General features: G+C 37.3%; 5 protein-coding genes and 1 long non-coding RNA gene across 7 annotated transcripts; 3 read left to right on the forward strand and 3 right to left on the reverse strand.

Annotated features, from left to right (window-relative positions):
* Positions 1–13,092: 13,092 nt before the first annotated feature.
* Positions 13,093–26,111, reverse strand: LOC109177644. Its single transcript, XR_002053607.1, has 3 exons — positions 26,102–26,111; positions 17,892–17,899; positions 13,093–14,499 (listed from the first exon to the last, which is right to left on the reverse strand). It is a non-coding gene; the product is annotated as an uncharacterized LOC109177644 (long non-coding RNA).
* Positions 23,393–25,255, reverse strand: LOC109177638 (cytochrome P450 CYP736A12-like). Its single transcript, XM_019327054.1, has 2 exons — positions 24,256–25,255; positions 23,393–24,151 (listed from the first exon to the last, which is right to left on the reverse strand). The coding sequence occupies exons 1-2, from the start codon at positions 25,150–25,152 to the stop codon at positions 23,537–23,539; spliced, it is 1,512 nt and encodes a 503-aa protein (XP_019182599.1). The 5' UTR covers positions 25,153–25,255; the 3' UTR covers positions 23,393–23,536.
* Positions 26,112–38,896: 12,785 nt separating the features above from the next.
* LOC109177639 (cytochrome P450 CYP736A12-like) lies at positions 38,897–43,556 on the reverse strand. Of its 2 annotated transcripts, XM_019327056.1 has the most exons (3): positions 42,642–43,556; positions 42,192–42,547; positions 38,897–39,320 (listed from the first exon to the last, which is right to left on the reverse strand). In XM_019327056.1, exons 1-3 carry the CDS (start codon positions 43,527–43,529, stop codon positions 39,062–39,064), a joined length of 1,503 nt encoding a protein of 500 aa, XP_019182601.1. In that variant the 5' UTR covers positions 43,530–43,556; the 3' UTR covers positions 38,897–39,061. The 2 variants fall into 2 exon arrangements, with proteins under 2 accessions (XP_019182601.1, XP_019182600.1); XM_019327055.1 differs by lacking the exon at positions 38,897–39,320 and having other exon boundaries at positions 41,793–42,547; positions 42,642–43,555.
* A 1,539-nt stretch (positions 43,557–45,095) lies between these two features.
* On the forward strand, positions 45,096–46,855 carry LOC109177641 (cytochrome P450 CYP736A12-like). Its single transcript, XM_019327057.1, has 2 exons — positions 45,096–46,039; positions 46,132–46,855. The coding sequence occupies exons 1-2, from the start codon at positions 45,152–45,154 to the stop codon at positions 46,744–46,746; spliced, it is 1,503 nt and encodes a 500-aa protein (XP_019182602.1). The 5' UTR covers positions 45,096–45,151; the 3' UTR covers positions 46,747–46,855.
* An 18,433-nt stretch (positions 46,856–65,288) lies between these two features.
* On the forward strand, positions 65,289–67,092 carry LOC109177642 (cytochrome P450 CYP736A12-like). Its single transcript, XM_019327058.1, has 2 exons — positions 65,289–66,255; positions 66,347–67,092. The coding sequence occupies exons 1-2, from the start codon at positions 65,395–65,397 to the stop codon at positions 66,956–66,958; spliced, it is 1,473 nt and encodes a 490-aa protein (XP_019182603.1). The 5' UTR covers positions 65,289–65,394; the 3' UTR covers positions 66,959–67,092.
* A 3,212-nt stretch (positions 67,093–70,304) lies between these two features.
* On the forward strand, positions 70,305–72,044 carry LOC109177814 (cytochrome P450 CYP736A12-like). Its single transcript, XM_019327285.1, has 2 exons — positions 70,305–71,243; positions 71,345–72,044. The coding sequence occupies exons 1-2, from the start codon at positions 70,353–70,355 to the stop codon at positions 71,957–71,959; spliced, it is 1,506 nt and encodes a 501-aa protein (XP_019182830.1). The 5' UTR covers positions 70,305–70,352; the 3' UTR covers positions 71,960–72,044.
* Positions 72,045–72,089: the final 45 nt, after the last annotated feature.

Below are 72,089 nucleotides of genomic sequence, written 5' to 3' on the forward strand. Positions count from 1 at the left end.
CCCGGTTCAATTCAATGATTGTAATGTAACTTAGTAGCTCCCACAGATAGAAGAACCCCATCATTGGGATGCCAAACGATGGGTTAAGCTCCTAAGATCGATGAAAGCTTTTAGGGAGATCCTTCGATAAGGATTTCAATTCCCCAGCTCTATAAGAGGATCCCTTGCGTGCTATGTATACGGGTCTCTCAAATCCAAGAAAATTAGATAAAGCAGGAACCCAGCATGGGAGTCTTATACTTTTCGACTTGGGGGATTGCATAAGGGTGCTTTATGCCCGACCGGAAGAGATGCGAGAAAAGTAAGTCCAGATGAATCTTATTCCCGCTCTGAACCTTGCTTTCTTGCGAGGATCATTGGCATCAGAGAAGTAATTAGGCAACCTTCACTAGTTTCATTAGCATTAGCAAGGCTGAATTCATTTCATGCTTTCAAGGATAGGTCATTTGACTCCCTTTCAATAATTATCATCTTTCCTGCTCTTCCTTTGAGTTCGATCCGTGTAGTTGTAGTCAAGTCTAAGGCAGCTTCATACTCTTCATTAGTCTATTATTATTGAATATAAAAAGGAATTCAAGTAATTAAGTCCAAGTGAATCCATTTCTTTCCCAAATCTAGCTAACCTAACCCCGGATTCGTCTCTAGGAGAACTTCAAGAATCCCAGTCTTGAAAGTCCGGCGAAAATGAGGATAAATAGAATGTCCCCAGAAATCATTAATTAGGCGTTCCGTAGCAGTAATTCCATTCATTCGAGGTTCTTCATGATTCATTATATTCCCATAATTTGTGCTTGCCCCATCACTCCGAACTCCATCATCCCTATTCTGGCTAGTATACAGGCGGTAAAAAAGCTTTATGAGGTAAGCAACTCCGGTCCGTGTGGTGGGCCCATGATATACTCCTAGTCTCAAAAGGTTTGTTGATTTCATATTAGCGTATATATTATTTACTTCCTCGATCATCTCCCGGGTAAGTCTATTCACCGTTCCGCGGCAGTGAATTTAGGTTCTGCAGCAGCCTTAACCGGATCTGTCTATTCACCGTTCCGCGCCATTGAACTTCCTTTCTGCAGACTTCATTTTCTCCGCTGCAGAAGGAGAAGACAAAACGGGAACGGGAAGATGATTCTCGGTTCTGCTGCAGTAGACAAAACCAGAAGATGATCGATTACTAAAAGCGCGGAACAAAAAGTTGGGGCGAGGTTTTCTGCCCAAAAAAGTGGGATTGTAGGAAAGCTAATATTATAGACGGAAAGGCGAACCCAAAACTCTTAGTCGGCCCTGTACTCTATTCCTTACTTCCTTACTCTGGAATAAAGGGCCTGGGGCTCAGTTCTCTTATGACACTTAGCACTCAATGGATTCATATTTCCCTCTAAGGGGTTCTATGAATGTATAGTGGATTTTCTGTTCTGTAGCAGCCTACATATTATTGATTTATGCCCGTGATCACAGTATCACTCCCCGTTGCCTTACCCATGGGATGTTATCCCCTCTGCAAGAATCCTCTGCGGGAGTCACAACTCTACCGCTAATATTGGAACACAGAGACCGGCTTTTGGGATCTTCTTTCCGGGGGAGTGTCTTTATTCCCTCTAAAGGGTGGCAGATATGTGTGGGGGATTTTTTATATTTGATGAAATCTCAAAGAGTCCAACGATTCTTCGTATTCCTCAGTAAATACATATATATCTTCACTTCATTTCATTTGAATATTCTATCTTCATTCAAATTCAAACAAATATAAAAAGGAATATTCAAAATCCAAATTTAGAAATCCTTTATTCGTGATTCGCGAGGAGCTGGATGAGAAGAAACTCTCACGTCCGGTTCTGTAGTAGAGATGGAATTCAGAAAAAACCATCAACTAGAACCCCAAAAGAACCAGATTCCGTAAACAACATAGAGGAAGAATGAAGGGAATATCTTATCGAGGTAATCATATTTGTTTCGGTAAATATGCTCTTCAAGCACTTGAACCTGCTTGGATCACATCTAGACAAATAGAAGCAGGTCGACGAGCAATGACACGAAATGCACGTCGTGGGGGAAAAATATGGGTACGTATATTTCCAGACAAACCAGTTACTGTACGACCCGCGGAAACACGTATGGGTTCGGGAAAAGGATCCCCTTAATATTGGGTAGCTGTTGTGAAACCCGGTCGAATACTTTATGAAATGGGTGGAGTAACAGAAAATATAGCCAGAAGAGCTATTTCAATAGCAGCATCCAAAATGCCTATACGAACTCAATTCATTATTTCGGATATAGAAGAAAAATGTAGAACCAACCGAAAGGAATCTTAGGAATGAAACAAAAACGCAGGTTTCTTTTTGTGTTTGTGGACAAAAAAGATTTCTTTTTTTCTTCGCCCTTTGCATTGTAAAGAAAAGAGTAAAAAAATGATATGATTCAACCTCAGACCCATTTCAATGTAGCGGATAACAGCGGGGCTCGAGAATTGATGTGTATTCGAATCATAGGAGCTAGCAATCGCCGATATGCTCATATTGGTGACATTATTGTTGCTGTTATCAAAGAAGCAGTACCTAATATGCCCCTAGAAAGATCCGAAGTAGTAATTGTGCGTACCTGTAAAGAACTCAAACGTGACAACGGGATGATAATACGATATGATGAAAATGCCGCAGTTGTTATTGATCAAGAAGGAAATCCAAAAGGAACTAGAATTTTGGGTGCAATCGCCGGGAGTTGAGACAATGAAATTGACTAAAATAGTTTCATTAGCTCCCGAGGTATTCTAAAATGAAATCGTGATATGTTTCTAGTGGAGTATTTGAAAGAAATAGATTAAGAATTTAGTATAATGTGTCTCACGCATATACCTTTCTTTAATAATATAATGAATATTCATAGACAAATAAGTAAAAAAAACACGTTGATAGTATAAAATTTTTTGCCCCAATAATTCTAGTTCATCATGGGTAGGGACACTATTGCTGAGATAAGAACTTCTATACGAAATGCTGATATGGATCGAAAAAGAGTGGTTCGAATAGCATCCACTAATATTACCGAAAATATTGTAAGAATACTTTTACGAGAAGGTTTTATTGAAAACGTGAGAAAACATCGAGAAAACAACAAAAATTTTTTGGTTTGAACCCTGCGACATAGAAGGAATAGGAAAAGACCCTATAGAAATATTTCAAATTGAAAACGGATCAGTCGACCCGGTCTACGAATCTATTCTAACTATCAACGAATCCCTAGAATTTTAGGTGGGATGGGGGTTGTAATTCTTTCTACTTCGCGAGGTATAATGACAGACCGAGAGGCTCGACTAGAAGGAATCGGTGGAGAAATTTGGTGTTATATATGGTAAGATTTTGAATATCCAAATTGGATCCAAAACTTCCTATTTGTGCAAATTTGGGGGTTGTCTAATATCGTTCTACCTCCATTAGTTGATACTTCAAGGTAACTTACTGTACCTGGGATGAAAGAACCAAAATGAATTCATGAGGGTTTCATTAATGAATCGCTTCCGAATAGTATGTTCCGGGTTTATTTAGATAATGAAGATCTGATTCTAAGTTATGTTTCGGGAAAGATCCGACGTAGGTTTATACGGATACCGCCATAAAATACAGTAAAAATTGAAGTAAGTCGTTATGATTCAACCAGAGGGCGTATAATTTATCGACTTCGCAACAAAGATTCGAAGGATTCATTTTGAAACTTTCACATGCCTTTCGCGGGAATACAATTCGAGATGCAAAATATCAAGAAACTTTTTTTCTTCCAAGAAGTAGAAGTCAAGTCTATTTCAATTAAGGTAAGGAATGGGAAATATGAAAATAAGAGCTTCTGTTCGTCAAATTTGTGAAAAATGTCGACTAATCCGTAGAAGAGGACGAATTATAGTAATTTGTTCCAACCCCGAGACATAAACAACGACAAGGATAATCAGACTTGCCAAATGAACCAATGTACAAATAAAGAATCGTGAAATGGATATATCCATATATCGCTGACTCATATTTACGAGATGCCTAAAATATGGCAAAAGCTATACCGAGAATTAGTTCGCGTAGGAATGGACGTATTGGTTCACGTAAGAGTGCACGTAGAATACCAAAGGGAGTCATTCATGTTCAAGCTAGTTTCAATAATACCATTGTCACTGTTACAGATGTACGGGTCGGGTAGTTTCTTGGTCCTCCGCCGTTGCGCTTTTGTTGCAGAGAGTTTTCTTGCTCTGATCTGACAAAGAAAAAAGGCTTTAGGGGGTACTTTCATCTTCAATCGGTACGTCTTTCTCACCTCAAGAAGTATGGATGTATTTAAGGAAGTGGAGAGTACTGAGCCAGCTTGAGACACTTCAGTAGCATAACGAACATCAGCAATTGACTTGCAGCCCTTTGCAACTCGAGGAGATGCCCGCTTGTTCAAGAGTTTGAGTAGCCCACTTACTTTAGTTTGACTGAAACAACTTCCTTCCCTGAATCTTAGCTCTTCTCTTTCTTATTTATTTCTACTACTAGAACTTTAGAAACCGGTCCGGAAGAAAGAAACCTTAACGTATCCGGGTCGTACGCCTGGAACAGTCGTACAATTTCGGCGATTCTAAAAAGGAGTATATCCCTCTCCCTTAGTGTCTTTCCACTTCCCTCGTTCAGGAACAAACACTTCGCCTAATTCTTTTGAATTTCCCCACTAACTAATTAGCTACACACACTGAACAAACTTGGTTAACGAACATAGTTTATGCGCCGCTAATCTAGCGGCTTGTCGAGCATTTGACAAACTCACACCATCCATTTCAAATAGGATTTGTCCCGTGGACACACGAGCAATCCAACCCGTAGATTTCCTTTTCCTCTTCCCATTCTTACTTCTGTAGGTTTCCCGGTAATAGGGATATCTGCGAAAACTCTTACCATATCTTACCATTTCTTCGGAATTGTCCGCTCATAGCACGATGAAGTGTCCGATTATAGCACGACGCGCTGCTTCAATGGCTCGATATGAAAGACGACCAGCTTTACAACTTTTAGTGCCATATCTTCCAAAACCAAGTTGTGTACCGTCCGGTTTGCAACCCCTACTACATCTGCCTTTACGATATTTACTATATTTCGTACGTTTCGGATATAGCACGTCCCCCTTTTTTTTAACTATATGAAATCCACACTTTGACACCTGAGATTCCGTAACGAGTAGATACTTCCGCAGGAGCATAATCTATTTTCTGGTTAAATACATTACGAGATGTTTTTCCATACTTTCCGCATTCAGTTCTAGCTATTTCTGCACCTTTTAATCGACCTGAACAACATATACGGATCCCCTCCACCCCCTTTTTCATTACTAATGGAATACCCTTCACTATTTTACTAAAATGGAACGAAATGATCTTCTTTTGTTCCTCGGTTGAAAAGGGATGTCTTGAGCAATCGGAGAAGCACTTTGATAAACAGATTTGATCTTGACTGATTCAATTAAGGTATTAGTGTTTGTTCTATTAGACAACAAAGATCTTATTTTTTTAACTTCGTTCAAATAAGAGTTGTAACCGTACGGAATTCTTCTGTTTCTCAGTATGATCTCTATCATCATCTCTATTCCCTTTATCAATTCTCCTATCCTACCTAGGTCTATGAAATTCTCTATCAATTCCATTACCTTATCCTTACTCATGAGACTCATGGGGTTCCAATATTTTCTCCTTAATTGACCTAGGAGTTGTAGTTGTTCCCGGGCATCCTCGGAAAAAAGGTTATTATGCACCCCAACCCCATCCCTTGGAAAAAAAAAGGTAGCACCGAAGAAAGGAAAGAGCGAGATGGTGGTTTTTGTTGTTCCCGCGAAGCGAAGATCATTCGCTTGGCGAATAAAGTGGATCAACCTCTTTTTGGCTTCGGCCAAACACTTTTCTCGCTGGTCGAGCTTTCTACAAAAAGCGATGCGAGAACGTATTCTCTATCTAAGCTTCTTTCCTGTGTATTAGCTCCCCCATCGTAGATGGTTCAGCCACGCCGGTGCCACGAAATGATTGAGAACTACGACGGGGTCGAAATTCATTTTTTTCTTTGTATTCATAAGTATTGCATGACCGAATAATTCAAGGAAGGGCGACTGCAGGGAGGGTCCTTTTAAGTAGATGACTCGTCGGGCGGTCGGAGGGGACTTCTTTGGGAAAAAGAACTTGAATAACTTAGTTTTTCTGACGGAGTCGTCATTTTTTATCAGGAACGCTATGTCATTTACAATCCCGGCGTATTTCGGATGCTTGAAGGCCCCGCTGACCCGAAGTGATTTAGAAAGAGTCTTCTTTATCGATGGTGATTGGTCATGGTATCCATAGCCTTGCTTCTTTTTCGCCAAATCCTGATTTCGTTTTGCTTCTCCCGATCGTCGAGCCTGATCGACTCGACTCTTTCCCTGCCCCCCGCCTCTCACTTCGTTTCGTTCTTCTTCTGTACCGTCGCTTGAATGAAGACACCCGATCGGCCCGACTTTCCCAAATGCCCCCCAAAAAACCGGCCCTTCTCCTTTCCGGGTCTGGCTTTTTCACGTCGTTTTCGTCGTCGTGGTAGACGGGGAAGAAAGAAATGAATGAAAGTTCTTTTGGGAAAATGTAGAATAATACACCTACCGAGACGAAAGCCAAAGGTTCGTCTCGTAGGTGGACGTATCGAACCGAAATAAGATCTCAGATTGACATCTTGATACACTGATTTACCATAATAATAATAGAAGTCAATGGTGACTCCGCGTGGGAAGAGCCGCTTCCTTCTTGCTTGATAGGGGAGGCTTCCATTCACCAGCGCAGACTCAAAGTGCCTCCGAACCGTGCTGGATAGTCACCCATCACACGGCTCTCAAACCCAACCTGTGATGGATCCCGGAGACAAAGTCAAAGCGCTTGATCCTTTGCCCCATACTTTGAGATGCTCCTCCCCGCCGATCAAGGAGCGACGCTGCTCGTGATAGGCTTAGCTTTAAGCTGCTATCGTTCGGTTCGGATAAGTCAAGTCCCTTCGGTCGCTTCGCTCAGGCGGTCTTCCCTTATCTTCCCTAACGTTCAAAGTCGTTCTGGTTTGAGATGAGAAAGGAGCGGAAGCCACTCGACTGAGTTGGAGAGGAGCGAAGGCCGAGCGCAATGAATGAATAAGAAATTGACAGCAGAGGAAATCAATGATTCTTATTCGACCGAGTTCTAGCTAGAAACATGTCGATTACACACCGGAGGTTGGTAAGAACTGAGGGGCAATGCCCCTAACCTAAGTGGGCCTACCTGCGAAGCAACTGGTACTTGATCGGGCGGGGGGCGGTTTGGTTTCGTGCAACGCCCTCGCAGCAGGAATAAGTAGTTGTCATTTGAAAGTAAAGGCTCTGTTCCGCTTATCAATTACGAATCCTACAACTCTCTTTACTGAGCGAGACTCCATCCATATCCCTACTAGTGTTTTTTCTTTCATTCAATCATCACTTGTTTGACAGCTTAAACTAGGCTCCACTTTAGAGATAGGTTTGTTTTTGGTCAACATCAAAATAGGTCAAGGGCGCGTCGGAACGATCGGTAGCTGCTTAGTCTCATCCGAAAGTACAATCTCCTTACTGCTTTTGAAAAAAAAAGAGGAGGGGTCGATTTAGGCTCCTTCCCTTCCACTGCGTAGCCGGCCTAGCAGGTACTACGAGCCCTCTGTCCCACGCATCTAACCAGCTCGCGTGGTTCACCGGTTCCACCGAAAACTCTCATTGTTGAAGCGGAGCATAGTGCGCTTTAGGCGCCGAGCGAGAAACGTCTCTTCTTTCGTTTCGGTTTATTCACTGATCTGAAACTTAGCACTTGTTTTCTTATTGATTCCAGGGGCGTGGCATTCTTTAATGAAGTATATCCGAACCGAATTAGCACTTCTCAGATCAGGCTAGGCCTCTCCAGCTGAGCTGGGCGCCGGGGCCCTGGATGCGCTAGCGATTGGCACATAGGGGAGTGGTTGCCCGGGTTTATCGCGCTGGTATCCTGCACCTCGCGTTCATGATATTGACATTCAACTGTGCCCGGAGACACGGTCGAAGCACGCCCGCCCAGTGTGCTTCTTTCACGACATGCTATAGTCCTGGGTGTCTTCCAGTGGTCTTCTAGCCTTAGAAGAAGTCGTGTCCGCCGCCATCTGCAACGTCCTCCTTTGATATTCTAATCTGGGACAACTAAAAGACTGAGCCATTCGGTTACTTTCGCGTCGCCCTCACTAAACCAACTTGAATCTGAACTACGATTCAGATCACGTCTTGCCGAAATCGATTTCCTTTGCGTGCCATATGCGCTTAGACTTCACTTTTTCCCCCTTTTTCTTCCCCGTCCAATATTTGTTCTCGAAGGTCTTCGTTTTCGTGTAAAAGCAAACTCTCAAATTTATGACCAACCTTTCCTTCAGTAATCTTACAACGAACAGGAGTTTTTCCATTGTAAATTCGTACGGAGCAATCAACGAATTCCGGCGAAATAGAAGATCTACGTGACCAAATTTTCCTGTTCAAAAGAAGATCTCTCTTCTTTTTCATTCTCAAGAGGAATGCATCAACAAAACTTCCCTTCCATATAGATCGTCGTGGCATGAACTAATTTTTTCGCTTCGATTCTGTCTGTCTTCGCTCCTCTCCTGTCGAGTGGCTTACGCTCCTACTCCTCCTCCTTCTGCTCATGAATCCTCCTTGGTCCTTCGTTCACTTTTTCTCACATTGGCTTCTTCTGTGTTAAGCATGACATGTAATGTCATGTTTGAAGTCGAAGCAATCTTCTTTTTTTCGAAAAATCTATTCTTTTTTTCATGATAATAGTTTTGACTCTTTATTTTGAAGCAAGGTGGATCTATACGGGAACCTAGTTATAATCGTCTTCTTCTTTCTTTCTTAATAAGAAGTTCTTTTTTTTCTATTTTCTTTGAAATGCATGCTTTCCTATGGATGAGACTTTCTATGGAAAGAGGATATGAAGAAGCGAGACCATCAAAGAGAGTACTCTGCTGCGCCTTTATTAGTCTGATGATGTTCTTCTGTTTATGTTCTTCTTTCTTCTTGATTGTTTGCACGTTTGTATGAGAATCAAGCTCATCTCCTTCGGTAAGCACATATAGGGTATCGAGCCCTCGGCGCTTGAGAGGACCCGGGGAGCTCTTCTGTGATAGGCTCCGAGTTCCTGACTCTACTAGGCAACTAAGACATTAGATGAGGGAGTGCTTGTCTGTTTAGCGCTCTGTGGTTCATAGATTGGATATTGAATTATCCGAAGATGAGTATCCCTCGAGCCTGACTTCCAAGCACTGCTTCTGTAGTCACAAAGAAGTAGGGTTTCAGACTTCGTCATGAGTTTGACCTTCTGTTCTAAGAAAGAATGCCTGAGTTCTGTAGCGCGAAGACAAGAACTAGTCAATTTCTCTAAAATCTGGAATACCCTTCTTCCTCCATCCATACACTGACATCAGTTACTGAAAACCGAGATATGGGCATAAAGAAAATCAAACTCTTTGCTCGTGAATATGCGATGTTAAGGATGCCAGAACTATAGTTGAATCGACCGTTCACTCATAGGTAGCTGCGAACAAGGAAGAAAAAGAAGGACATGGAAGCCAAGCCAATGCGGTCTTAGCTCTTGTTGCTGCCAACGACTCCGATGCCGTTGAATCCGTTGGAGAAGAGCTGCCTATTGAATTTCTTGGAGTAAGGGCTTTCTGAAAAGGCGTAGCTGCAATTGGGCTTCGGCTTGTACTTGAATCGATCTTGCCTTGGTGTTGCTGACTGACGGACCGAAGACAGAATAATAGAATAGGATATTGCACCTCACTTCGAAGAATGGGAGGAAGACTATACCACTTCGACTGCTTAGAATGAGAGAAGGAATGGCATGCTAGACGGCCGGGAACATTAGCTACGAAAGAAGCAAGAGACTTGACAGCCCTCTCGACAGCAACTGAAAACACAAGAAAGAAAAACAAATGACTTGCTTGGTCAGCTCAACCACTAAAGGTGCGAAGGATTTCTTACTTGAAGGCAGGAGGGAAAGAGTCTAAACTAAAGGCAAAGGCGTAGGAAGCACAGGTCAAAGAAGCAGCATCGCCGCAGGAGATCGAACAGATCCGGTTGGTTGATTCAAGTCTAAGTAGCATCAAACAAAGCGATATAAAGGTGAGGTGGTTTCTCCCCATTGACCGAGTGAAGTAACAGCAGGCATGCCATCATAGGCAAAAATCAAAAAGGCTTTCACATCTAGGCAAGGAGAAGACTCACTCTCTCACCAGACTCGTCCCTTGTTTTCTTGTATGGGAACCCCATTCTTTAATGAGAGAAAGAAAAGAGTTTATGAAAAGCCTTTTTCAAGCTCATCTCAGATTCATTAAGGAATCAGACATAGCCTGGTTCTATTCATAACAGGCAACGGGGGTTGGTGTGGCCGCTTCGGCCATCGAACTTAGTTTCAATTGCAAAGCTAAAGGAAGACTAGAAAATAAAATAGGGGAAGATAGCTAGGCCAGCAGCAAAAAAGCAAGAAGTTGGGCCTGATCTTGATCTATGAGGTGAAAGATCAAGGAAGGGCATTGGTCCGTCTGAACCAAGTCTGTCTTATAATAGTAGTAGTTGCCCCCTGATCCTCGAGTGATTCTCGTCGGGATTTCTTTGAAACTACAACTGCCCTTGCCGAAAGAAAGTAATCAAGAGAAGCTTTGAGGGCAGCTAAGGAAGGATAGGGAGGGGCCAAGTCAGGATGGGGGATAGTCAGATGACTTGAGGCTACTATTCAATTCAGCCGAGAGAAATTCGAACTCAGCTAAAGCGACAAAGGAAATCAAGTACATTCGAGCATTCGATTCAGGCGCTGCAAGCCACGAAGCGAGAGCAGCTGCCAAAGCAATGGAAAAGTTGAGGTTATGAAATAGCTCGACTGATAAGGAGAGGGGGGCATAGAATGAAACCTTCTAGAATTGATTCTGTCTCCCCTGATCTAAAGGTCAGATACAAAAGGGGACCCTATCCCACTATGAACGAAAAGATGCACAAGCTCTATCCATTATCCAATCACTTGACTTGAACCTAAAGTCTTGCCCGATAATGTCTTAAACAAAACAATCTGTATAGTTAGAATTCATGTCCGAATCCGGTAAAAGGACAAGAAAAGGACGGAACTGATAGTCTAAAGGCCGAGTCTCAGTCTATTAGTTAGATACGCACGCTCTTTCTTGTTTTTGTTCCAAAAAGTGAATCAAAAAGTAGATTCAATAGTAGCGCGAGATGAGTGACTAATTGGGAAGCACGGAACTTGAAGTCCGAAAGAGCTGGGCTTTCACCGACTCGGGGATGGGGCTTTCCTCAGTCTCAGGCAGAGCCGCTAGAAAAGGACTTTCTATGTCTAGGTGGAGGCTCACTTCGTGAAGTGGTATGGTAGCTATTGAATCTGGTCCGGGGCTGCTAAACAAAAAAGCAAGAACCCCAAGCAAGCACGAAAGAGTCCCCGAGCGAGGAATGAAAGACCGAACCTGAAGATAGCACCTACTTCCTCATTGGCATAAGCAGAATCAGGCGATCCGACGATTTTGCTGTTCATAGATTCGTCTTCATCTAAGATCTTTGAATTGATTGGTTTTCTACTGCTTCACCTGCATACCTGATGAAGCAGGGGAGAAGAGATGAATTGAAAGACTATGTCCCAGCGCTAGAAGGACAATAGGGAAGGATGTGCCTTCAATCGTCAATCGACAGTAGTCTCCTTCATCAACGTCAACGGCATTTTAGGTAAACATAAGCAGCATCTTTGAGGCTTCATAGACGACATGTTCAGGTCTTCCTGCTCCGGCCGGTGGGTAGGGACTCACAAACAAGCCATTCAAGGTAGGTAGGTTTAGACCAAGCCAGAGCAAGCTTCAAGCTAAGCAAGGGTGGTGGGTCAGATACGGAGGCGGAGGGACAGAGAGAGTGCTTCCCGATCAAGCTCTCAGAGAGAGAGCTCTTGTACAAGGAAGCTACGTACACATTTTCAAACTGAAAGCGACCAAGAAAACTCCTGCGCTAACGCAGCCGTACTTTGGTGGGTCTCCGAGATCCTTGAGATGAAGAAGGGATATCTATCTAATCCGATCGATTGCGTAAAGCCCGCGTAGCAACGGAACCGGGGAAAGTATACAGAAAAGACAGTTCTTTTCTATTCTATTCTATTAGATATTAGATTAGTATTAGTTAGTGATCCCGACTTAGTGAGTCCTTTCTTCCGTGATGAACTGTTGGCACCAGTCCTACATTTTGTCTCTGTGGACCGAGGAGAAAGGGGCTCGGCGGGAAGAGAAGTGTACCATGAGAGAAGCAAGGAGGTCAACCTCTTTCAAATATACAACATGGATTCTGGCAATGCAATGTAGTTGGCCTCTCATGTCGATCCGAATGAATCATCCTTTCCACGGAGGTCAATCTTTGCCTGCTAGGCAAGAGGATAGCAAGTTACAAATTCTGTCTCGGCAGGACATGTATTTCTATTACTATTCAATTCATAAATGAAGTAGTGAATGGTGGGGTTACCATTATCCTTTTTGTAGTGCCGAATCTTGTAATACGCAAGCAAGAAAACGGATGCGCGTTAGCTAAACGAACAAGGAAGACGCGTAGCGTCACTTTACTCACGCACAACGGCTTCTTATTAACATATAGCGTCTGTAGCGTTAGAAGCCGTTGCTTGTTTTGTTGTTGTTAAGTAAATAAAGACAGAAAACAAATAGATTCTTATTAGTTTTTTCTTTGCTGTTATTATAGATAAGGGTATGCCTTTTTCTTCTTATGGCCATCAATTGGCTTAAGCCGCTCCCACAAAAAAATGTTTCCTTTATCTGGCCAATTTTGATAGGAAAAGATAAGTACATATGTGGAACCCTTTTCATGACATGACAGGTTTTTCGGAGGTTCAATAAACTTGTTCTATCCAAAAGCTGCTATAGAAGAGAAGAACAAGACATATGGAAAGCTATTTTAGTGGCTCGCGATCTACCAGTGTACTTGAGCAAAGACATTTATCTCGAGCAAGATTCTCAAACTCAGTGCGCCAGGCAATTTGGCCACATGCAATCCATTCCTTTTTCCTTTTCTATCAAACCCTCAACCAGCCATGGCACTCTAGATCACTTAAGGGGCTGGACCCACTTATTCGAGCACGCGATGTGTATTACAATGACCTTCAGTCGACTAAGAAGGTGCATCATATTCGCTGGAAGCCAGCCTCTCTTGCCTACCCCTAAGTCCTGTCTGCAGTAGCTGCTTCGCTTCTATTATAGATGACCGAAGAGCGGACTTCTTTCCAACAAACAGAGGAAGTTTCGATTCGAACAGAGAGATATGTCGGAATTAGCTCCTGGGAAAGATAGAAGGGCAGGGCTTCAGACCCATAATGAAACCAATGTGGGAGCTACTTATAATAAGTTCCAAAACCTTGAGATGAAGAAGGGAAAGCGTAAGTGAACTCGATCCAGTGGAGGAGGAAGCTCGGTTCAGTCCTTGCAGATCTTGACTCACTCACTTCCAGAGTAGAATACGAAACTCTAGTTGAAGGGGTATTGGCCATTATGAGTAGTAAAGGCTACTATGAGCAGAAAGGGACTACTTGGCTCGATCGAGCAGCACCTACACCTTCTCGCGTAACGACTTCTTTTAAGCTAGGCTAGGATCGGATCCAATTCTAGGAGCGATGTCAGACCAGTAGACCCAAGTTATGCCTTTGATCTAGGAGCTTCGGTTTGAACACATTGTTCTCTTGAAAGCTTATTAGGAAGCTAAGTATTTACCTTTTCTTTTCTCAATAGGAGGTCTTGTGCCGTTGGACCTGCCCTTTATGCAGCAGTAGTTTCGGTTGAACTGGACATTGCTCCCGCTATTGGTAGGCTTACTCGACTAAGAATTCAAGGAAGTGAACTGACGGGACTCTGCTACTTACGAGGGTTGATGTGGAAGAAGGGGCGAAGAATCCTCTGCTGATGAAAGATATGCTGAGACAAAAGCAAAATAGGAAGAAATACCTGCTAGACCAGAGACTGCGGATGGGGGTCTTTTTCGCGTAAAAACCTGCCAGCCGGTAATATAGTATTTCCAAGCTAGGGGTATTGTTGTTTATGCACAAGGTTTTTCTCCTCAACCAAAGCATGGGTCAAAAAGGAAGAACATGACCATCAGCAAGAAAGGGCGTCCCGACGTCGACTCCGAAAGGAAGCTCGCGAGAGGGAAAGAGAGGAAAAGAACCAATGATTCACCTATATGAAGCTGAAGGAATGAAAGCATTAGAGTGAAGATCCCCTGCTTAACCTGAAATGAAACCTCTCAAGCCAGGGAAAGATTGACCATCGGGTTTATTCCCGAGTCAGGACAGAAAGAGTGACTACTCGATAGAAATGCCCCTATGAATAAGGGAAGTTACTAGCCTTCTTTCTTAGGCCAAGGAAGGAAAGCACAGTAGAACTAGCGTAGCGGGACATGACAGCGGTTGGGGAGAGGGAAAAGCTATCAATCCAATGAACAGAAAAAGCGGCTTGGCCGAAGGGTCAGGAAGAGAGAACGACTATACTTTCTGAGTTAGAACATTAGGAACCTTACACCCATAGGAAAGAAAGCAGCCAAAAAAGTAGAGAAGATCAGAGACGGGTTTAGCGAGAAAAGTCTTTAGCTCACACCTATCTTTGATGAAAGAAGCCAAAAAGCAAGAAATTGAAAGTGTGATTAAAGCCAGAGAGATGACTTCTGTTGAACTCTTCCTGTACATGAAGGGAATGAATCGCATATGTTGGTTGAGAATTGCTCGGAATTCATTGATAATGACTTTGCCAGGTTCTAGGGAGGCTACTCTTATTTTTTGTCGATCGAGCCGCTCTCCCTCATTCCACTCGTCCAGCCCTCTTCACGAACTTGTACAATCGATGCCACAAAGATAGCAAACTCTATTATCAAAGAAATAAGGAAACGGGCGACAATTTGGCACCAGATATCCGGAGGTGTGGAAAGAGCAGCTGTGAGAAGCGGAAAAACCATCAAAAAACGACGATTGTTCGTGGAGGTTTCTACAGAAAGACCCCTTGGTTCTGACAAACGGATCACAATTACAGGTACCTGGGAGCATACCGATGGAATGAACGAAATACGAACAGTTAACATAATATGGTCATAGATCTTAGGTTGTAGCTTGATCATGAGCGAATTTGTTGATGTTGCACCCATGAAGTATGGAAAGTGCCAAACATTGGGAACTACCCGGGGAGGAGTTAGGAACAGGAACAAGAAGAAGCGAGAACCACTTAAATGGAGGAATCGATTGTATTTCGTCCTTTGTTCCCCATAGAAACTGGGGATCAAAAAGCACCAAATTTGATGACTTATTAAGGGAAAGACGAAGTAAGAGCATGCTATTGGAGACGTTGCAACATATGTCGGGAAGGCCTCCGTTGATTGTGTACGAACAAAATACGAATCCAAAGGCAGGGTAAGAAGGGGTTTAGCTAATGGAGATATTAACTCTTCCGGGAACCAGTAACACGTAAACCATGTAAAACCAAGACCAATCAATATCCGAACGGAACGGATTCGAACTTCTCCTAGAATAGTTTCCGATGCGAAATTAAATTCATAGGATATATATGAGTAATTCAAAGGATAAATCTAAATATTTGATAGGATTCGATTCATTTTAGTAATGAACAAAAAAGAATTTTATGGGGCTTCCCTGTCGAGAATAAAAAGTTTTTCTCTTAGAGAGGCGGTTTCCTCGCTTAGAAAAGCGTTCCTTCTCTCAAGAGATTCCCATTGAGTGGATAACTCTCGGCGATGTTGCATATCCAATCGGGCTTGGTGCTTTTGTTTTAAAAAGCCCTGGAAATGCTCTGCCTGGGTCGTTTTTACTTCCCAATAGAATGGGGATTCTTGCCCTCGTTACATAAGCTTTGCAAGACCTGGCATAGAGCGGGGTGATTGAATTCTAAGGGTTCGAGGTGTACCCTCAGTATGGAATCCAGGTCTTGTGGATCAATGAAGAATTGGGGATCCTCCCGACCATAAAAAATGAGTTGATAGAGAGAGGAAATCTGGTCACGAGTTGTAAAACAAAACTCAGTTTCCAGGAAATTTCGCACCATGACCTCGTACTCCCTGGGTGAGAGTCCCTGGGTTTGTAGGCGCTGTCGTACGAATTCCACCCATTCTGGATCCTGATCCGGCTGATTCATATAGTGGTCTAGCAGCGCTAGTTCAGACGGGAGAATACCCAATATGGAATTAGGTAAACCCCCATAAAAGAAGTTATAATAGATTCTACACACAAAACGGATCAAGAAATAAAGACACACTAACCTTCTCATAAGAGAAAGAGCCCGCTGTAACTTGGGCCTTGTTAGATAGTAGCAAAAGACTCTCACTTCGAAATCCGAAGGGAGATAGAACCTAACAAGGATATAGAAAGTAAAGAGGAAAAGGCATGACCAGAAGAATTGTGTAAAATAAGTGAATTTATCCAGTTGAGGCATGATATGCTTGACAACAAATGATTCCCTCCAGACAGAAAGAGAGTCCTTACTGTACGAGTAGTTCAGAATTCTAGTGAGTTTTTGTTGGTTGTTGACCAACGGAAATCATGGGAGAAAGAAGACTAGATCCGGGGGTCATTCACCACCCCACCTACGCACAAACGGACTACTTACTGCACCCAGAACCTCATAACAGCATAGAAAGCATCACCGTGAATTCCATATTGGATAAAATTGCTATGTATATCAATCAGAAATGGAAGTTGTCTTAGTCATCCTTTTTTAAATCATGAGTATCCTATATCGAGAAAATATTCATTTTGAAAACATCTCTATAATGAACATAGTGATAGAAAGAGTACCATGCAGTGTCTTGACTTCAAACGGTTTGCTTTAACCATGTTAATAGTCCCACATTATTGGTTGAGAGAGAATCGAAGTAGATTTACCAATAAATCACGAAATGCTATGGTTCTTACAGAGAATTGATTAATTGATTCATAAGTAATTCGCGAGATCATGCACCCCTCTCTCCTAGTTCTAAGGAAAACTGAAAACTAAAGGATACAGCTGGTTGGTCCAGCCTATTCTTGAAAGAAACAACTCGCACATACTCCCTTTCCAAAAAAGATCAATACACCAAGCACTACACTTAGATTTATTGGATTTGTTGCAAAAATATCGGTATTAAACCCGAAACTCCCAGCAGACGGCCAGTGGCCCAAAGAAAGGAAAGAATCGGTTACGTTTTTCATATGCTCTCCTCTTATAGATCAACTAAAAAACCGAACAGAGTGACTTTTGTATCACTTCACCTCGCTTTTTATTTACTCTCTTTTTTTTTTAAGAGTTTCTTCTTTGTTGTTGTTAGGTGTTGGAATTATCTTTTGCATATTATTTTCCAGCGGTTCTATTTTCACACCGCGAATCCAACTATATGAGAATTTGATCGGAACTCCAAGTTTTTTATTGTACTCCAAGACGTCGTTTACCGTCTTTTTGTACTCTTGGAACAATTTTAGAATATAGATAAATAGGCCTAGTGCGACTACATAAAAAAGGAGGATCGGCTCATTATTCAATTGTTGGAATAGCTTTTCTACCAGTTGAGACATGATATGATTGACAATGAAACTAACCGCTGCCACATTGGGGCTATGGGATTCGAACCCAATTTTGCCACGACCCCCATTTCTCTCTCGCCCAGTCGTCTATCGCGAATTAGCCTTTCGATTAGACAACAAAGAAAGGTCGACCTTTCTTGACTAAGCTTAGATTTTCCCCGCAAAATCACGTTCGACTTGCATTAAGCATACGGCTTGTGACACACATTTCTCGATCGGCTGGGTTCCCGCCTTGCTGTACCGAGGGAAGCCCTTCAACCACCTCATCTCTATTATTTATTATATGATGATTGGTTGATTGTGATTGAAGATTTCTTTCTACAAAAAGTCTTCGAGATAAATTGGACCTCCGCCCGAAGAGCGCTTCCCTGGCTTAAAGGACGGAACTCCAGCGCACTGATTGAGCTAGCGAACTCCAATTTAAGTAAGACCAGGCCAGCTGTAAACAAAGGAAACAAAAGATTCGTGGTTGATACCAGTTGACAGCAATTGGCCAGTTTCCTACAGTTGACCGATAGAGCTCGACCGATTGATCCATAAGAATAAGAGCGGTAAGTTTTTATATTGACAAGGGGGGAAGCGGTATCGAACAAGAAGAGCTGGAAGGGAAGTCGGACGGTAGGACTGTATTGCTCAAGAGCAGGATCTTTCTTTACAGGAAAGAAGACGGGGATAAGCGCCCTATCCACCAACCAGTAACTGCAAAGAAATAGAAATAGCGAGATGATCCATCATAACGAGAATTTCCATTTGCATTACCAGAAGAAAGAAAGATGCGCTAAATAGATTTTGGGGATATAGACTAGGAAACTACTATTGGCTAATGGAATCTATTAGTCTAGCTCTTATATATATTATGATTATGAAAGAAAGCAGCATAGCCAATTCTTTTTTAGCTAATGAGAAAAAGATATGAACACTAATAAAACCAGGAAAGACCAATCACAAATACCAGTGAAAGCGGAAAAGAGATGGCCTGGGGAATGGAATACGGGAGGCGAGAAGTCATTTTTCGAAAGGTTTTCTTGTTCGAGCGGCTCAATTGACTATTCAGATTGACAGTGAATCGTCGACGATGGCATAGATTCGATTCGGACAAGACGATAACTATCCTATATAAGAGAAGGCAATCTAGGCAAGCAAAGGAAAGATTGATTATAGGCCAGTGAAAGAGAAAGAGAAGGATCTTCGGCAAGGGGTTCCCGGCTTCGCGAGACCTTTTCGATCTGCTCTAGGCTAAGCTCAATGGGGCCTTGCTTTGTTGATGCCAATCTCTTAGTCTGATTCAGATAAACTGTGAACCAAGACATGAAAAAGAACGAACTCAAAGCGAATTCTTTCATATGAGATCTTCTACCGGTACACGGAACACAAACAAAATCTCAATGAAATGAAGTACACGCAACTACGCCTGTGAACTCAGATAGCCTTTCAGCATTCCTTTCATCTACTCTAGGAAAAAGAACTTTCTTCTCTTAATATATTCAATTTCTAGTTAGAGGTCAAACAGCCCAAGACGCGCATCCACCAGATAAGCATATAGTTCGTTGTGATTCTCAAGTTCAAGTCCTTGTTTTTTATCCTACCCCCCTTTCTCTCCCTTTGGCTTCGGGCTTCTGTTCATGCTCATCCTCAGCCTCCGGTAGGCTGATGGGCATTGAACCTGACTCTGTAGACCTTTCAGCACAGTCTTCTACGACCTCTCCTATAGAAAGCTTTTTAACATGACTTTCCGGCTTTCCTGCTTCTGTGCTTGCTATTAAGAATATGGCATACCAACGATTCACTTACTTACGGGCTTACTGGAATGATGAAAGGGAAAGGTATTCGGAGTTCTTCACCCCGGCAAAGCAAAGTCCTTACTTTGACTTAGACTGACCCGAATCAAGTCAAGGCGATGCAGCAGGCTCAAGGCCCATCTTCTTAGTTTAGTTCTCTCTTTTCAAGTCAAGAATGTGCCAACCGAGGCCATTGAATTCGCTGCAGTGCAGATATCATCATAGTTGAAGAATAAGTTCTTCTTTTTACTGAATCAGCTACTAATCACATGTTTGGAATCGATCTAGCTGATTATCCGGTCGTTTAGTAAGCCCGAAAGCAAGAGAAAGAAGGTTTCCTTTACCACGGGAACTGCAGTAGCGGAACTAGCACGACGAACAATGCTCGACACTCTGTCAAGCGAGCCCCTCTAATTATCTGGAAGCCCCTTTCCCCTGTATAAGCATTCTAGCTCAATACCCTTTCACCGTCTTCTCACGCGCCCTTACAAAACAACTACTGCGAGAGCCTTTCAGCCAGAGAGAAAGAGCCTTTAGAATGGAAGCCCTTATCATCCACTTTCTTATTCAATATTGAATCTCTTGCTTAAGCTGTGTAAGCTCATTCAGTGGTTCACTTGTGACGGATTCTTAGTTGATAAGGGGATGTCTTCTTTTCACTCAGGTTTTACCAAACAAAATGAGGTCATCGGCAAAGAAGCAATGAGACAGTCGTTGGCCTCCTCGCCCGACTTGACCTCTATGGCTGTTCTGTGTAATGGCTTGATTCTTGATTCATTCCAGAACAAGAATTTCACTCATTTGAATGAAAGAGTTTGATACCAATTCTAGCTTCCGGGCAGGAGGGAAGAAGGTGACTTCAAGGCTGTTAGTGCTAAAAAGTTTCTTTCTTATTCTCAGGAGCTCACCTCTCCCCATGTCTCAGAGGAATCTACTCTTTCATGGCAGCCACCTTCCCCTGGAGTATACAAACTGAATTTTGAAAAAGTTTGGAAAGAAAAGTAGACGGAACGACACCTGTGAACTCGGATAGCATTGTGGCATACCTTTTCATCTGAACTAGGCTACTTTCTTTCTTCTCTTATGAAATTTTTAGTTTCAGATCATTCTTAAAAGAAGCTCTCTCTTATATACGATACCACCAGATGTGCCCCCTCCACCCTCGTCCAATCTTCCTAAGTGCCAGCCTAGCTTCATAGGAAGCTTAACAATACGTCCAGCTCCTTAAGGAATGAATACTTGGGCTTGGCCTGGAGTTAGGCTGAGATGCCTGGGCTAGACCCTGAAATCGCCGTCCACAGGCTTAATATCAAACCAGATGCTAAGCCCATCAAGCAAGCACAACGACGCTTTCATCCACTCCTCATGAAGAAGATTGAGAAAAAAGTAAAATGAAGTATGAAGGTAAACGGAAGACCATAGATGATGGAATGATGAATGAATGGAAAAACGAAATAAAAAGACTAAAAGAAGAATTCGCTCAACATGAAGAATTAGCTCAACAAACCAAAGAAGAATCCATATCACAGAATCACCCTTGGAAGGGTGAGAAACCACCACCTAATAAAGACTGAATAAAAAGAGAAAAGGGATCCCGATAACCAACCATAGGAAGAGTTCATTCATATTGGAAGTCCGGTGCGGGCGTTAAGACTTACTTTACTAACGTTCGGTACCCATATAAAGAGGGGTACCTACACTCTCAGTCAGTACTAGAAGGAGGTACCTTCTTCCGAGGAAACAAGGTCTTATTCATATCCTAAGTACCCGAGCGAGGGTCGGATAGCACGAGGTAAGTAGTTATGTTGCTAATCCTAAATAAAAATCGAAGACCAAGAGGTTCACTTACAACCAATTGGTCACTTCACTGCTTTCAGTAGCTTAAGGAGTTGTAAAAGGGTAGTCCTTGTTGTTATCATTCGTAACGGGAGATACTTAGTCCCGAATAGGCTAAACAATAAAGTAGATGTCCAATTTTTGATGGTCACCTGCTAATGGGCTACCATCAATTTTAGCAGGTATCGCAAGAATCTAGCGGGAGGTACGGGAGAGAATCTAAGAATAGGCTAATTAGAATACTAGAACAAGACCAACGGGAGCAGCTCCTACAACAACTTATTACAATAGAAAGTCAAACAACGGCTATAACTCTAACTCTAGCTGTAGCATCGATGAACTATGAGGTTTGAGCTGTTGTGTTTGTTGATTTATCTGAGCTCTTGGATCCTACGGTATGGATTGTTTTCCAACAATCTAAGTGGCTTTCGTAGAATTCAAAAAAATTGATTAGGTTAGTTTCTCATTTGATTTTGCCAAGTTCTTGTAGCGCATTCACTAAGTTACTTACGGAATATCCAATCTGGAGGCTGACTACGGCCTCAGATGATTAGGCGGGGACAGGATTCGAACCTGCAGTCTTCAGGTCATGAGCCTGATGAGTTACCAACGGCGGGGTCAGGATGCTCTTGGATCCTACGGTATGGATTGTTTTCCAACAATCTAAGTGACTAAGTGTTCACACGTGGCATTTTTGATGGACTCATCAGCAGGGTAGTCCTTGTTGTACGGGTACGTTATTCGCTAACTCACCTGCTAAAATTGATGGTAACCTGCTATCCGGTAAAATTGCATATGTTTGGAGAGTTCAGTGGCCTAATTGCACATTTTTTGAGTGTTCAATGGCCTAATTGCACTTTTTTTTTTCGTTCAGTGGCCTAATTGCATTTTCAGGTTACGTTCAGTTGCCAATTTGAACCTTATTCCAACATTTTATTCTTTATTAATATTACATTTTATAATATAAGTATTATATTTGATCTTAACCTGACCCGTCTCATGGACAAGGATTCATGAGACGGTCTTACACAAGTTTTTGCTTATTGTCTAATGGTATGTTAAAATATAATAATGAAACATAATAATTTTTTAAAATAAATTTTATTGTTTTAAAATTGGCCCATGAAACCTACCAACTCACACGAGGTGGGTTGCAACAGTTTTACCATGAACTCAAGTTTAAAATACATAATTTATATACCGAATATTCATAATTTGAATATTCAATAAGCAAATTATGTATTTTTAAATTTAAGTTTATCTTGTAAGGTAGATTCGGGACTATCGAATAATTTGCCGGTGGGTTGGGGCTATAAAATTTCAACACGGAACGTTTATTTATTTCTAAAGAAAAGATGAGGTCGAAATGAGAGCGTAAGTCAAAAAGTTGCGGCGGGAATGGAAAATATAGATGGTCGTCCGAACATCTTGTTTCTAGTGAACGGTGAACCTTATCTTTTTTTTTTTTTTTTGAAAGGAGTGTACCTTATCTTTAGTGTTCTATGGAGTCAAAATGGGACTAGAAGTCAATTTGTTACTCAGTATTACTTTTCCTCTTCCACTTGAGTAATATAATACTTAGCAGCAACTAATATTTGTTTTAGGGACCGTTTAGGTGGCGGAAAATGTTTTATGAAAAATGGAATTGAAATTTAATAGAAAAATAATTATTAGATGAATTTTATTATTTGGTTGGTGGGAAAAAAATTATTGAAAATTCTAATTTTATTGTTTGGTTAGATTTAAAATTGTAAAGAATAATATATATAAAAACCTATATATCTTACAAATTATTAAGAGTAATATAATTTAGAAAAAAAATAAAGATAAAATAATCAAATCATTATCATTTTTCTTCCCTGCTTCCATGCATGAAAAACAAAGTCTCATATCGTACCAAAGATTTTGTTTTCCTCGAATTTGAAGAATTCATTTACTAATACCAAACACCAAAAAATAACATTTTTCTCAACTTTAAGAAAAATATTTTCATGAAAAAACTTTTTTATCCAACCAAACATCCCCTTCATGTTTACCGTCCCATGGTTAATATATATATATATATATATATATATATATATATATATATATATATATATATATATAAACAAGTCAAAATGAAGAGATTGATACACAACATAATATAGGAATCAAGAATTTTTTGAAAAAGAAAGCATAAACCATTACATTGATCGATGAAGTGTAGTACATAATTACTATAAGCATTTATTTAAGGAAAAAAAAAGATTTTATTTATAATTGGCAAAACCTTAATAAATAACTAAATAAACTAAATATGCAAACGGTAGGTTGGAATAGCCATCAAGTGCTCGGCTCGGTTCAAACTAAGGCCAAATTCTTCAGTCATGTTCAAGTCTTTGGGTAACATCCCATTTGGAAGATTCCAATCAAAGCAATGGAGTAGTTGTGCTACCACTAGTCGAACCACAGTTATTCCAAGTTGCATTCCGGGACAACTTCTCCTGCCTGATCCGAACGGTAGAAATTCAAAATCCTGACCTCTGTATTCAACACTACTTTTATTAAACCTTTCTGGAAAGAATTTCTCAGGGTCACTCCACACCTTTGGATCACGTCCAATTGCCCAAACATTAACAGTAACAGTTGAGCCTTTAGGAATGTGAAAGCCATCAACTTCACAATCTTCTCTCGCTGCATGAGGAATGAGTAATGGCACGACCGGATGCATCCTTAAAGATTCCTTAATGACTATTTCCAAGTATTTGAAGTGCTCCAAATCACTCTCCTCAACCATCCTATCAAGCCCTACATGACTCTCTATTTCTTCTTTTACCTTTTTCATTATCTCCGGCTGTCGGAAGAGTTCAGATATTGTCCATTCTATTACAGATGATGACGTGTCTATAGAAGCAATAAGAATGTCCTACACAAACCAAGATTTGATGAGAAAATTAAAGAACAACTTAACATTGTGTGTGGAAATTAATTAATATGCAACATATATAATTTATAGAATTGTATAGTTACCAGCATAACAGATTTAACATGTTGGCGAGTAAACTGAACTGGAGATTCTCCGGACTTCATAATCTCCAACATGGTATCCACAAAATCCATTGTAGTCTGAGCCTTTCCTTTGCTGGTAGCTTCTTCATGGTCGTTAATGATCTTCTCCAAGAATTCATCGAAGAGTTTACCGACAGCCTTCATCCGTCGAGTCAATCCTTGAACATCAAGTTTACCAAGAAGAGGAAAATAGTCGCCGAGATTAGGGAGAGCTGTGATCTTAACTGCTTCATGAATGGCAGCCTTGAATCCCTTCTCACCAAGCTCTTTATCATCGTACTTCTTCCCAAACACCATCCTACAGCTCATGTTTGCACTCAGGGAAGAAACTTTGGCGCTCAAATCAACAGCTTCGCCGTTCTGGGCTGCTTGCTTGAATGATTCTACGAGAAGACACAGCTCTTCTCTTCTCATGGATTGGTATGAATTGATCTTGAGGTTGCTTAGGAACTCCAAGGTGCATAGCTTCCGAACGTTTCGCCAATACGGACCATATTGCCCGAAAGACAAACCTTTTTGGCCATTTGAGATGTACTTAGCAGCCTGGGTAAGTGGTCTGGTGGCGAAATTGAGATCGTGCGTCTTGAGAAATTGCTTGGCGGCTTCCGGCGTTGATGCCACGATATTGTTGACCATCCCAAACCGCAAGTGCATGATAGGGCCGTAGGTTTTGGCCAGTTTCTGCAAATCTTGATTGGGATTCTTCCCAACCAAATGGAAGTGTCCCAAAATTGGCAGCCCTCTGGGACCTGGGGGCAGCCTCTTGCCTTTCTTCTTCAGAAATAATGCTCTGAAAACAGAAACTGCAGCCATCACTGCAAACGCCGTCCATATCCATGCGGTGACGGTGTTCATCATGGACTGAGGCGGTGATGATGATCACTGATGAAGTTTTTTTTTTTTTTCTTTTTTTTTAAATTTATGGAAGTAAACTCGCTCTGCTAGATAAGAGTTTATTGATGAGTTCAGAGTGTCATCTCCGATATTTATACTGCATTTCTTCTTCGTTTTCTCCCCGACTTCACTATTGGCGGCTAATAATATAATATATTCACATTCAATAAATCCGGTCTTGTGACCTATCTCTTGGTGGAGTCAAATTTATAAATTTGTGGTTTTCTATAATTAATTGTTTGACTAATTTGACTAGAGTTGTTCATTGTTTAATATACTCTCTGATTTGTCTCATTTTACTTGTCTTGTTTATTATTTATTAGTTAAATTTATATACAAATATTAAATTTAATATTATGAAAAAATTAATATTATGAAAAATTGTATTAAATAACTTTGCAAACTAATTTGTTAATTAAATCGGACACATAAAATGAGACAGAAAATAAAACTCAAATTCTAAACTTCTCACATAGAAAAGCAATCGGATACCATTGAACCAAAAAATCATTGGTCGGTCGTTGTATGTTATTGACGTTATTAAGACAATGACAATACTGTAGCTGTATGTTATTGAATATTTCAACTATAAGACATATGCATGTGCGCTGATACTTCCACTCAAGCAACTAGGGGTGGGAATGGCAAATTATATCGTGCACCGCGGTGCATAATTGATTATGCACCGCGCATTAAAATGATGTTGTTTTATTTAATAAAATTAAACGGTATCTGTTTCCCGTTGTTTTGCACCCTTCCGCAAAAAAGTAACTCTATTATTCATTTTCATTTTGTATACACTGTAGTTTCGGTTCAACACAACTACAGTTTCATTTCGATATAACTACAGTTTCATTCGATATTTATAGACTCAAATATGTAAAAATGTTATTTAATTTTATTTTATATACACTATAATTTTATTAAAACACAACTACATGATCATTTTAATATAATTACAGTTTCATTGTACAATATACACTCAAATATGTGAAATGTTATTCACTTTCATTTTATATACATTGCAGTTTCATTTCACCACAAGTACAGTATCATTTTGATATAACTGTTGTTTCATTTGATAATATAAAAATAATACGTTAGATATTGTCGGTTTAGATATACTGTAGTGTCAGTTGGTAATTAACATATACAAAATGCACACTCCGTTAAAACTAACGGCGCGCCGTTTCTTTACTTAAATAAACGGCACCGTTTTAACCCCGGTGCACATGCACCGCGGTCCACGATAAAACGACTGGGTGGGAATAGGCCAGGCCCCTAAGGCCCGGCCTATTTAAGTCCTACATAGGCCAGGCTTGTTTAGTAAAAAGGCCAGGCTTGAGCCTATTTTGAAGCCTATTAAATTAAACAGGCCAGACCTATTTATTATACCAAGCTCGGCTTTCAGGCCTACAGGCCTAGCCTATTTACACACATATATATAATTTGTTTGTAATATTAAGTTAGTATATATTCTATTTTATACCTAATATATTTTTATATTTACAATATAATTCCAAGTATATATAATTATCAAACCCTAACCCTCCACCTCCGAAATCGCATTCTAAATTCTGATTCAACTATAAACATTGTTGCTAATCCTATTATAGGTGTTCTTATTATTTAATTGTTCTTACTGTTAAACATTTAATTGCATCCCTATGGATATTGAAAATGTTGAGCCAAAAAACTTGTCATTGGCGGGAACTGGTGCAGCCCAGTCCCGCCCAACCCAATGAGTTCGATTAGCTGGAACTGTCGTGGACTTGGCGACCCATGCACGGTTCAAGAGATTGTGGCCTTAGAAGCTAAGGTCAAGCCAATGTTTATTTTTTTAATGGAAACAAAGGTACGACGCGATCATGCTGAACGTCTAAGGATTAAATTAAATTTTGATGGACTATTTTACGTTGATGGTGGTGGTCTAAGCGGAGGGTTGGCTTTATTGTGGCGGGATAGAGGCGTAGCAAGTCTCATAAGCTATTCGAAAAATCACATTGATATTCAGGTGCGGTTGCCTGGCAGCAACCCCTGGAGATTAACGTGTTTTTATGGGTACTCTGATAGGTCTCGAAGGCAAGATTCTTGGGATCTTTTGCGCTCTCTTCTCCCTAAGTCTAATCTACCTTGGTTAGTTGCAGGGGACTTTAATGACATTGCTTCATCAACTGAAAAACGTGGTCTGAATCCACATCCACAGTCCTTAATTGATGGATTTAATCATGCACTCGACGACTGTGGACTTATTGACTTAGGCATGCAGGGACGAAAATTCACGTGGGAAAAAAGTAAAGGCACGGACCATTGGATTGAGGAGCGACTAGATCGTGCGGTGGCTAATCTTGATTGGTGCAATATGTTTATGCATGCCACTGTTTATAATAAGGAGGTAATAACCTCGGATCACTGGGCCCTCTATATTCAGTTGGATGCTCCGAGAATTGTTAGGCAGCGCCGGAAATTTATGTTCGAGAACGCTTGGCTTAAGGAGGAGGGGTGCAAAAATTTAGTTTTGGGATCATGGAATGCCTTAGCTGGGGAGGTTGTCCCTACACGACTGGAAAGATGTAGCGCTGCTCTTAAATCTTGGGGTGGTAGCTACGCTAAAAAGACTGAAAAACAGATTGCCACTCTTCAAGCCCGTCTAAGCATGTTGAGGGATAGACGAGATGATGGCTCTCTATTGGAATTTCTAGAAATCGACTGCCGTATTCGTCAACTCCATAACCAGCTGAACATCTTTTGGAAGCAGCGTGCCAAGCAATTTTGGTTGGACAAAGGTGATAGAAACACAAAGTTCTATCACCTTTATGCGTCGAACAGAAAGCAGAAGAATATAATAAACAAACTACAGGATCCTGATGGTCATTGGGTGGAGGGGCCTAATTTACTGTTACTTGCCAAAAATTACTTCACCAACGTCTTTACAGAGAAAGGAGTGCAATTATCTGATGCATTGCATGGTTATGTGCCGAAAATCACTGCTGCTGACAACGCCAACTTGTTACGTCCCTTCTGTTACGAAGATGTGAAGGATGCGCTGTTTAGTATGTCACCTGATAAATCTCCGGGTCCTGACGGTTATAGTCCGGCTTTCTTCCAACACTTTTGGCCGGAAATTGGTGTAGATGTGGCACGTTTTATCATTGACTGTGTTCAAGGCCGGGAATTTCCCGAGGGGATGAACGACGCAATTATCACCCTAATACCTAAAAAATCAGCACCGGTTTCAATGGGGGATCTACGCCCGATAGCGTTATGCAATGTCATATATAAGATACTCTCGAAGATTCTAGCCAATAGATTGAAGGAGGTCCTTGACAAAGTAATATCCCATTCGCAGAGTGCATTTCTATCCGGGCGTCTTATCACGGATAATGTACTTATTGCGTCGGAGATCATTCATTACCTGAACCGGAAGCGAGAAGGGAGGGATGGATGGTGCGCACTCAAGTTAGATATTGCGAAAGCATATGACAAGATGGAGTGGCCGTTCTTAAAAGAAATTATGTTACGTATGGGCTTTGGGATTCAATGGATTGAACTTCTGTTAAGATGTGTTACAACGGTCAGGTATAAAGTTGCTGTAAATGGGGAGTTGTCTGACTCCATCATCCCCTCTTGTGGACTGAGACAAGGAGATCCATTGTCTCCGTACTTATTCATTTTGTGCGCAGAAGAACTGTCCTACTTGTTAGCGGATTTGGTGAGGCAAAGGCTAATAACCCCTTGTGTGGTGGCTAGAGGAGCGCCTGGCGTCTCGCATTTGTTTTTTGCGGACGACAGCTTGCTTTTCTTTAAAGCCACAATTAGTGAAGCAAATGCAGTAAAGGCTTGTTTGAGTACTTATGAGGAGATTTCTGGACAAAGAGTAAATTATAACAAATCATGTTCTATTTTTAGTAGAAATACCACTGCAACAGTGAAAAGTGGAGTTGCAGCCATTTTTCAAGTCCAGCAAACTGATAACATTGGAAGATATCTTGGTCTTCCTATGGGGATTGGTCGAAACAAAAAAGAAGTTTTTTCTTTTATTCAGGCTAAGATGGCAACCCGTTTAGGTGGATGGAACAAGAAGATTCTTTCCCCGGCAGGGAAAGAGATTCTCTTAAAGAGTGTGGTTCAAGCACTACCTACATATACGATGAGCATCTATCTTCTACCCGTCTCTTTTTGTGATATGCTGGAGCGCTCTATGAACAAATTTTGGTGGGAAAACGGAGGAAGAAGGGGTGGTGGCATAAGGTGGATTTCTTGGGGTCGCATGTGCGACCCTAAAATAAATGGAGGAATGGGATTCAAGAAGCTTCATAAATTTAATATAGCATTATTGGCTAAACAAGGATGACGTCTCCTAACAAATACCCAGTCCTTGGTTTCACGAATATATAAAGCTAGATACTACCCACATTCTGATTTTATGGAGGCTAACATTGGAGCCAATCCTAGCTATTGTTGGCGTTCTATTTTAGCAGGCCAAGAGGTATTGAAAAGAGTATGTTATCGAAGAATTGGTAATGGGATATCAACCACTGTTTGGAATCAACCTTGGCTGCCTTGCACTACTGACCCATTTATACACACACCTGCTACTATTGACCATCCAGCTATGAAGGTGAGTGATCTGATTGATCCAAACTTAAATGACTGGAATTCGGACCTTCTGTCTACAATATTTGAGCCAAGGGATGTTGATCTTATCATGAAAATACCAGTTGCAATTACCTTTGAAGATCAATGGTGCTGGCGTGGGGACATACGAGGTATGTACTCAGTGAAACAAGGCTATCGTTTACTGATGGAGGAGAACGTTACGGGGACAACGTCGACAGCATGGAAGGTAATATGGGAACTGAAAATCCCGCCTAATGTGAAGAATTTTTTATGGAGGTGTTTGCATGGAGTTCTACCCACTTTGACTGTGTTGGCGAGTCGTCATGTTGAGGTGGATACCATTTGCCCCCTTTGTCACCTTTATGATGAATCTTTGAGGCATCTAATGTGTGATTGTACCCAGGTTGCTGCTCTTTGGCAATCACTTCCAAATTGTTTGATGCCTATAGGTGATGAGAATTTTGGAGATTGGCTAGCAGGAAGATTAATGGGAGATGAAACTGTTATGATCCAATGTGCTGCTAGGCTTTGGTGTATTTGGTGTGAACGAAACTGTGTGGTTTGGTCTCAAAAGAATTGGAATGCAGCAGCTGCTAGTATGGAAGCTCTTAGAATACTCGAAAGTTGGCAGCCCCTTGCTGGGAACCACCTATCTGCTTCAGCTCTAAATTCGGCCGCACGAACTCATGCAGTAGTCCCAGATGATGCTTTCACTTTGTTGGTTGACGCGGCTGTATTCCCGAACGACGGCCTAGCAAGCTATGGAGTTGTCCTAAAGGACAGTGATGGCAATTATGTAGCGGCGAAGAATGGTCCAATACGGTGTGTACAGGATGCCCACCTGGCAGAGGCTATCGCGATTAAGGAGGCTCTTTCGTGGGCTTATGAACGACGGCTTTCGAATGTGGTGGTTCTATCTGATTGCCAAACCGTCTGCAAGTTCTTTAATGGTTCTCTTTTGGATTTTTCCAGTGCGGGTTGCGTTATCCAGCAATGCCGCGACCTTAAACGACACTTTACATTTGTGTCTATTCAGTTTGTTCATAGATCAGAGAATCAGTTAGCTCATGCTATGGCTAGAGCTGCTCATTCTGCTACTGGTCCTTCTATATGGTCTCATTCTGTTCCTGCTTGTATTGAACCTTTGCTTTAATTAAAATTTTACTTATTCCTTTCAAAAAAACATTTAATGAAAGGTCACAACTTAATTATGTTGATAGAAACGGTATTGACTCTTTGTGTTTCAATAATTAAGTTGAGAAAGTAGTTTATGAACAGATATTACAGTGTAACATAGTCAGTAGTACTCAAAAAGAAAAGTAAAAAGTAAAATCTATGAGTGTACATCAATAAATCCGGTCTTGTGACCTATCATGTTAGGGGAGTCGAATTTATAAACTTGTGGTTTCCTATAATCAACCGTCTGACTAATTTGACCAGAGTTGTCCATATTGACATCTGTTGTGTAGAATGAGCACCGCGGTTTAATACTACTCTCTGATTTGTCTCATTTTACTTGTCTTGTTTACTATTTATTAGTCAAATTTATATACTAATATTAAATTTAATATTATGAAAATTGAATTAATAACTTTAATCAAACTGATTTGTTAATTGAACTGGATACATAAAATGAGACAGAATGAGTATAAAATACCAGTCGTTGTATTTTATTGACGTTAAGACAATGACAGTACTGTCGCTGTATGTTATTGACGTTAAGAAAGAAATATATTTCAACTATAAGACTATATGCATGCATGTGCGCTGATACTTCCAATCAAGCAACCCAATTTCTATCAGCTACCAACTTTCAAACATAAATATAAAATATACTAACATTTATATATCATATAATATAATGGACTAGGTCGTGTTCGTGTAGTGTCCAAGCAATTTCGCGTACGTACGTATTATTGTTTTTAGTTTTGTTTATGACATTTATTACGTATAAAATCATAATAAATGACACAACATCTAAACAAATCTCGTTCCAAAAATGTTGATGACAACTGACATTCATGGCATCTGGACTGAGAGATATGTCAAGAAACATAGAGAAAAGAGAGTGACTTTAACTTCACCTTATATCGTTTACATTGATATTTACGAGTTGAAAAATAAAATTTAAGAGGCTTTAATTACACATTTTATATAGATGTGATTTTAGAGAACGGTCAAAGAATATAATGAACTTAAAAATGGGTAAGTGGGCCCAATGTGGGTAATGGGTTGAAATATGGGGGGGGGGGGGGGGGTTCAGGGTAAACCCAATGGCCCTATATACGCAAATTATGCAGTGGACTCGTGTCCGTGAACGACGTCGTTTTCAGGAAAAATGCGTCATTTTAGTTATAAAAAAAAAAAAATTGATTTTGTCTCGCCGTTAACGCCGTTAACGGCGTTATTCATTTGTGCCATTATGAATGTACAGTTATGGGATTATGAATGTACAGTTATGAAATTATGAATGTAAGTTATAAAATTATGAACACAGAGCTCTGACATTATGAACTTACAATTATGAACATAGAGCTCTAAAATTGTGAACATCGAGCTTTGAAAATTATGATTTTACAGTTATTGTATTATGAATGTACAGTTACGGAATTATGAATGTAGAGTTATGCAATTATGAATGTACAGTTATGCAATTATGAATGTACAGTTATGAAATTATGAACACAGAGCTCTGATATTATGAACTTACAATATGAACATATACTGATAAAATTATGAACATAGAGCTCTAAAATTGTGAACATAGAGCTTCGAAAATTATGAAGTTACAGTTATTGAATTATGAATGTACAGTTATGGAAGTATGAATGTACAGTTATGAAATTATGAACATAGAGCTCTGACATTATGAACTTACAATTATGAACATATAGTAATAAAATTATGAACATATACTCCTAGTCTCCTATAACGAAACGGTCTGAAATAAAAAAAAATAAAAAATAAAAAAATAAAAAAGAAGATAAGGCACTGTTACCCGTGTCCAGCATGCATGCTGGACACGGGTCCATAGCATAACGATTGCCCTATATAAGCCTAAAGACTATGATGACCCAAAACACATATTAGCAATTCAACCCATAAAATTAACATGATTAAAGTATTCTTGCGAGATAATTACAACAATAATTACAAATTAAATGATGAGTATCCCCATCGTCATCCCACCAATCATGCCATCTTACCGAAATGGCCAGCAATCCTACATTGCACAATAACTATAACAAGGTATGGATAGTTGGACACCATAAATACAAGTACTATACTTCTTCTACTATAAAAAGATCGACTTATGAACACCGTAAAAGATACATCATTATCAACATCTTCATCCTCGAACTCTACCCAAATATGTTTTCACAGACTCCCAAAATTCAAGAACAAACTATCTATAAATATACATGTACAGAACTTCTCAAAATATAATGGATATAACTTAATTATATTATGCGAAGAAAACTAAAACACTTAAATTTTACCTTGTGATTTCTACATAAAAATTCCTTTGTCCCTTAATTTTTCTACCAATTTATTTATATTGTATATTTTGGATTAATTTCGGGCCTCCCATGTAAAACCAACCCATAGAGACAATTAAAAAAAAAAAAAAAAAAAAAAAAAAAAAAAAAAAAAAAAAAACTACAATGGAAGAGATACATATATGATACATGACATAATAGGAATCAAGAATGAAAAAATGAAAGTACGACAGAGACAAAAACTAATATAGTATTGATGAATTATAGTGTACAGGATTTGAATTCAAGACAACTTAGACAAACTTTTAGAATACGAAGTATCAATAAACATTAATTTAGTGCAAAATACTTAGCTAGCTTTATTAATTTTGCAAAATAGAAACAATTTTAAATAATTAAATACGTAAATGATATGTGTCAATAGCCATCAAATGCTTGGATCGGCTCAACACAAGACTACATATTCTTTTGTCATATTCAAATCGATCTTTGGGTAACACCCCATCAGGAAGATTCCAATCAAAGCAATGCATGCATTAGTTGTTGTGCTACCACTAGCTAGTCAAACCACGGTTACTCTAAGTTGCATTCCAATGCATGCAACTTCTCCTCTTTAATTCAAATGAGAGAAGTTCAAAATCTTGTTCTCTATACTCAATACTACTTTGATTAAACTTTTCTAGAACAAATTTTTCTGAATCACTTCACACATTTGCCTAAACATTTACGTAATTGTTGCGTTTTTAGGAATGTGAAAGCCATCAGCATCACAATATTCTCTAGCAGCATGAGGAATGAGTAATCTCACCACCATATGCATCCTTAATGATTCTTTAATTACTACTTCTAAGTATTTGAAGTGCTCCAAATCCTTCTCCTGGCCTCCACCATTCTATCGAGCCCTACATATGGGAACAATAGTTATGTTAATCTTATTATTAATCAATCCATGATGATTTTAAAGTACATGATAAAGAGATGTATTTATAAGGATATAAAGAATCTCAGTTAGGATAGGAATAATAAATGATAATATTCTTAATAATATAAGAAGGGAGAATGAATTCAAGTGTGACTAGAATATAAAGTCCTAATACATGGCTCTCTATTTCTTCCTTTACCTTTTTCATTATCTCCGGATGTCAGAAGAGTTTTGACATTGTCCGTTCTATGACAGAAGATGATGATATATCCATTGAAGCAATAATCATATCCTACAATGATATGATTAACATTTAATGGAAAAACTTATGATTAACATTTAATGGAAAAACTAAGTAAAAAGCTAATAAATGAATCTATGGAAGTTAATAAATATGAAAGTGTTACTGCGTGCCTAATGTCTATGGAAGCTTTGTAAGTGATTAATGTCTACTTATTTATCAAATAATTAAATTCTTAAAATTATGTGTTATGTGTACAATAATTTATGTTGCAATTAATTAAAATTAGCCAAAAAATTAGTCCCTAAATACTTACAATTAGTACCTACCTGGCGTTGAATAAAGAATATGCTTAGAAGTCTCCAAAAAGCTAGTCGAATAGGAGGAGTATAATTTAATTTTATATTTAAAGATCACAAGTTCAATTCTTTTCAATATAATATTAATTGAGTCCATCACACAAAATCTTTCTAGTGCAATTTAACTCTTTTATATAATTTAGGAATTATTAAACAAGATTAAAATTTACTAAACACACCCTTTAATGATGGCTACACTTGACCTCGTCAACCAAGAATATGCTTAGAAATTTCAGTGGAGTCATTCTCAATGGAATACATTCACAATCCTGTCTAAAGACATGCGATTAGAGTCCAACAAAGCGTTGGAATTTAGTGAACTAATAATTAATTATTTAGTTGTTGGTCTACGCGAGTGTGAGGTATCTTCCAAACAAGTATTAAAAAAAAAAAAAAAAAGAAAGAAAGAAAGAAATGTAACTCCAAACGAGTTTATTAGACAATTGATTTAATAATTACAATGTTTTAAATTTAATTTTTTATGAAAATTGTATATTAGTTTTCTCGACTTGAATTGGTTAACAACATAAATTGGTTTACTACTTTGTAATATTTTACCAAAGATTACAAGACAGATTTCACCAAAAATGCATCATCGGACAACGGATGCAAATTTCCCATAAATGGAAGTAGTATACCCAAAAAATGAATTTAACGTTTTATTTATCATATAAGTAATAAATATTTTATTCTTTATTCGTATTACATTTTTCAATATAAGTATTATATTTTATATTGACCCGACTCGTCCCATGGACAAAGATTAATGTGACAATCTCACACAAGTTTTTGTTTAATTTCTAATGGTATATTAAAATATACGGAGTAGTAAGTAATGAAACATAATAATTTTTTAAAATAAATTTTATTGTTTTAAAACTGGCCCATGAAACCTACCAACCCACACTAGGTGGGTTGGCAAATTTCAAAACGGCGTTTTGGGAGAAAACGACACCATGTTAAATACAATTTTTTTTTTTTGCTTTCTTTCATTCGCTCTTAATAGCGTTTGCCTTCAGGAAGTCTATGTTCATAATTCATGAACTTTATATTCATAATTTTTGAACTTTATATTTACAATTATTGAACTCTATATTCACACTTACATGATTCTATGTTCATAATTTTTGAACTCTATAAGTCTATGTTCATAATTATAGAACTCTATGTTCATAATTTTTGAACTCCATATTCACAATTATTGAACTCTATATTCACAATTACAGAACTTTATGTTCATAATTATCGAACTCTATGTTCATAATTTTTGAACTCATATTCATAATTTTTTAACTCTATATTCACAACTGCAAAATTCTATATTCACAGTTACGTAACAATATATTTACAATTTTTAATGTTGCTGAATTCTTTTGATAAATCTTTTTTAAAAAAAATTAATTGGTGATAAGAAAATGATACCACTAACGATATCGTTATTTCCGAATTGTAGAACGGTGTCGTACTCAACTCGTGTTCACAAGGTGAACACGAGTACATGGCATAAAAGTCCAGGTGGGTTGGGGCTATAAAATTTCAACGCGTAGACTAGCTAGACCTAGAAGCGTATGCAATTATTTCCACCCACGATGAGATAGACCGCAAATTTATACTGCATTTCTTATTCGTTTTCTCCACTTAACCATTGGCGACTAATATAATATTCACTTTTTTTTTTTTTTTTTTTTTTACTACCAAGTGAAATATGCGGTCATTCATAAAAAAGAAAAATTGCTCATAACTGATCAACTTAAATAAAAAAAATTAATAAATTTATCATATTAGAAGTCGAACTTGTAATCTTACGATTTTCTATAATTAATAATCTGATTAACTTGGCTAGAGTTGTCCATATTGAGTATTGACATATGTTGTGCACAATGAGAGCCACCTTTTAATACTATTCTTTATGATTGTTTCATTTTACCTATTTTGTTTATTATTTATTGGTCAAATTTATATACTAATACTTAAATTTAATATTATATTAATATATAATTGCATCACAGCCGCCTGTGTATACCGCCTTAATATAGTCCTAAACTCCTAAGGTCCTCCCACCCCACTAGAATATTTAAAAGAATTTCTCTTACCAATTTTTCTAATATAAATAAAATCAATCATTCAAATATACTAAACTATAACTAGAGGAGTGTCCAGGAAATATCCAGAATTATTGTTTAAAGTTTTGTTTATGACATTTGTTTATAATTATAACTGGTTGCTTGTGTTCTCTGAGATGTGTATGCGACCATAGCCAATTGATTCAAACCAAAGATATTAATACACCTATCATGTTAGAGTCTGACTAATTTGGCTAGAGTTGTTCATATTGACATTTGTTGTGCACAATGAGAACCGCCGTTTAATACTACTCTCTTCGATCTGTGTCATTTTATCTGTTTTGTTTATTATTTATTGGTCAAATTTATATACTAATACTAAATATAATATTATAAATTATTGAATTAAATAACTTCAATCAAGCTGACTCGTTAACTGTAATAGGTGGCAAATTATGCTGTGCATCCGTATGCACCATTACGGATGCAAAAACGACGTCGTTTTAATAAAACGCGCATCTCCCCTTAAAAAAAATCAGGTTCGATTCCCGGCAACAACATATGAACTAAAATTCCATAATCGATGAACTATAATTCCATAATTGATGAACTATAATTCCATAATCTAATCTATGAACTAAAAATTCCAGAATGAATGAACTAAAATTCCATAATCTATAAACTAAAATTTCAGAATCGATGAACTACAATTCCATAATCGATGAACTATAATTCCATAATCAATGAACTATAATTCCATAATCTATGAACTAAAATTCCAGAATGAATGAACAATATAATGTTGTTGCTGGGAATCGAACCTGAATTTTTTTTAAAGGGGAGACACGCTTTTTTTAATAAAACGACGTCGTTTTGGCATCCGTATGCACCATGCATGGTGCATACGGATGTCCAGCATAACTATCCGTAATAGGTCGTGTACTGTCCAATCAATTTCGCGTTTTATTGTTTTTTGTTTTGTTTTATGATATTTATTACGTATAAAATCATAATAAATGACACAACATCTAAACCAATCTCGTTCTAAAAATGTGGATGACAACTGAGGTTCATGGCATCTGGGCTGAGAGATTTGTCAAGAAACCTAGAGTAAAGAGTGGCTTTAACTTCACCTTATATCATTTACATTGATATTTATGGATTGAAATATAGAACTTGAGAGGTTTTAATACACATTTTTGGGATGTTTGGCAATCGGTTGATAGTTGATAGTTGATGGAGTTAGCTGGTAGTTAATAGCTTATTATGCTAGTTGTTTTGACCAGCTAATTGTATTAGCTAGTTATAGAAAAGTGTTCGGTAAATTAGCTATTTATTTTAATTGATTATATGTAAAATGACCTATACGGGCATTGTATTAATTTCTTAATTTTATAATTACATTTACAAATTATTATTATTATTATTATTATTATTATTATTATTATTATTAACCATTTGACCCAAACCCACGACCCATTTGTAAACCAAATCTCTACCCATTTTCTCTATACCAACACAGACGCGAAGAGGAGCAGTGGAGAAGGAGGCCATGCAAGCTAGAATCAGAGGGGCGAGAGGAGTGGGCAAGAAAAAATAGCGAGAATCAGATGACTCGGTTAGGTTTTTTCATTGTTTTTTTTTTTTTTTTTTTTTTTTTTTTTTTTGAATTAAAAAATATAGGTTGTTGTGTATTCTGACTTTTGTGATGGGTTAATAAATGAAGTTACTGCTCCCTTCATCCATAACTGACAAATAACAGATGTATATTATATACATACAATTATGAGAATAACTGTAAAAGGAAATATGATAATGACCACAAGAATTATTATATTTACAACATTCTTATTCTAATTTTAATATATTAAAGTGATTGAGATAGACTTAGGGAGTCTCTCTGTGTGGTTTTTTAAATAAAAAACTACAAATGGATAAGACACATAACATAATAATACTATAATAGGGATCCTGAATAAAAAATAATAACAATAATATAATAATACAGAGACAAAACGAATACATTATTGGTGAATTATAGTGTACATGATTTGAATTCAAGACAATTTTGACTAACTTTTAGAAGACAAAGTAGCTGTATGTAAGCATTTATTTAGTACAAAATACTTTATTTAATTAATTTTTAAAAGGGAATAACATTTTAAAAATTAAATACATAAACGGTATGCAGGAATAGCCATCAAATGCTTGGCTCGACTTATCACAAGACTGGATTCTCCAATTATATTCAAGTCTTTGGGTAACATTCCATCAGGAAAACTCCAATCAAAGTAGTGGATTAGTTGTGCTACCACTAATCGAATCACAGTTATTCCAAGTTGCATTCCTGAACAACTTCTCCTCCCTGACCCAAATGGGAGAAGTTCAAAATCTTGACCTCTGTACTCAACACTACTTTTATTAAACCTTTCTGATTTTTTTTTTTTTTTTCTGAATCACTCCACACATTTGGATCACGTCCAATTGCCCAAATATTTACTGTAACTGTTGCACTTTTAGGAATGTGAAAGCCATCAACATTACAATCTTCTCTGGTTGCATGAGGAAGGGGTAATGGCACCACCAGATGCATCCTTAATGATCCTTTAATGACTATTTCTAAGTATTAATAATTGCATCACAGCCGCCTAGGAGAAGACCACAAAACGTACTGTAACGTTTTTTTTTTTTTTTTTAAAGTCACTGGCTCTATTACATTGTAGTATCTGTTCATATACTTTCTCAACCTATTGAAACACAAAGAACCAATAACGCCTCCACTGAGGCTCGAACTTATAATCTTCCAAATGGAAGTCCAACCCGGATACCATTGGACCACATAGTCCTGTAACGTAATTATATACTTAGTCAGAAAAATATTTTTTTCCAGCATGTGTATGCCGCCTTAATATAGTCCTAAACTCCTAAGGACCACCCACCCAACTAGAATATTTAAAAGAATTTCTCTTACCAATTTTTCTAACATTAATAAAATCATTCAAATATACTAAACTATATCTAGAGGAGTGTCCAGGAAATATCCAGAATTATTGTTTATAGTTTTGTTTATGACATACATTTGTTTATAATTATAACTGGTTGTTTGCATTCTCTGAGATGAATATGCGACCATAGCTAATCGACACAAACCAACGAGACTAATAGATTTATCTTGTTGAGGTTGAATCGAACTTATAATTTTGTGGTTTTTATAATTAATAGTCTGACTAACTTGCCTAGAGTTGTTCATATTGACATTTGTTGTGTACAATGAGAGCCGCCGCGCCGTTTAATACTACTCTCTCTGATTTGTGTCATTTTATTTATTTTGTTTATTATACTCTGGTCAAATTTATATATTAATACAAAATTTAATATTAAGAAAAATTGAATTAAATAACTTCAATTGAATTGACTCATTAATTGAACTGAACACATAAATTGAGACGGAGGAATGTGGCCACAGGAATTTTAAATTAAAGTTCAATTTGCCGCTCCCCGAGGCTGTATGTTATTGACGTTAAGACAAATATATTTCTACGAACTTTCAAACATAAATAAACTAAAACATTTATATATCATTATAATATGTTGGAGTAGGTCGTGTAGACGGTGTAGTGTCCAATTCCAAGTAATTTCGCGTATTATTGTTTTTAGTTATGTTTTATGATATTTATTACGTATTATAAAATCATAATAAATGACACATCTAAACCAATCTTGTTTCAAAAATGTTGATGACAACTGAGGTTTATGGCATTTGGGCTGAGAGATTTGTCAAGAAACATAGAGTAAAGAGTGGCTTTAACATCACCTTATATCATTTACATTGATATTTATGGATTGAAAAATAGAATTTGAGAGGTTTTAATACACATTTTGGGGTGTTTGACAATCAGATCAGCTGATAGCTGATAATTAATAGCTGATTGTGCTAATTGGTTTGATAAGCTAATTGTATTAGCTGGTCGGTTATAAAAAAGTTTTTGATAAATTGAATGTTTACTTTTAACTGATTGTATGTAAAATGATCTGTAAGGACATTGTGTTAATTTCTTAATTTTATAATTACATTTACAAATTATTATTATTATTATTATTATTATTATTATTATTATTATTAACCATTTGACCCAAACCCACAGCCCATTTGTAAACCAAATCTCTACCCATTTTTTCTATACGAAATCAGACGCCAAGAATCAAAGGGGCTAGAGGCAGTGGGCAAGAAAAAATAGCGAGAATCAGATGGCTATGAAGATGAAGATGACTTGGTTAGGTTTTTCCATTGTTGCTGTCGTTTTTTTTTTTTTTTTTTTTTTTTTTTTTTTTTTTTTTTTTTGTGAATTAAAAAATATAGTTTATTTGTTTGTTGTGTATTCTGAGTTTTGAAGATGCAGATGACTTCTGTGATGAGTTAATAGTCATTTTCATTATTTTATATTAAGATAATTCTCCGTCATTGTATTTAAAGATGATATTAAGACGAGTTAATAGTCATTAATGCAAGTTACACGTTCAGCACTCCATCAACAACAAAGGACACTGTAGAGAGAAGAGAAAGGAAAGTGAAAATAAAGAGGAAGACTAGAAATGAAGTTACTGCTCCCTTCATCCATAACTGACAAATAACAGATGTATATATACATACAATCATGAGAATAACTGTACAATTAAGGAAATATGATAATGACCACAAGAATTGTTATATTTACACATTCTTATTATAGTTTTAATATATTAAAGTGATTGAGATAGATTCAAGGAGTCTCTGTGTGTGTGTGTGTTTTTTTAAATAAAAAACTACAAATGGATAAGATACATAACATAATACTATAATAGGGTCGAGAATGAAAAATAATAACAATAATATAATAATACAGAGACAAAACGAATACATTATTGGTGAATTATAGTGTACATGATTTGATTGAATTCAAGACAATTTTGACTAACTTTTAGAATACAAAGTAGCTATAAGCATTTATTTAGTACAAAATACTTTATTTAATTTCTAAAAGAGAAATAAATTTTAAAAATTAAATACATAAACGGTATGTAGGAATAGCCATCAAATGCTTTGCTCGACTTACCACAAGACCGGATTCTTCAGCCATATCCAAGTCTTTGGGTAACATTCCATCAGGAAGACTCCAATCAAAGCAATGGATTAGTTGCGCTACCACAAGTCGAACAACAGTTATTCCAAGTTGCATTCCTGGGCAACTTCTCCTTCCCGACCCAAATGGGAGAAGTTCAAAATCTTGACCTCTGTACTCAACACTGCTTTTATTAAACCTCTCTGGAATAAATTTTTCTGGATCACTCCACACATTTGGATCACGTCCAATTGCCCAAACATTTACCGTAACTGTTGCATTTTTAGGAATGTGAAAGCCATCAACATTACAATCTTCTCTGGCTGCATGAGGAAGGAGTAATGGCACCACCGGATGCATCCTTAATGATTCTTTAATGACAATTTCTAAGTATTTAAAGTGCTCCAAATCCTTCTCCTCCACCATTCTATCAAGTCCTACATGGCTCTCTATTTCTTCCTTTACCTTTTCCATTATCTCCGGGTGTCGGAAGAGTTCAGACATTGTCCATTCTATTACAGATGATGATGTGTCCATTGAAGCAATGAGCATATCCTACAAAGACCAAGATTTAATTTGTTAGAAAAAGTAACAAGCTATTAATGTATGTGTAAGACCATGTGATTATTTTAAGGAATTTTATAATTACCAGCATAACAGACTTGACATGCTCTCGAGTGAATTGGACAGGAGATTCTCCAGACCTCATAATTTCCAAAATGGTATCCACAAAATCCTTAGTTGTTTCAGTGTTTCCTTTGCTGGTAGCTTGTTCATGCTCATTAATGATCTTCTCTAAAAACTCGTCGAAGAGCTGACCAACGGTCTTCATTCGTCGAGTCAATCCTTGAACATCAAGCTTACCAAGAAGAGGAAAATAGTCGCCGAGATTAGGGAGAGCTGTGATCTTAACTGCTTCTTGAATCACAGCCTTGAATCCCTTCTCATCAAGGTCTTTATCCTCGTACTTCTTCCCGAACACCATTCTACAGCTCATGTTTGCACTCAGGGAAGAAACTTTGACGCTCAAATCAACAGCTTCGCCGTTCTGGGCTGCTTGCTTGAATGATTCTACGAGAAGACACAGCTCTTCTCTTCTCATGGATTGGTATGAATTGATCTTGAGATTGCTTAGGAACTCCAAGGTGCATAGCTTCCGAACGTTTCGCCAATAGGGACCATATTGCCCAAAAGACAAACCTTTTTGGCCATTTGAGATGTACTTAGCAGCCTCGCTAAGTGGTCTGGTGGCGAAGTTGAGATCGTGGGTCTTGAGAAACTGCTTGGCGGCTTCCGGCGTTGAAGCGACGATGTTGTCGACAAACCCAAACCGCAAATGCATAATAGGGCCGTAGGTTTTTGCCAGTTTCTGCAAATCTTGATGGGGATTCTTCCCAACCAAATGGAAGTGTCCCAAAATTGGCACCCCTCTGGGACCTGGTGGCAGCCTCTTGCCTTTCTTCTCCAGAAAAGCTTTGAAGATGGAAAGTGCAGCGAGCGCTGCAATGGCAGTCCATATCCATGCTGGGTTCATCATGGATTATTGAGATGATAAATACTGAATTTTGTTATAGATATTGGTAAGCAAGGAAGTAATGTTCGTTGGGTTTACTGATGAACTGGAGTGGCGCTACTATACCATATTTATACTGAATTTCTTCTCAGTTTTCTTTCCGAATTCACCAATGGCGGGTGATATTATATTCATATATAATTGCATGGCAGCCGCCTTGGTCTTGGAGAAGACGACAACACCTACTGTAATTATATACAAGTGATCGAAAAATATTATTTTCCAGCATGTGCATGCCGCCTTAATATAGTCCTAAACTCCTAATTAGGGTACGGTCCTCCCATCCCACTAGAATATTTAAAAGAATTTTTCTTACCAATTTTTCTAACATAAATAAAATCAATCATTCAAATATACTAAACTATAACTAGTGAGTGTCCAGGAAATATCCAGAATTATTGTTTATAGTTTTGTTTATGTTTATAATTAGTTCGATAATGGTTGATTGTAGGTGTTAGTCTCCAAAATCTAAATAACTTGCTATTATATTGGTTATTCATCAATTAATTTTTGAGTTTTTTTTTTCAAAGTTTTAAATGCACCAAAATATATAACATATTAATAGATTTAATTGCATCTTTTAAATTTGAATAAAGTTTAAGTTCCTATGAATGAATCCTTAAAAAAAAAAAAAAAAAAAAAAAAAAAGTTCCCATGAATGAGATCTAGAAACTTGCCTTTCGAGGGAAATGGGTTAGAGGTTTCCTATCAAAGATAGAATAATCACCGATAGTAGTACAACATAATTGTAGGCAACTTATTATGGGCTTTGTATTTGTTTAAAAAGCAACAAGGTGGAGTTGCAAAGTTGGCAAATTATGGCAATTTATATCCTACACCACGGCGCGCGTTGCACTATGCGTCCAGATACAAAACGACGTTGTTTTAATTTTTTTTTTTTTTTGAAATTTCCCACCCCAGTGAATGGTAGTAGTTTTTTCTTTAAAAAAAAAACCCGTTGTTCAAGAATGTACATAATGTTATACTAGAATACACATAATTTGAATTGTGAACATTCAGTATATAAATTATGTATTTTGATCTAAATCCACTTTACAAAATGGACCGAATCAGTGGCATACTATTGTAATTTCATAGTCACGATCAAGAAGATTATCTTGGCAAAGGTTGATACAGGTCTACATTACTACATAGTAATATAGATTTATGGGATCAAAGAACTCTTAGATACGAGAGGCAAGTTTCGTTTCAGGCGAATTATATCATGGCCTACCTTAATCTAAAATAACATTCAGATTATAAATTTGTAGTTGAGATTCTGTACTTGCAGTTAACAATTGATGTGTATGTAATTTTTCTCTTGAATAGTGGCTGTCAAGCAAATACGACTTTAGTTTATAAACGCATCACCGACCTTTTGCATAAGACAACGGCGGCTGTCGCGAGCGAATAGGAGTATAATATTTCCTGCCAATGGTGAATTTGTATAGAAAACTGACAATAATTTGATTATAAATGTGGTAGCTTAGCTGCCCTGTGAACTCCACAAACTCGTAAACATTGCTTTCTTACCAATATCCATAACAAAATTATCAAGCATTATTATATTCATCTCCTTCATTTCCATGGCGTGGGTTTGGACAGCCTTTGCAGTGCTTGCCGCCATTTCTGTCCTCAAGGTGTTGTTTATGAAGAACAAAGGCGGCAAGAAGCTGCCGCCAGGTCCCAGAGCGCTGCCAATTCTGGGACACTTTCATTTGATAGGGAAACATCCCCATAAAGATCTGCAGAAACTGTCCAAAACCTACGGCCCAATCATGCACTTGCGGTTTGGGTTTGTCGACAACATCGTCGCATCAACGCCGGCCGCCGCCAAGCAGTTTCTCAAGACCCACGATCTCAACTTCGCCACCAGACCACTCAGCGAGGCTGCTAAGCATATCTCAAATGGCCAAAAAGGTTTGTCGTTTGGGCAATATGGTCCGTTTTGGCGCAACGTTCGGAAACTATGCACCTTGGAGTTCCTAAGCAATCTCAAGATCAATTCATTCCAACCCATGAGAAGAGAAGAGCTGTGTCTTCTCGTAGAATCATTCAAGCAAGCAGCCCAGAACGGCGAGGCCGTTAATTTGAGCGTCAAAGTTTCTTCCCTGAGTGTAAACATGAGCTGTCGGATGGTGTTTGGGAAGAAGTACGAGGATAAAGACATTGGTGAGAAGGGATTCAAGGCCGTGATTCAAGAGGCAGTTCATCTCACAGCTCTCCCTAATCTTGGAGATTATTTTCCTTTCATTGGTAAGCTTGATGTTCAAGGGTTAACTAAACGGATGAAGGCCGTAGGCAAACTCTTTGATGAATTCTTGGAGAAGATCATTGATGAGCATGAACAGGGAAAAATCAAAGGTAACACCCAAACAACAACTAAGGATTTCGTGGATACCATGTTGGAGATTATGAAGTCAGGAGAAACTTCATTTCAGTTCACTCGTGAACATGTCAAGTCTGTTATGCTGGTAATTATACTTTTCACTTATCATATGTGGCATATTACTTTAATTCCTAGTGTACACTAACTTAACTTTTCACTTTTTGCTTTAATTTATAGGATATGCTTATAGCTTCATTGGACACATCGTCGTCTGTAATAGAATGGACCATGTCTGAACTCCTTCGACATCCAGAAATAATGAAGAAAGTAAGGGAAGAATTAGAGACTCAAGTGGGGCTTGATAGGATGGTGGAGGAGAAAGATTTGGAGCAATTGGAATACTTAGAAATAGTCATTAAGGAATCATTAAGGATGCATCCGGTTGTGCCGTTACTTCTCCCTCACGCATCTATAGAAGATTGTGATGTTGATGGCTTTCATGTGCCTAAAAATTCTAGAGTTACAGTGAATGTTTGGGCAATTGGTCGTGATCCAAGTGTGTGGAGTGATCCAGAAAAATTCATTCCGAAAAGGTTTAATAAAGGTAATATTGGATATAGAGGTCAAGATTTTGAACTTCTTCCATTTGGGTCGGGGAGGAGAAGCTGCCCTGGAATGCAACTTGGAATAACCGTGGTTCGACTTGTGGTAGCACAACTGGTCCATTGCTTTGATTGGAATCTTCCAAATGGATTATTACCCAAAGATTTAGACATGACAGAAGAATTTGGATTAGTGCTAAGCCGAGCAAATCATTTGATGGCTATTCCTACTTATCGATTACACATTTAATTTGTTGTGTGTCTATTACCTTGAAATTGTCTCGTTTTCAATAAACATGTATTCGTAGATTGCAATTTTGTATTCTAAAATCCACTCAACTCTCGTGGATTTTAATTTTGTGTTACACCAAGCACCAACTTATTACTTAATGACATGTTTTCTTTCAAACTTATTATGCAAGAGTCGTTTGTCTTACCAATTTTGAACTGCTTCTCAATTAAATATGAGTTGCTCATGAAGATGCTAGTGTTAAATAATCCTTTATGCGCTATAACTTAAATGCGGAAGCACAATTAACAATGATCGCATGTAAATCAAATCAATCAACTAAACAATGTTCATGATCATGGACTTTTAATTAAATGGAAAAGATAGAACTTACTTGGCTCCATTGAAGAAGTAATCTCTAAATTGAATGAATCAAGAATATAATGCTTCACCTCTCTGATCCGTATTCCTTAATCACCTCCTGATGATACGGAGACTAGAAAACTTAGAGATTTGAAACTTTTAAGATCCCTAGAGTTTTCCTGGGTATTTATAGATGTGATGAGAAACCCTCTTTCAAGAGGAATGGGGAACCTCCTTTAGAAATAGAAATCCCTTTAGGAATGTGACCTCCTTTCAGGAATAGAAATTCCTTTAGGATTGTGAGACCCATAACCTTATCCAGTATACATCTTTTAACCCTTATAAACTTAAATTTTAACATAATGAGAGGGAGGGAATTTCACCCAGTAATTCCGCCTTTACACATCACTAATCATCAACGTGAGTACCTTATGGAATTACAACCTTTATTATATAAATCATTGTTAGGAAATAATTATTTCTAACAATCTCCCACTGATTCATATGAGCATGACACCTTAATTATATGAATCAACGTTAGGAATAAATTATTTCTAACAATCTCCCACTTGATTCATATATGCGTGACTTTACAATTTTCAATCCTTAATTTGAGCTCACTTAATATGAAAATGTAAAAGTCACCACCTTATCAAACTTTATTAACCGAATCATGGCGGTTACAGGCCTGACATAGCGTCCCGCTCCCTTCCATGTATCACAGTTAATAAGAATTCGAACCATAATAATAAGGTAAAATCCGAAAGTACCTTATTCCTTATGTCTTAAACAAGACCATTGTTATCACTTTTGAATTATGCATAAATAAGTGATCAACATCAACCACAACAAAATCAAAACCTGAATAGATATCTAAGAGTATCATCAACCTGATGTGCTATCAAACATAAATCCATACATGTATGACAGAGTTAACCGTTATACAAGGACTTTACCAGTATGCCCATCCTTCCAACATGGCCAATGAAGGTCGTGGGCGCCAATCCCTTAGTCAACGGATCCGTGATCATAAGATCGGTGCCAATATGCACTATTGATACTCTTTTGATTTTGTACCTTCTCCTTAACAGACAGAAATTTCAAATCCATGTGCTTGGCACCACTAGTATATCTGTCGTTCTTTGAGAAAAACATAGCTGCTGTATTATCATAATGAATCCTCAATGAAATTACGCAGCCATGATTATTGAATTATAGCCTCAAAGCATGCTACAAATTCTGCCTTTATAGTGGATATAGCAATGACAGGCTCCTTCACACTCATCCAAGATATTGCTCCATGAGCAAGTGGAAAAAATATATTCGAATGTGGATTTTCGGGTATCCAAACATCCGGCAGAGTCTAAATCCGAATAACCTATAACCTCCAGGTTATTCGTTCCTTTTATGGGTGAGCATGTGGTCCTTAGTGCCTTGTAAGTATCACAGGACCCTCTTTGCAGATTTCCAGTTTATATCTTCCTAAAACTTTGTTAATGTGAGTCTTCTAAGATGAACCTAAAATCCCATGTGATCTATCACGGAATATTTCTTATTCCAATCACATATGAAGTCTCACTCATATCCTTCATTTCAAAGTTCTTAGAAAGATATTCCTTAATATCACGCAACATCCCTTTATTATTAGCAGCAAGAAGAATGTCGTCAACATGTAATACTAGGATTACAAGCTTGCTTCCATTAAACCTTTATGTAGATACACCGATCAACATGATCTCTACAAAACCAAATGACAATTTCAAGTACCATTGTCTAGAAGCATGTTTTAATCCATAGATCGACATCTTCAATCTACATACCAGATTTTCCTTTCCTGTGGCCATGAAGCCTTGTGGCTAATCCATGTATACTTCCTCTTTTAATTTACCATTCAGAAAGGCGATTTTAACAACCATTTGGTGGAGCTCAAGAAAAGAATAAGCCACCAAAACCAAAATAATTCTCAAGGAGAATTATTATCCTGTATGGCTTGGTTAAATGAGACTGGATAATTATCAATGCTCAAGTCACTTTCATGCTCAAGTGCATAAACAATATAGTCATCAGGAATGGCTGATCTTTTCTATCTAGTAGATCTCCTTAATGCCACTTCTTGCTGAGACTTCACTTGATCATCATCTTGAGTTTCAACCTCATCTTCATTTACAATAGCTTCATCATGTGGAATTTGAGCATCTAGTTGTTGCTGTTCCAAAGTATTTCCATAAGGCTACACTGCAGTGCAGCAATAGGAACAACAACAGGAAAAAGGATCACTTGATGAATCTGTAACCATCAATGACTCCTTAATCTCAACATTACGAGCTCCCACACTCCCACTGACTTCGCCATTTTAAATGAAGCAAGCATCGCCAGACTCAACAATCCTCGTACTTATGATTAGGACAATAAACATGTACCCTTTGAACCTTTCTGGATATCCAATGAAATAACCACTAATGGTTCTGGATTCCAATTTATTTTCATGTGGATTATATATCATCACTCCAGCTTGACAGCCCTAAATGTGAAGATGCCTCAAACTAGGTTTCCTTCTTGTCCACAGTTCATAAGGTGTTTTAAAAAAAACAGCCTTACTAGGAAACCTATTGAGTAAGTATGCTATTGTCTTTAATGCATATATCCACAATGAAACAAGCAATGTACAGTTATTGACCTTACTCCTAATCATTTCCCTTATAGTACGATTTCACCTTTCTTCCACACCATTTTGATGTGGTGTGCCTAGCATTGTGTATAATGCACAAATGCCCTTAGATTCGAGGAATTTCTTTAAATGGACCGAGAATTTGCCCAACTTTTGATGTTTTCCCATAATACTCATCACCTTTATATGATCTAGTTGTCTTTACCTTTCTATTTAACTGACTCTCAACTTCAAATATGAATGTCTCTGGGACATCCACAGACTGAGATCTTTAACGCAGTAAATAGATGTAACAGTACCCAGAATGATCATCAATAAAGGTAATAAATTATTTATCACCGCTCCAAGACGGATCATCAAAAGAGACCACAGATATCTGTATGTATTAAATCAAGTAATCATGAGCTTCTTGTGGCTGAGTGTACTGATACATGTCTGACTTGCTTTACCTTTATGCATTCGACACATGCATCATTCCAGTCATTAAAATCCAATTGAGACAAAATTCCAACTTTAATAAGTCTCAATATCCTTTATATATGACAAAGCCTTTTATGCCACAAGTCAGTTGAAGATTCTTTTGGCACACTCCTTTTAACACAAACATCACATTAAACAAGGAATTAACAAAATCATCATTAAGATTGAAACAGTATAGTGTATCCAACAAAACACCATAACCATGAAGGTTTTTGTTGATACAAACATTTGTTTCCAATCTTAAAGTAAAAACTCAATGTTTCCAACCTAGCTGTTGAAACAAGATTTCTAGAACAATTTGGAACATACAGACAATTCTCAAGATCAAGGCAAAAAACCTGTATCCAGCTTAATTCTGTAAGTTCCAATACCTTCAATTCTAGCTTTCATCATGTTTCCCATGAAAAAGACACTTTTCATTTTCCATGTGAGGTTAAAACATTAAAAAATCTTGCTTAATGTTATAAACATGTGTTGTAGCACCAGTGCCTAACCACCAAGTATTAGAAGGAACCTTAACAAGATTGGATTCAAAGCATACTGAAACTGAATGTATACTTTTATTTCCATCCAAGCTTTCCTCTTCCGGCATTCAGCCTTCTTGTGCCCAGGTTTGTTACAGAATAGCATTTCTGCACTTTCTGAACATCACCTTGCACCTTCATAGGATGCTTGACCTTCTTTTTTTTTTTTTTTTTTTTTTTTAAACTTGCTGCTATTACTACTGACATCAGAACTGTCACCATTATAGCGTGATATTATAGTGTTCACTGCGAACATTTATCTCACATATCAATTTCTTTGAGTAACAAACATTTATTCAGACTATAATTTATAGACCTTAAGTTTGCATTTAAATCCGCCTTTGGGTCAAATTTAAATACAATGTCAATTTACCGACATGCATCATTCCCACATACTTGAATGAGACTATTTATCAAGTTTCAATTTAATATATAGGCCATCTTTGGACATGCACTACATATTAACAAAACAAGAATCATAATCTCCTAAATTGTCATTAATCACATGTCTAATCTACCTTTGGACAACCGCTAGAACCATGTGTTAATGATCACAAATGTTTATCAATCCTTTAGTGTCATTCAATGATGCAAAAACCTGTGTACGTGGCAGGGTTGTCGAAGCCCTACAAATTTAATACTGGCTCACTCCACTAATTTGTAGTAGTGGCAAGACCAGGTCGAATCCCAAGAGAACTAATGAATTTTGTTTCTTTAATTAAAATAAAATGACTAAAAGTAGGGAAAATTGGGGGATTTGAGAAGAATAAATAAAATAAACAATAATTAATAACGAGTTCAGAGATGTTGAATTCTGATTCAAGGGGAAATGAATTTTAAAGATGTGACTCAGATCATCGGCTCTTAAAAATTAAATTAGATTTAAGTACTTAGCCAAAGACTAATTAGGATAGCCGTAACTAGTCTTTGTTCTCCCTAAATTAATTGATTCAAATTAAGCATTCAAACCAACAATTGTTATTGAATAAACTGGGGATGATCGCGTTCCATATTCACCCAATAACATCATTACACTTTGATGGAAAACAACTAAGCCTAAATCACAGATTGAGATAGCTACAACCTGCAACTTAGTCTTCCTGTCATTCGTGTACTAATCACATTAATAAAATTAATACAAGCTACTCGGTCTAATCGTTTATGACAATTACGGATCATAAACTCATAGATAGCAATAGGATAAAAAATAATAAACCAAGTTGTCAATTTAATTTACTATCAGTCTTCCTGTAAAATTAACTTTGAAAGAGCAGGAAGTACATGAATCCAATAAATTAATTGAAGTAGAACCTCCCTAAATTCACAACTAAAACTTCAAATCTCTTGAATCAGATTAAGAAAATCTAGCTAGACATAGAGAAAACTATTCTAAAATATAAGAATTTAGAAGGAACAATCTGCCAAAAATACATCAGAATGACTCTCCTTTTATAGGGTTTCAAATCAACAATCTTCCCTAAAATTCAGGCTCTTATCGCATCAATAGCCAATTCCTTCAACAAATTCATCTTCAAATTCAAAAGATGGTTAATTTCATCAATAATTGCGCAAAGAAGACCCGTCGAAGTCGCTTGATCCGAAGCTCTGTGCCTTCTCCGTCTCGCGTCTGCAACCTGTCGTAAACCAAACAAAACATAGAATATAATACTAATTATACGTACAGGAAAACAAAGGGAAGCAAAGTATGATTTACGGATTATTAACAAGTGGGACCCAAAGCAATATAATATTTTAATTTATCTAACTTGGCTTAATAAGCTTTCTTTATTATTTTATTCACTAATTAAGTTCTCTAAACCTAATATAACAAATTATACTAAAAATAATGGAATATAAAATATAAATAATAAAATTAACCTATAAAATCTTATTTAAATTAAGGTATAAAATATGCTCATCAAAATTCCCCCACACTAAAACTATGCTTGCCCTCAAGCATATTCTCGTCTTTCTAACATAAACTTCTCCGACTCCTTTCAAAGCTATCTAGAAATATCTCAAAAATTATTATATATTTAAGGGTTAAAGGTGAAACACACTTAAGAGAACAAGCATGGTTTATTGATAACACTTGAAAAATAAATAATAACTCACTAGTTTTATCAGAAGTCAATGAACAAGACTTAACACCCTCACAAGGATTCAAAATTCACTCATTGCACTCATAGTGTTTAGGGTTTAGTGTATCAAACTCTCCAATCAAAACATAGCAAGTAATCCCATAAGCTTGCAAGTAAATCAAATCTCCACCACTGACAAACATGAGTTAAACCATGAATCAAAGGGTCTTTATTGAAGGTTGTAACTTGGCTAGGGACAAGGGATATGGTAAAAGGAATTTTTAGGCTTATCAAGTTGAAGGAATCACATAAGCCTTTAACACAAAATTTCACCCTAAGCAAATTTCAAAGCTCTGAACAAACCTTCATTCCTCCATCGCCTTCCCATTTCATTTTCATGTTTTTTCTTTTCATCAAAAGCTCAAAGTGGCTCACTAAGAGTTAAAATGTAAGGTAGGCTTTTTGGCCAAAAGTGACTCAACCTAAGTGCCCTCTTCATCCTCATGTTCTAACCCACTTGAATGTGGTCTTAAAATGCATTTAAGAGCAAGTTCTAGCATACACAAGCCATGCTTGATATCACACAACAAAGAAAATCGAGCAAAGTGTTGCTCTTAAGGCTCAAAAGCTCACCAAAAAGGTCAAATTGCATCAAGTCTTGCTCATTTTCATTCAATAAAACTAATAAGAATTTTTAAAATATAATTTTTTGTATAAAAGAAAAAATAAAATCATGCTTGCTTCTCTCATGTGTTAAAACTCTAAACCAAAAATATATCCTAACTTAAGACATATCCCTAAATAACAAGAAAGTAATCAAAACAAGTCATCAAGTCCTATTTACCCATTATCAGTGTGCAACACTCTCCCCCACACTTAATTCATGCATTGACCTCAATGTATGCACACATAAAAACTTCACATATTCACAAAGAAATTGAGCATATTCTAAGAAGACTTATTTGAAAAATAAAAATAAAAATAAGTAAACAAATAAAGAAAAAGACGGATTATTGAATTGGGTTGCCTCCCAAGAGCGCATTCGTTTAACGTCGTTATGCCCGACGTAACCTCAAATGTGTTTTTATCAATTAAAGTACTCCGGGAGGGCTAAATCAACATCTTCCAAACTCAAAACTGCCATTCCCTCATGAAATGGTTTCAACCTGTGACCATTAACCTTAAAAAGTTTTCCTGTATCAATGCTTTTAATCTCTACTGCACCATAAGGAAAAATGTTAGAAACAACAAAAGGTCCAATCCAACGAGTACGTAACTTACCAGGCATAAGCTTCAAACGAGAATTATATAACAAAACCTTTTGGCCTACCTCAAAATTCTTTCTCAAAATCATGTTGTCATGGAACATCTTGGTTTTCTCCTTGTATATTCTAGAATTTTCATAAGCATCTAACCTCAACTCTTCCAATTCCTGTAACTGCAATTTCCTTTCTTCACCAGTGTTAGGAACCTTGTATTAGGATTTTGATGATACCAATGTAATGTAGAAAGTAGACCCCTAACTCTTACGTTTTTATTGTATCGCTATTTTCGTTCTAGACGAAAGTTGCCATAACTCATATGTAATTCGTGTTAAGCTAGAACAAACACACGAAAAGAGTTATGAATAGAAGATAGGCTGATCAAGGCGAAAGAAGACTCCACAGCAACGAAAGAAGGAGTTGTCATTAAAAAGACAGTTCTTTTTAAGACTATCTCAACAAGTATTCTTCTTCTCATCAACAAGAAGAATGTTCTACCTGTCTGATTTGACAACATCCTAAGGACAATAAAGACCTCAACTCATGGGACACGCTATCCAAAGAGCATTTAATGAAGTTGTACTATCTCTGGAGCTAAAAGACAAAAGTCATCAGATCCTCCATACCTTCAACGGCTACATAGTACAAACCCATTAATGGAGCATTAAATGCATGAGGCTCCATGGTCCTTGTCCAACAGATAAAAGGTTTGAAAAATTCATCTCCCTCCAACGGATGAATTTTCATCACCTATATAAACCAACCTTCATCAACTAAGAAGGTGCTGGTTCATTATCACTCTACTCACTCTCTTGCAAAAAGTTCTTAAAACGTGAACAATCTCAAAGCTTTTTGCGAACCAGTTATTTAAGGTGTTAAGGCATTTGAAATAGATCACCCATCACTGCCCTACATCTAGTAAGAAGTCTTGCACTCTTGAAGCAATCATCCCACACCAACAAGACTTCAAAGTTGGAGGAATCAAGAAATACTTTCTCACCAACCTCAACTTAGAAGAAGAAGTTGATAGAGGCGGAGTAAACTCTCGGAGTTGAAAAACCTTCAAAGGCTGTCTGGCTTAGTGATCAAGGAAGTCTTTGTGTAATTGTACTAAAGAGTGATAGTGCAATCCTTCCAGCAGTTGTGGAAGAAGAGTGGAAGTAGGCAAAGTTTGGCCGAACCACTATAAAATCTCGTCTCGCTCTTCTCTTTACTTACTGCTTTATTTTACTGCTTGCATATCATCTTTTTCATCACTCATCTTATCTTTTTATCAAACTCGTGCAACCCTCTCTTTATAACCTTTCCGCTGTGCTTATCTTACTCAAAAGTGTTGTCAGGGTTTTTCTTTTAAAAATCTAAAGAAAAACAAGAGTCTATTCACCCCCCCCCCCCCCCCCTAGACTCACCACACAATCTATCGGGACCAACAACCAGCTTTCTTCATTCCCATATTACAACGTTGTACGGCCCAATAGGCTTTATGTGCAATCTCTACGGGCAAATGACAAGCTTTTCCAAAAACCAACCGATAAGGGGACATCCCAATCGGAGTTTTGTAAGCTGTCCGATAAGCCCATAGCGCATCATCTAAGCGTAAGCTCCAATCTTTCCTACCTGTGTTCACAGTCTTTTCCAAAATGGATTTTACCTCTCTGTTGGACACTTCAGCTTGCCCATTGGTTTGGGGATAGTACGTTGTAGCTGTTCTGTGATGCACTCCATACTTCTTGAACAATGCTTCAATTACTTTATTGCAAAAATGACTCCCTTGATCACTTATAACAGCACGCGGAACTCCAAATCTGTTAAAGATGTTAGATTTCATAAAACCTGCAACTACGGAAGAATCATCAGTTTTGGTGGCTTTTGCTTCCACCCATTTTGACACATAATCAACCGCTAACAGAATATATTGAAAGCCACAAGATGATGGAAAAGGTCCCATAAAATCAATTCCCCACACATCAAATATTTCCACAATCAAAATAGGAATTTGAGGCATTTCATTCCTACGAGATAATGAACCAGTTTTCTGACATTTTTCACAAGTTTTACAGCACAAGTATGCATCTTTAAACAAATTTTCCCAATACAAACCACTATCCAACACTTTTCTCGCAGTTCGTTTAGGACTCAAATGACCACCACATGCATAATTATGACAAAAAGCTAAAACTGACTGCTGTTCATTTTCAGGCACACATCGTCTTATTACTTGGTCAGCACAAAACTTCCACAGATATGGCTCATCCCAAACATAATATTTAGCCTCACTTCTTATTTTTTCTTTCCTAGACTTACTAATGTAACCAGGTAAAACTCCAGTCACTAAGTAATTAACAAGATCAGCATACCAAGGAACCATACCTGACAACTGGAATAATTGCTCATCAGGAAAATTTTCAGAAATAGGAAGTATATCCTCATCTCTTACCAATCTACTTAGATGATCCGCCACTGGATTTTCAGCTCCCTTTCGATCCTTAATTGTCAAATCAAACTCCTGAAGTAATAGAATCCATCTTATCAGCCTGGGCTTAGATTCTTTTTTTCCCAAAAGATACTTCAATGCCGCATGGTCAGAAAAAACTATGACTTTAGAACCAAGCAAATAAGATCTAAATTTATCTAAAGCAAAAATAACAGCTAAAAGTTCTTTTTCAGTTGTGGAGTAACTGCATTGTGCAGCATTCAATGTTCTCGAAGCATAGTATATGACATGACTTTGCTTCCCAACTCTTTGGCCCAAAACAGCTCCAACTGCATAGTTGCTGGCATCGCACATAATCTCAAAGGGGAGTTCCCAGTTTGGAGGTTGAATAACAGGAGCACTTGTCAGCAGTGCTTTAAGCTTGTCAAAAGCTTCTTGACATTCCTTTCCGAACTCAAAAGTAACCTCCTTCTGCAATAGTTTAGATAATGGGACAGCAATCCTTGAGAAATCCTTAATAAACCTGCGATAAAATCCTGCATGTCCAAGAAAAGAACGAACTTCCCTAACATTAGTAGGGTAGGGTAAGTTCACAATCAAATCTACTTTAGCTTTATCAACTTCTATCCCCTTAGCTGAAATTACATGCCCTAACACAATTCCTTGACTAACCATAAAATGACATTTTTCATAATTCAGAACTAAATTCGCATCAATACATCTTTTTAAAACTTTAGACAAATTATTTAAACACACTTCAAAGGAATCACCATAAACAGTAAAGTCATCCATAAACACTTCTATGCAACTCTCAATAAATTCAGAAAAAATACTCATCATGCATCTTTGGAATGTTCCTGGTGCATTACACAAGCCAAACGGCATCCTCCTGAATGCAAATGTTCCAAATGGGCAAGTAAAAGTAGTTTTTTCTTGGTCTTCTTGAGCAATGGCTATCTGATAGTAACCTGAAAATCCATCCAAAAAGCAAAAACAAGATTTTCCAGCTAACCTTTCTAACATTTGATCAACAAAAGGTAAAGGAAAATGATCCTTTCTTGTAGCTAAGTTCAGTTTTCTAAAATCTATGCACATTCTCCAACCATTTTGCACTCTCATGGGTACCAGTTCATTCTTCTGATTTCTTACCACAGTTATACCAGTTTTCTTTGGAACTACATGCACTGGACTTACCCATTCACTATCAGAAATCGGGTAAATTATACCTGCATCCAAAAGTTTAAGAACCTCTTTAAATACCACATCCTTCAATGTTGGGTTGAGTCTTCTCTGTGGCTCCCTTACTGGTCTGGCATCTTCTTCTAAATGGATTCTATGCATACAAACAGCTGGACTTATACCTTTTATATCAGCTAAAGTCCAACCCATTGCAGTTTTGTGTTCTTTCAACAGTGAAACCAACTTATCTTCTTGTTCCTGTAACAACTTATTTGAGATAATGACGGGTAATGTCTCTCCCTCACCTAAGTATACATACTTGAGGTGATCAGGCAGAGTTTTCAACTCTAAAGTTGGAGCCCGCAACACAGATGGCAACATTTTTTCATGAGTTAAAGAAAAATCAGCATTTGCAGAATTTAAACCAGATATTACAGCTGATAAAACTTCACAAGAAGAATCAACAAACTCATCTAAATCAAATTCAGCTTCTAAATCAAACAAATTTTCAGCAAAACTATCTTCAAAAACATCTTGCACTATTGAATCAATTACATCCACATGATAAAGAGAATGGTAATCATCAGGATACTTCATTGCATCAGAAATATTAAATTCAGCAATTTCTCCATTAAACTCAACAGAAAGAATACCTTTATCAACATCTATCTTTGTTTTAGCAGTTTTCATAAATGGTCTACCTAACAAAATTGGAGTTGATTGATCTATTGCATCATCATTCATTTTCAAAACATAAAAATCAACAGGAAAAACCAGTTCATTAACTTGCACTAAAACATCTTCTACGACTCCAACTGGATGCACACAAGAACGATCGGCTAATTGAACAACTATTCTAGTTCCTTGCAAAGAATTTATATTTAAAGCTTGATAAATGGAAAATGGCATGACATTTATTGATGCTCCTAAATCTAACATGGCACGCTTAATCTCTTTATTACCAATTATACAGGGTAGGGTGAACATACCTGGATCCTTGCACTTTTTAGGTAGATCATTACTTATCATGGCTGAAACATTTTTACCCAATATGATGGTCTCCTTACTCTTCAACTTCCTCTTATTGGTACAAAGTTCCTTTAGAAACTTTGCATACTTAGGAATTTGCTTTATGGCTTCTAGTAAGGGGATGTTGATTTCTACCTTTCTAAAGGTTTCCAAAATCTTATTTTCATGTTCTTCTTCTTTTGATTTTGCTAACCTTGAAGGAAAAGGGGGTAGAGATGAATCATATTGACCAAAAGAAGATTCAGAACTTACCTTGGATTTTTCATTAGCCGTAGACTCACTTTCCTCCTTTGATTTTCCTTCTTTTTCCTCTTCCACTGATAATGGAGATTCAGGCTGAAGTTGCTTACCACTCCTCAATGTGATTGCATTTATATTTTCTTTAGGGTTTACCTCCGTTTGTGATGGTAGTTTCCCCGAAGCTTGGGCTTCCAACTTGCTAACAGATGTGGCTAATTGAGAAACTTGATTGCCCAATTGTTGAATACTTGCTCTTGTTTCTCGTTGAAACTGTTGAGTGTTATTAGCAAGTGCTTTAACAATTTCATCTAAAGACATACCTGAATTTGAAGCTTGGGGTTGAGATTGCTGAGGTGTTTGGAATTGTCTAAAATTCTGATTTTGAAACCTTGGTTGCGCTCCTTGATTCCCATAGCTCAAGTTTGGATGATCTCTCCATCCGGGATTATACTGGTTTGAAAAGGGATCATATTTTCGGTTGGGTTGACCAGGAAATCCCCCTATTGCATTCAACTCTTGATTTGGATTTTGCAATGTTGGGCACATGTCTGTGGGATGCCCGACAAATGAACATATTCCACATGCTCCCGTAGATTGCATCTGTCTTACAGCCATTTGACGCACAAGAGTAGTCAAATCTGAAATTTTATTTTCAAGTTGAGAAGTACTTACCTCGTTAACTCTACGAATAGATCCATCCGCACGTGTCCCATATTGTTGAGAATTTTCTGCCATGGTTGATATTAATTGTCTAGCATCCGTAGGTGTCTTGTCAGCCAAAGAACCACCACTAGCTGCATCTACCATACTTCTATCCGTAGGTAACAGCCCTTCATAAAAGTACTGTATCAAGTGTTGGTCTGAGATTTGATGGTGTGGACAGCTAGAACACAACTCCTTGAATCTTTCCCAATACTCGTACAATGTTTCACCTGTACATTGTCTTATCCCATATATTTCCTTCCTAATATTAGTTGCCCTAGATGCAGGGAAGAATTTTTCTAGAAATAATTTTTTCACATCATTCCACGTGTTAACTGAATTAGGGGAAAGATTATAGAGCCAATCTTTTGCTTTATCTTTTAATGAAAATGGAAATGCTCTAAGGCTTATATGCTCATCAGTCACCCCACGTGGTTTCATACCTGCACAAACTACTTGAAACTCTTTCAAGTGTTTATGTGGGTCTTCACCAGCTAAACCTCGAAAAATAGGGAGTAAATGGATCAAACCAGATTTTAAAGCAAAATCAACCTCAAGATTTGGTATTGTTATGCATAGAGGTTGTTGGTTTAGATCCGGTGCAGCTAACTCCCTAAGTGTTCTATTATTTGGTTCAGCCATTTTACTTGCAACCTCCTCGTTTACTGGATCACAGGTTGAATTTACCTCTTCAGAACTCGAGGAGCTATTTCTTTGCTTTGTTTCTTTCCTTAGTTGCCTTGCGACTTTCTCAATCTCAGGGATATATTGCAATTCTCCCGAATGAGAGGAACGAGTCATGCAACACTAAGGACAATAGAAACAATCACAAAGAAAAAAAAAATAAATAAATAAAAAATTCAAGAAACGATGTTCGTTCCCCGGCAACGGCGCCAAAATTTGGCAGGGTTGTCGAAGCCCTACAAATTTAATACTGGCTCACTCCACTAATTTGTAGTAGTGGCAAGACCAGGTCGAATCCCAAGAGAACTAATGAATTTCGTTTCTTTAATTAAAATAAAATGACTCGAAGTAGGGAAAATTGGGGGATTTGAGAAGAATAAATAAAATAAACAATAATTAATAACGAGTTCAGAGATGTTGAATTCTGATTCAAGGGGAAATGAATTTTAAAGATGTGACTCAGATCATCGGCTCTTAAAAATTAAATTAGATTTAAGTACTTAGCCAAAGACTAATTAGGATAGCCGTAACTAGTCTTTGTTCTCCCTAAATTAATTGATTCAAATTAAGCATTCAAACCAACAATTGTTATTGAATAAACTGGGGACGATAGCGTTCCATATTCACCCAATAACATCATTACACTTTGATGGAAAACAACTAAGCCTAAATCACAGATTGAGATAGCTACAACCTGCAACTTAGTCTTCCTGTCATTCGTGTACTAATCACATTAATAAAATTAATACAAGCTACTCGGTCTAATCGTTTATGACAATTACGGATCATAAACTCATAGATAGCAATAGAATAAAAAATAATAAACCAAGTTGTCAATTTAATTTACTATCAGTCTTCCTGTAAAATTAACTTTGAAAGAGCACGAAGTACATGAATCCAATAAATTAATTGAAGTAGAACCTCCCTAAATTCACAACTAAGACTTCAAATCTCTTGAATCAGATTAAGAAAATCTAGCTAGACATAGAGAAAACTATTCTAAAATATAAGAATTTAGAAGGAACAATCTGCCAAAAATACATCAGAATGACTCTCCTTTTATAGGGTTTCAAATCAACAATCTTCCCTAAAATTCAGGCTCTTACCGCATCAATAACCAATTCCTTCAACAAATTCATCTTCAAATTCAAAAGATGGTTAATTTCATCAATAATTGCGCAAAGAAGACCCGTCGAAGTCGCTTGATCCGAAGCTCTGTGCCTTCTCCGTCTCGCGTCTGCAACCTGTCGTAAACCAAACAAAACATTGAATATAATACTAATTATACGTACAGGAAAACAAAGGGAAGCAAAGTATGATTTACGGATTATTAACAAGTGGGACCCAAAGCAATATAATATTTTAATTTATCTAACTTGGCTTAATAAGCTTTCTTTATTATTTTATTCACTAATTAAGTTCTCTAAACCTAATATAACAAATTATACTAAAAATAATGGAATATAAAATATAAATAATAAAATTAACCTATAAAATCTTATTTAAATTAAGGTATAAAATATGCTCATCAAATAAACATTTGTAAACATAAATAATTATTTAGCTATTTCCTTGAGTGGGCCACTTTGGTGACTAACGCACTCGCCTTATGCTAATAATTTATTTATGTGAATAAACCTTAATTTATGTTGTAACATAAACATAAATGATTATTTAGCTATTACCATGAGTGGGCCGCTTTGGCGACTAACGCACTCGCCTTATGCTAATAACTCATTTATATAAGTAAACCTTGATTTATATATATGCTGTAAACATAAACATAAATGATTATTAGCTATTACCTTGAGTGGGCCGCTTTGGCGACTAACGCACTCGCTTTATGCTAATAATTCATTTATAAACATATATATAAACTAATAGTGGATATAACCTCCAACCATAATTGATCCCAAATGAGCCTATAATTTAAAGCAAATCCATAATACTTTAAATAATCCAAATAGACTCAAACACAAATTAAATGAGCCTAAAATTTAAAGCGAATCCATAATACTTTAAATAAACCCAAATAGACTCAATTTAATTGTCCAAACAAAATAAATCTTAATTTATATGTCGTTCTCTTATAACATATAATTCATGATTTGATAGAGACAAACCATATAACATATGAATCATATACCGTACGAACACAGTACAACTAACATATATGTTTCTTGATTCCATATGATTCAATTCCAAAAATATATACATTACAGTATATACATACATCTGATGCTTGATTCCAAGAAAATAGTATTCACATTCATAAGCAGAAACATGCGAATCCAATCATGCAAATCAATCTTATATATATACATATATAAGCAGTATAGTACGCATTCGTACTCTTATTTGTATATGTTGTTCATATAATAAAGGAACATATACAACATAACATATATAACATATGTGTTTCTTGATTCCAGTGATAACACAAGTTAATTAAACATGAATTTCGACAATTCACATACATAGAAACAGTACGAACACCTTGCATTAACACACATGTTGATTTGAACGAAGACAAAATAGGAGGATGTTAATTAAGCCATACGTATTGATTTCACATCAGTATAATGGGTCCATCATCAACGAAGACAAATCATACGGTAGTGACTATCTTCAACACCACAATTAATTAAACCTTATAATTAAAAATCCCCAAATATCATGAACCCTAATTTTAGTGATTAATCAATTTACAAGCAGGCTCTGATACCAAATGTTAAATAATCCTTTATGCGCTATAACTTAAATGCGGAAGCACAATTAACAATGATCGCATGTAAATCAAATCAATCAACTAAACAATGTTCATGATCATGGACTTTTAATTAAATGGAAAAGATAGAACTTACTTGGCTCCATTGAAGAAGTAATCTCTAAATTGAATGAATCAAGAATATAATGCTTCACCTCTCTGATCCGTATTCCTTAATCACCTCCTGATGATACGGAGACTAGAAAACTTAGAGATTTGAAACTTTTAAGATCCCTAGAGTTTTCCTGGGTATTTATAGATGTGATGAGAAACCCTCTTTCAAGAGGAATGGGGAACCTCCTTTAGAAATAGAAATCCCTTTAGGAATGTGACCTCCTTTCAGGAATAGAAATTTCTTTAGGATTGTGAGACCCATAACCTTATCCAGTATACATCTTTTAACCCTTATAAACTTAAATTTTAACAGAATGAGAGGGAGGGAATTTCACCCAGTAATTTCGCCTTTACACATCACTAATCATCAACGTGAGTACCTTATGGAATTACAACCTTTATTATATAAATCATTGTTAGGAAATAATTATTTCTAACAGCTAGGAGCATTGATTGCTATCATTTCCGTAGTCATGCCTTGGTAACTTCATAATACTAAGAATATGATGAAATTACAATGAATTTCTTGTATTAATTTTTGTTCTAGTTCGTCAATTATTGGGTTAAAGTTTTATCCTTTAGTTATGTCATTTTGCAATAATTGGTTGATGCAATTGATTAGTTAATTTGAGGGATTATAGAGTACACATCATGCTTAGCTTGCTAATTACATGCTTTGAGGGTATATCAATAAATAGTTTGGTTGTCTTACTTAGATTATTTATTTGGTTCGTAAACGGGGTATTTCGTAGGTTCTTTTGGGCTTAATGGGTTTTAATTGTTTGAATAAATATTTTGGCATGTTTTTTTAATAAATATCTAGGACTAAATTGTTTGAACCTCAACAATAGCAAATGTATAGGCTTATGAATGATTAAATATGTGACTGACTTTGGACGTCATACGGAGTAGTTATATTAATGAAAGAACGAAACTTTAATTTAATTGGTAAAGTTGAACATAGGTGCAAGATTCGTAATGGTAATTTAATTAAAACACGTACGTGACTAACTTTGGACGTCATACAGAGTAGTTATATGTTGTGTTTCGTGTTGATTATATTGTCTTCCCTGCTATTGTTTTCTACGTGTTGTTTCGTTTGGTTTAATTCATTTTTAATTTATTGATATTTGATTATGAGCACTTTAAATCATTGAGTTAATTAATTTCAAGTTTTTAAATTGCGTTGTATTAATTCTATGTGGTTAGTTTGATCTTTACTTTTACATATTAAACTACAACTGATTTGTAAATTGGCAAAGACATATTAAAATTGTCCACCAGCAATAGCAACTCTTGTCATAGGCCGCAGCAGCCGCCACCACTGCATGGAAACACTTTACGTGGAAAGAGCTTCTTCCTATTTTGGCTTCTTTCTTTATTATTTTGCCCTTGCCTTATCTAGGGTCGTAAAATAGACAAGAAAGTAGGAAATGAAAATTATCAGGGAAGATATAGTCACCAACGTACGTAACTACCATGACAATATTTCCCACTTGATGGTCGTGGCAAATATATAAATTTATTTATTAATCTATACTAATATAGTCAGCCTACAATGTATGAATCGTTGAATGGAATTGTCGTACTAGCGTAGTTTGTGTTTTTTCTTTTCCTCCTTTAATTAGGAAAAAAAGACTTTAGCGGTAGGAGGTATATTTGAACTCGTAACCCGTACCATATTCAGACTAATCTTCGTCCATACTGGACCGGTTAAGGAGCTGCTGGTCAGATTAATTTTTTCATACCAGAAGAAGTTCGAAATCTCGACATCTCTTAAGGGAGGAGAATGCACCGTCACCAATTAAATTGGTTTGTAGAATTGAAGAGTTGTCAAAGAGTCTACATAGTGGCAAGTAAGTGCATCAATTTATTTATTTTGAATTAATTAACTTGTTAATGACTAAGTAGTTGATTGCTACTTGAATGAAGTGTTATCTTTTGGTCCACCATTAAGGATTTAGTGGCGGTCGGCGAAAATCACTGACCCTTCAATCAAGCCCGTCACGGCGGCCGTCGAGTCAACCAAAAATTGTAATTTAATGAATTGCTTCACTCCTTGGTTAAGTACAAAAAAACAGAGAATTGAAGAACACAAATTCTTTGAACTGAAAAGCTTCAATAATTCATATCGCTGCTTCAATGGTTTGGATATGGACAACCGTAGCAGTAGCCATAGCTGTCTATCTTCTCCTCCGTGAGCTGCTAAACATCAAGAAAAAACTCCCTCCTGGCCCAAAGGGTATTCCCATTTTGGGACATCTTCATTTGCTGGGCAAAACTCCCCACCAAGATCTTCATAAGCTAGCCAAGAAACACGGTCCCATTATGTATATGCGTTGGGGTTTCGTTCCTGCGATCATTGTTTCTTCCCCGGAGATAGCCGAAGTGGCGCTCAAGACCTGCGATCATGTCTTCGCCGACAGGCCGTACCATGAGGCGTCCATGTATATCGCGTACGGCCAGAGGAACTTCATCTTCTCAAAGTATGGTTCTTATTGGCGCAACGTTCGGAAGATGTGCACTTTGCAGCTCCTGAGTAGTCACAAGATCAACTCCATGCAATCCATGAGGATGCGAGAGGTTTCCCTCTTGATTGGGTCTCTGAAACGCGCCGCCGCTCACGGCGGCGCTGCTGTTGATCTCAGCGCCATGGTTTCGTCCTTAAGCGCGGACATGAGCTTCCTGATGGTGGTGGGGAAGAAGTACTTGTCCTCCGAGGAAATTGTAGCAGTGGTTCGGGAAGTTGTTCATTTGGCAGCCATGCCAAATCTTGGAGACTACATCCCTTACCTGGGAATTCTTGATTTCCAGGGCCTGACTCGCCGGATGAAGGCGGTTGCCAAGGTGTTTGATGGGTTTCTTGAGAAAATCATCGAAGAACATGTCCAGTCCAAAGCCCAGAAGGAAACCAAAGACTTTGTTGACACCATGCTGGAAATTATGCAGTCTGGAGAAACAGACTTCGAGTTTGATCGTCGCCATGTCAAAGCAATCATGTTGGTAAAGAATCGCCATTTTTTATTTTTCACTGAATGAACTCAACCATTTTGACTAGATTATATTAATCCTGTGTTTTATTACCATCTTGAAGGACATGATTTCGGCTTCCATGGACACATCTGCAACATCAGTAGAGTGGATAATGACAGAGCTTATACGCCATCCCCAGGCAATGAAAAAGCTACAGAAAGAGGTGGAAGAAGAAGTAGGCATGGAAAGAATGGTGGAAGAATCAGACCTGGAGAAGCTCAAGTACTTAGACATGGTTGTCAAGGAAGGCATGAGGCTTCACCCTGCAGTCCCATTACTGCACCATCAATCCATGGAAGATTGCCAAGTAAAGGGCTACCATATCCCCAAGGGATCAAGGGTTGTCATCAACGTTTTAGCTCTTCAAAAGGATCCCATTGCCTGGCCCGAACCCGAAAAGTTCATCCCAGAAAGATTTGCAGGGAATAGTGTAGACCTCCGGGGGCGTGATTTTGAGCTCTTGCCTTTCGGATCTGGGAGAAGAAGTTGTCCCGGGGTACAGTTGGGGATTATTGTGGTTAGTTTAGTTGTGGCTCAATTGGTGCACTGCTTCAATTGGGAACTTCCGAATGGGATGCATCCAAATGAACTTGACATGAGTGAGCTCTTTGGTTTAGCCACGGGCAGAGCTAAGCCTTTGATGGCTGTTCCAACTTATAGACTTCACAATTGATTTAAATCTTATGCTTTTAAGAGAAGTTATTTTGTCATATATATGACTCATATCTATAGCTAATCCGGCTATATTTAAAGTGGGTGGTCCAAATTATTTATTAAATCTAAATTTGAATTGCGTTGTTGGAGTGAGATTTGTATGTCATAACCCATAACTTTTTTAATCATTATTATAGGTTAAAAAGTCCAAGATATACCCTTTAACATGTATCCAAACTGAAGGGTTAGAAGTAACTTTTGACATCTTAATATTATTTGATCACAAATGTCTTTTGATCAATTTATATTATTATTATTATTATTTTTATTTTTTTTATAGGTGATAGGACCGGGTCATTGCCCATAAAGGATTGGAGGAGGATTGTGAATTTAGACCAAAGGAGGTGATCCAATAAGGCAAAGGAAGGTGGGCTTTTTTTCTTTTTTAATTTTTTTTTTTTAGAAATGGACTCAAAATGTATGGAATAAAAGTTGAGAAAATACCAAGAAATAAAGGAGTGGTTTGACAGGCCTGCTAGTCCAGTAGTCCTTGATATTTTGAGTATTTAATTGATTTTTTAAAATCAGTTTAGAGACTTATCATGTGATGTAATATGATGTGATCTGTTTTTAGCCTATCTTTACACCACTGCGGATAGCCTTAGTTGTTAATTATAAATTTAAGGAAAATAAAGACTTATCATGTGATGTAATATGATGTGATCAGTTTTTAGGCTATCTTTACACCGCTGCGGATAGCCTTAGTTGTTAATTATAAATTTAAGGAAAATAACATATGTATGTATTCTCATAAAATATAACTCTCACTAAATGTATAAAATTTATTAGGTAAGAATAAGTAAATGAATAAAAACAGTAATTTATTTTATTGTTTAAATCAATTAAAGGATATATAACATCTTATGAAAAAAAGTAAAAAATGAGAATAGATGTAATATACCCTAAATTTAGTTTTCATTGGTTATCATGTGTGGGGGGTTTTTAGTTGTTAGTTATTTTTTTAATATTCCTATGTAATATGCATTGAATCATTGGTCACAACTCACAAAGTCACTTTACATTCACATAGAATAAAATATTACTCCGTATCATAGTTTGTATAAAAAGCAGAGAGGAACTGAGGATGTTTCATTTTAAATCTAATCAAACGCCAACTACTAAATTACAGATCAGAGCCTGTCGCGTCGCAATGAACAAGAAGATAAGGTTACCCATATATCCGCACTTTTGATGACGATGCCCATTCGATTATTATAACAACAACAACCATAAAGGTCCGTAGTTTTTTTTTTTTTTTTTTTAAATTACAAGGTGGTTCGAGTCTTTCGGGTCTTTCTCTGTCTGTTTAACGAACATGATCATCCGATTAATTCCCATTCACTCCAAGAAACACGGGAGCAGACCCAAAGAGAATCATCACTTATGAAAATTAAACTCGAATTATTCTAAAATTCTCCCCACAAAAAGAGTTCATTTGCCACTTGAACTACCCTGTTGAATTTGTGTGTTTGTTTTAATTCTTCTTCCCAGAACTTATCCTATATTGGCTGTTTGGTTAAGCAATGCCAGTCCATTGCAATGGACATTGGGGATGTTGTTATCCGCCATGTTCGAAGGTCAGTGAATCAGATAGCTCATGTGTTTGCACGGGCGATTGTTTCTGAGTCTTTCTTTGGTGTTTGGGACTCTATTCCGTCGAGATGTATCTCGAATTTGATGATGAATTAATATAATGCTTTACGTTGGTTATCAAAAAAAAAAAACAGCTTTTAAAGGGTAATCGAATATTGTAATGGTAAAAATTAGGGGCTAAAACGATTATTAAGAGATAATTGAGTGATTAAAGTACAATTTCTCCAAAGTTTAAAACCACCATTTTTTACTTTATTCTTCAACAACCTTCAACCGATTAAAGTACAATTTCTCCAAAGTTTAAAACCACCATTTTTTACTTTATTCTTCAACAACCTTCAACCAGTTGTACTTACCCCAAAGGCCCCTCACCCGACAAAGCATGTGGGAGGATGTAGCACAAAGAATTTGCCCACTTTGAACATAATTTCCACACTGTTGCCACCGAGTTTAATTTTGAACCTTAGTCTCTTATCCCAAATACTGCTCACTAAACCATTGTACTAATCGGATGGATGGAGGACATTAATCTATACTTTTTACCTAAAACATGTTCACGTTCAACCCTGACATATATATATATATATATATATATATATATATATATATAGTGGAGTGTTAAGGTAAAACATCAGTTGTGAAATGAAATTGTAGTAGAGTTAAAATGATATTTTAGTGTTGCTAAAATGATAGAAACTAGTGTGTGTAGAAAATAAAATTAAAAAATGGAGTTCATACAACGTATAATGTCAAATGAAACTGCATGTAGTATAATTAAAATGATACTTCAGTAGTGTTGCTATAATGAAACTAGTATGTGTGGAAAATATATAAAACTAAAAACCAAATCATGTGCAATAACATATATTGTTAAATGAACGTGAAGTGTAATTAAAATTATATATAATTAAACTAATGTGAGTGAAAAAAATTAAAAATATAGAATTCATTCAATAATGTATATTATCAAATAAAATTGTGATAGAATTAAAATAATACTTTAGTATTGCTATAATGAAATTAGTGTGCATGAAAAATAAAATTAAAAAATATAACAATATTGTCAAATGAAATTGAAGTGTAATTAAAATGATACGAAGCCATTTTACTTTATGGTCTTATTGCATTATATTCTACGTGGACCATGGTCACAGTAAAATTTGCCATACTTTATACTTTAGATAAAAAGTGATGCTAGCGGTAACAAGACGTTTACACGTTGCTTGATTAATTTTTTTTTTTCTTAAAAAATTAAGTTTTATTAAATTTGATCATTTTTATCACATTTTTACATAGAGTTTCAACTATTAATTTTGCCATATTTAATATACAAGTATATTTTAATTATATTTTATCGAACAAATCTCTAGCCACCACTTTTTAGAAAAAATATAAATTTTCTCTGATCAACCGGAATGCATGTGCCCCTTCTGTTTTCGTCTAAAGAAGACGATAAGATCACCAGTGACATTTAATTTTGTGATATGTCACATCACAATTGTCCATTGTAATAACATCAAAACAATCTTGTCGTGCCGTCCACAAGTTTCCGTTTCCCAAACGCAATTCCATGTCGGGACAAACAATTATTACCTTAGAGAAGTCCGCCATAAATGTCATTGTATGTATGATAAGAGAGCCAATCCATCCATAAAGGATAAATGCTAGTAGCTTTATATATACGTTTGGTTTGCCTTGTATATATATATGCATGCATTCTGCATTCATTTTCACGTACTTGAGAACACTGCACTAAAACCATGATGAACACCGCATGGATTTTGGCAGCCATTGCCGTGATTGCCGCGGTTTCTTTTTTCAGTGGATTCCTGAAGAACAGAAGTAAAAGGTTGCCGCCTGGTCCCAAAGGGCTGCCGATATTGGGACACCTCCATTTGATCGGGAAAAATCCCCATCAAGATTTGCATGAACTGGCCAAAACCCACGGTCCGATTATGCATTTAAGGTTTGGGTTTGTCGACAACATCATCGTTTCATCAGCTGAAGCCGCCGAGCAATTCCTGAAGACGCATGATCTTGTGTTCGCCACCAGGCCGCCGCACCAGGCGGCCAAGTACATGTCGTATAACCAGAAGAATTTGTCGTTTGGCGAGTACGGTCCGTACTGGCGCAACATGCGAAAGCTATGTACCTTAGAGCTCCTCAGCAATCACAAGATCAATTCGTTTCAGTCCATGAGAAGGGAAGAGGTGTGCCTTCTGGTAGAGTCACTGAAGCAGGCGTCTAGAAATGGCGGCGCCGTTGATTTGAGTGCCAAAGTTGCTTCCATGAGTGCCGAGATGAGCTGTCGGATGGTGTTTGGGAAGAAGTACGAGGATAAAGACATCGGCGACAAGGGTTTCAAGGCTGTGATTCATGAAGCTATGAGTTTGGCGGCTCTCCCTAACCTTGGCGATTACTTCCCGTATCTTGGTAAGCTCGATTTGCAGGGATTAACTCGACGGATGAAGGCCGTTAGCAAGTTGTTCGATGAATTCTTTGAGAGGATCATTGATGAACATGAACAACGTGCTACAAACAATGGTAGCACTCAAATGACTAGGGATTTTGTTGATACTATGTTGGACATCATGAAATCTGGGGAGAGTACGATTCAATTTACTCGTGAACATGTCAAAGCTATTATGCTGGTAATTATACAATTTTTTTTTTTTTGAACAATTCACATATATACATATCTAGCTCATGCATATGCATGTTTTTAGTTTTAATAAAATCTTGGACATTGTAGGATATGCTTGCAGGTTCGATGGACACGTCTGCAACAGTAGTAGAATGGATAATGTCTGAACTCTTTAGACACCCTGAAATAATGAAAACACTGAAGGAAGAATTAGAGAGACAAGTAGGACTTGATAGGATGGTGGAAGAGGAGGATTTAGAGCACTTGGAATACTTAGAAATGGTCATAAAGGAATCATTCAGGATTCATCCCGTGGCGCCATTACTTCTCCCTCATGCAGCCATGGAAGATTGTGTAGTTAATGGTTTTCACATACCCAAAAGAGCAAGAATTATTGTGAACATTTGGGCAATTGGACATGATCCAAATGTGTGGAGTGATCCTAAAAAGTTTATACCAAATAGGTTTAGTGGAACTAATATTGAGTATAGAGGTCGAGATTTCGAACTCATTCCATTTGGGTCAGGGAGGAGAAGTTGCCCTGGGTTACAACTTGGAATAACAGTGGTCCGACTACTGGTGGCGCAATTGGTGCATTGCTTTGATTGGGATCTTCCAAATGGTATGTCACCTAAAGAGTTGGACATGACAGAAGAGTTTGGCCTTGTAGTGACTCGAGCCAAACATTTAATGGCTATTCCTACCTATCGATTACGTCTTTAAAAGGCCATGACATGCCAATGTATTTTTATTTTCATCATCAAGTAAAAGTAGTGTAAAACCGAATAAAGAAATTTCTTTCTTCAAATAGCAAAATTTCTCATAAGATTAACTATCCTTTCTTTGCCAAAGA

The sequence above is a fragment of the Ipomoea nil genome, unplaced genomic scaffold (assembly GCF_001879475.1).
Source record: "Ipomoea nil cultivar Tokyo-kokei standard unplaced genomic scaffold, Asagao_1.1 scaffold0805, whole genome shotgun sequence".
Taxonomy (NCBI): Eukaryota; Viridiplantae; Streptophyta; class Magnoliopsida; order Solanales; family Convolvulaceae; genus Ipomoea; species Ipomoea nil.

What these genes read in the sequence shown, in the direction of transcription:
- LOC109177638 (XM_019327054.1), bottom strand. Translation starts at nt 25,152, where the DNA reads ATGATGAACACCGTCACCGCATGGATATGGACGGCGTTTGCAGTGATG. An exon ending in ATGTTAAATCTGTTATGCTG is followed by an intron (nt 24,152 to 24,255) that starts GTAACTATACAA and finishes TGGTTTGTGTAG; the next exon opens with GACATTCTTATTGCTTCTAT.
- LOC109177639 (XM_019327056.1), bottom strand. Translation starts at nt 43,529, where the DNA reads ATGATGAACCCAGCATGGATATGGACTGCCATTGCAGCGCTCGCTGCA. An exon ending in ATGTCAAGTCTGTTATGCTG is followed by an intron (nt 42,548 to 42,641) that starts GTAATTATAAAA and finishes TGGTCTTTGTAG; the next exon opens with GATATGCTCATTGCTTCAAT. An exon ending in GAAAAATTTATTCCAGAGAG is followed by an intron (nt 39,321 to 42,191) that starts GTTTAATAAAAG and finishes AAAATCAGAAAG; the next exon opens with GTTTAATAAAAGTAGTGTTG.
- LOC109177641 (XM_019327057.1), top strand. Translation starts at nt 45,152, where the DNA reads ATGGCGTGGGTTTGGACAGCCTTTGCAGTGCTTGCCGCCATTTCTGTC. An exon ending in ATGTCAAGTCTGTTATGCTG is followed by an intron (nt 46,040 to 46,131) that starts GTAATTATACTT and finishes TTTAATTTATAG; the next exon opens with GATATGCTTATAGCTTCATT.
- LOC109177642 (XM_019327058.1), top strand. Translation starts at nt 65,395, where the DNA reads ATGGTTTGGATATGGACAACCGTAGCAGTAGCCATAGCTGTCTATCTT. An exon ending in ATGTCAAAGCAATCATGTTG is followed by an intron (nt 66,256 to 66,346) that starts GTAAAGAATCGC and finishes ACCATCTTGAAG; the next exon opens with GACATGATTTCGGCTTCCAT.
- LOC109177814 (XM_019327285.1), top strand. Translation starts at nt 70,353, where the DNA reads ATGATGAACACCGCATGGATTTTGGCAGCCATTGCCGTGATTGCCGCG. An exon ending in ATGTCAAAGCTATTATGCTG is followed by an intron (nt 71,244 to 71,344) that starts GTAATTATACAA and finishes TGGACATTGTAG; the next exon opens with GATATGCTTGCAGGTTCGAT.